The sequence below is a fragment of the Dioscorea cayenensis genome, chromosome 1, assembly GCF_009730915.1.
Source record: "Dioscorea cayenensis subsp. rotundata cultivar TDr96_F1 chromosome 1, TDr96_F1_v2_PseudoChromosome.rev07_lg8_w22 25.fasta, whole genome shotgun sequence".
In the NCBI taxonomy this organism is placed as follows: Eukaryota; Viridiplantae; Streptophyta; class Magnoliopsida; order Dioscoreales; family Dioscoreaceae; genus Dioscorea; species Dioscorea cayenensis.
The window spans coordinates 24,290,091-24,362,179 of NC_052471.1; the positions used below are offsets into that span (position 1 = coordinate 24,290,091).

The following is a 72,089-nucleotide window of genomic DNA, read 5'->3' on the forward strand; positions in this document are numbered from 1 at the left end:
TTTGGTTAAATGAATAGTTTTATATGAGTGCTTGAGTATTGTATAACATAGTATGACTTATATATATATATATATTATCTTGCTCTTTTTCTCAAAAAATATTGAATGGTTTGGTTATGGAACTTGAAACTTGTATTATGTCCATATATGTGTTATGTTCATAAGTGATTATATGTCAATATTCCTTTTTTTTATTTATGAGTAAAAGGCTTTAAAAGCATGTTTGTTTGGACTAAGATTTGGAAATGAAAAGTGAACCTTCATCTTGAAAATATGCTTCATGTATTTATTGTAATGTGATGGTGATACGAGAAATTATAGCTCCATGAATGCGTGGCCCGAAACTTGCGGACGTTGACAACCTTTGTAGTATACACGATTTCCATGGTCTAGCATAGGTAGAGATGGTGTGGTTATCCCTAGGGAATTTTCCATGCAAGAGACGTTGTAGAGCTCTTGATGAGTGTGATGTTGAAATATTTGGGCACCCTGGTTTGATCAGAGGCCATCGCCAAGTTTTCTTATTTTGTTTTCGAATTCATGGCGGTCCTAGGACTAGTTGAGGCCTCAACTAAACTGGAAGAATTTTTATGGCTAACAAAAATCCTATTTTTGTATTTCTAATATTTATTGATTTACATATGGATGCTTTTTTTAAATATTTTACTTGATGTTAAGCATACTGTGTTTAAATTGTTTATCATTTTGAAATTCTTTAGGACTCTATTTATCTATGAAATCATCCTCACTAAGTAGTCTTGTTACTTAACCCTCTCACCATTTTCAGGCTTTAGCGAGTAGGGCAGGCTTGATCGGATGGGTGCCCAGCAATTTCCTTTCTCTTCTTATAGTCTTTGATGTATGTTTGTCATTTTGATCATAATGCATTATATAAGACTATAGATCCACTAGTGAGATGTATGACTTTTGTAGACTTTGATTTGTATGCTACCACTATATATTTCTACTTTTTGAACCATGTTATTTGGTATTATGTTGCATACTCTATTGATGTTATCTTTTGTTTCATGTCATCTAGTTGTACACTTCTTCTTTGGATTGTTATTAGTGATGAGTTTAATATAAGGTTATCATCGGGATCGGTAAGCACCAATGCTATTATGCACATAGAGGATCCACATCCCCAAAAGACTAGTCCTATGATGAGGGTTAGCCCCATCCTTATATGCATGTGGATATCCTCTCAATTAGCTGATATGGGACTAAAGGGTCTATTACAACTAGTCGAGAAGATTTTGAATGTCCTTCATCTGATTCCATATGAGATTGATCAAGCTCAAGTTGGCATAGATAAGAAGGATGCGTAGGATCTAGATAACTCTAATGGTATGTGAAAATAGATGGCAACATGAATTTAGTGTAGTTTTAGAACAACAACAAAATGCCTAATGAACAGTGACTAGGAGTGGATTTTGCCCTAAAAATAGCCAATGGAGTCCTCCAAAATGTAAAACTAAATCAAACTACCAACACCAAATAGCATAATTCAACACGGAATCATTACCAAGAAAAAAAAAGAACTAGATATATGAAAATCACAAGCATAGATAAAAAAATCAAACTAGAATAGACAAAAGCAAGAAACCTTCTTCTTCTCTGGTTACCATGATGTGCTCATCCCGCATACCTCCTCAAGAGCATTATCAGCGCGTGGGCTTCCACCTAAATAGAGAACCTCCATCGAGAATTCATGTAAAGCATCAAGCTGCCCCTCAGATGTTGAAACAAGGAACCACAGCTAATTCCCCAGCACTGACACAAGTAAACACTACACAAGAAGAAAACCAATTTGTTTAGAAAATGAAAATTAAAAAACAAAGAAAGAATCAGGATGGGCCTTCACATCAAAAGACCTGTTGCTCCTTTCCATGGCCGCCATCTCCACATCAAGCCTCGCCGCGTCGAACTAGTTCACCCTCTATATCAAGATCGGTATTGCAGTCTACAGAGCGAAAAGAATCAGAAGATGATGGATTGAAACCCTAACAAGGGTAAACATCAAAGGTACCTGAAAGGAGGACAAAGAGGAGGAGGACGAAGAGGAGTTCCATAGGGGAAGGAAAGCACGATGGGCATCTATCCAGGTGTGCTCTGGAGGGACATTGGACGTCGAAGGAGAAGACAAAGCTAGGGTTTCATTAGCCATGGTTTAAGGCCCTTATTCCCACCTCGACGATGTTTAAGGAGAGAAGTGAAAGAAGAGAAAGCCTAGCTCTGGATTCAAAGGCCCTTATTCCCACCTCGACGATGTGGGCGGTGGCGGAGAAGAAGAGGTGGTCGTTGCAACAGGAGAAGGTGAAGAGGGCAGATGCATGAATGGGCGGAGATGTGGGGCCGGTTGCGGAGGGCAGAGAGTATGCAAATGGTTGGGAGCTTTCTCACGGGACCCAAACTGAACTGTTGACTTAATAAATTATATTAGAAAAACTGTGTTAGTAATATATTTATAATTTTTGGAGTTAAATATTAAAACCTCCTGAAAAATCTATGTATATATATATATATATACTTGAGAAATATAGATAACCACAAGAATTCAACTTATTGATAGACCAGGAAAATTTTATTTAAAAAAATATAGTCAAAAATAATAAAAAAAAAATTATTGTATTTTTAAAAAATTTTAAAGTAAAGATTTGGGAAGACACTGAACTTGCATAATTTCAACCTTTTAGGTAATTTAATTTATTATTATTAAATTAAAAAAAAACTAGTTTCTAATATTTTTCCTATAATTTATGAATTATTTTGAAATACATAATAAATTTTTAAAACCATATATATTAATAAATTAAAAAACCTAGTTTCTAATATATATTTTGAAATATATATGGATACAACATACTTACATCTAAATCCATATGAACTAGAGTAGCTAAAATTAAATAAAATTATAAAATTAAATTATAGGTTAAAAAAATATAATATATGACAAATGTAATGGGAATTAATGCGATTTGATAATCTAAATAATTTTCTATTTCATAAAGAGATTTACAAATATTAATATAGATATTTCAGATTATTTTACAAAATGAAATATAAAATAATAAAAATAATGATAAAAAATATGATATATATATATATACATATATATATATATATATATATGTCATCATAAAAGAGAAAATAAAATGTTATTTGAAAAATAATGGGATTGTTTGATGAAATATTTGGTTGGACCACAATAAGCACATTTCACTTATATTACTTGATACTTTACCTAATTTATCTAGTTCTTTTAATAAATTCTGAGTGTTTCAAATTTAAATTAAAAACTTTGATTACAAACGATAATCACATATGGGTTGAATTTTTTTTTTTTTTAAAGAGAGGAAATACCAAGTTAGAGTAATAATTAATGAGGAATTAGTTAATGTATAATGATATTATTAATTTTGTTCAATTTAATCGAGAATAATATCAATATAAATAAAAATAAAAATAATATTAATACAGAATAAAATAAAAAAGGGGGGAGAATCTGCAATTTGCGATGGTGTTTATGTAAATTGTAGCAAAATGCATGCATTTCGCAGCGGTTATAACAAAACTGTCGTGAAATTCAAGCATTTGGTGGCAGTTTTATTCTAACTGTCACGAATTGTTACATTTCGTGGAGGTTTTATGGATAACCGCCGCCAAATGCATGCATTTCGCGACCGTTCTTTAAAATGCCGCTATAACTGCCGCAAATACTGTATTTAGTGGCGGTTTTATATAAACCGTCGCGAAATGCTCATCTCGAAATGCATGTTTTCTTGTAGTGAATTCACTTACAAATCTTTTAAACAACACTAATCAATGGGAATCAATTCATAGCTTATTAAAAACTTTTAGGTTTCATAGATAGTTATAGCAAAACAAGAAATTAAAGATAGTTAACTCCTAGCCACAAATAGCTCTTTAGAACTCACTTAAGTTTCTTTCAAGAAACAAGAACCACAAGCAAAATAACTCATCTAGCAATCAAACGCCACAGCAAGATCAGAAGCAAAAAAACAATTAAAAAGAAGCTGGGGGTTTCGAAATAGCAAGGAACTATGAGCCCTAGAGAGCTTTGCTTCCTGATAGTATGCTTGAACATTACTCAGGAGGTCAAATTTGTTTTCAATTCTTCTTGAGGGGGACGGCAGGGCTAGAGAAGTAGTAGGGTTGTTGGAGTAGAGGGCTAGGCAAGAGCTACAGGTGGTGAAGTCTTAGCTGTTACATTGTGCTTTTATGTTGAAAATTGTGTTTTTATCCCAATTATGTAAAATTTTTTACATGTAAAACTCATTTCACAGGTGACCAAATAACATTTTAGATGTAAATCCACTTATACTACAACTAGTTGCAAGTAAACAAACAACCTCTAAAAACACACATGTGATAAAACCATACATTAAAGAGCTATTAAATAAGCGTGCCAGGCATGACACATACCTTGCCTTATGATGGGTCAAGGTTTTCAAGGTGGTGTATCACGCCCTGAATTGCGGGCCCTGGGACGTGACAAGCACCGTGATAACCAGAGGACGGATACCACACCACTCAACCTTCGAGTCACCATAAGGCTAACAAAATCCCTGAAATAAACAACATTGAACAAAATGTGCAAAATAGAAAACTAAAAGATACACAAAGGAACCATCAACAGCATAATCAGATAGAAGAGTTCAAGAAATATTCTATCCATAATAGATCAACAGTTCCACAAAATGAGCAAACAAACAACCATGAAACAGAGTTCAAACACATTAGTGGATCCATGTCCTTATACAACATAATCATGCTAACAAATAAACATAGAAGATATAGGAAGTGAGTGTAGAAAGAAAACTAGTGAATGCCTAGCATTCTGCTTCGCCTCCATGCCACTGGCTACTAGAGGCTGGGAAGATGAAAGATGGGTAAGTAACCTAAGTCACTTAATGAATGGGTTAGTGATAAGTGCTAAACTAATCATATTTTCTATATCATTTACACTGCATTTAGAATGAAATTGTACTTGTTTAGCACCTCATTAGTATGAAATTTTATTCTTTTATTCATAATGACCTTTATTTCTATTTTAGGTAGAAAGAAGTGAAATTGAGGATGTTTTGAAGGAAAATGATGCAAGTTGCTGAATCAAGGCTGCACCACGACTCACAATGGGCGTTATGGCAACTCATAACACTCGTTGTCTACACTTACCACTGCCGTGATCAAGCCGTGATAGCATTAGCTCACTAGTAGCAACATAGAATCCATAATGGCCTCATAACGGCTATTGTGAAGTCTATAAGGATTGTTGTCAAGACACATAACACCCAAAGACCATGCCAGGATTCGACTTGGAGCCCAAGAAATACCTTACTCAGAACAGGCATCACAACGCCCGTGGTGAGGCCGTGGCAGAGCTGATAACTATAAATACCCTAGTATTCTCCAAATTCAGGGAGACTCTTTTGCTGAATAACCAAGGGGGACCTGATTTTTGGAGATCTGAGCAGCGAGAGACGGTGTTTCTTCCATATTCCAATGGATTCCAGTGGATTTCTCAAAAATACATCAATGAGCATCATCAGAGAAAATAGCGTGTGACAGGTATGTTCAAAGATCATCATCAGAGGGGTGTGAGTGACACATGTCATCCAGACAATCTTGGGATCCTCTAATCCCCAACCTTCAGAGAACTATTGGAGGGAGTTGGTCTAGGAATACATTAAAAGCTTATTTACTATTTATTTGGCCTTCTGGTTTTCTTGTGCTTTGATGCTTTGCTTGTTATTATCAATAAGAACCTAATTCGAAGGGAATTGTATGTCTAGGTCTTTTAGTTATTATTTATGAATCTTGATTGATTAATACAAAATATTTTAGTTTTTGTAATCATTGCATGTTTTTAGTTGATTGTTACATGATATGGATAAGGAGGTGATAAGTGCTTGCGTATAAGTAATATGAAGTATTCTTTTCTTACATTGAGCATCACTTTTATCAGATTTTATCGCTTAAGAATGTGTATTTGTGTTCTTTTGTGCATTTAGGGTTGTAGAGATAATTTTGGAAGAAAGGAAGCATAAGTAGATGGTGGTTGTGATTGTTGATGATGTTCTTGAATTAAACAAAGGTGAAGACACAAGTTGTGCTCAAAGACATGTGGGTGTGTGCCAACCTCCATTGTGCTCAAGAGAATATACAAAAGTGGAAGGGCACAAAGCCAGTCACACTCATTTGTTCAGATTTGTGCAATACTAGCAAGAGCTTTGTCAATGTGGTTTCATTGAAGACGAGATATGATCTGCAGCATGGATATTTGCCCATTCATGTGGCCTCAATGAAAAGAGTGGAATCTGGAGCATTTTGGCTAAGTACTGCAGCATTTTATTGTAGCAAATCCATGTAGCAGATACTGTTCATAGCTCGCAGAAAATTGATTTTTGGAAATCCACACGGCCGTGTGGAAATTCCACATGCCTATGTAAATGCCCGATTCTAGCTCCTATAAATAATATGTTTTGAGAGTATTGAAGAATCATTTTCCTATCTTTTGCTCATCTTTGGAGGCATTCGCGGCTAGGGTTTGGAGAGGCTTTTGCTAGATTTTTGGAGAAGTCCTATGGCCTTGGACATCGAATTCCTTTGGAAGAGAGCTATTGGGGAAGCTTTCATCGGCATCGATTCTGCAAGGTGTGCCCTAGTCTTGATAAAGGAACCTTTAGAGAAGACGAGGCGGCTCCACAAGACCATCGATACAGACTACAAAGGGGATTTATCTATGGATTGCATGCTTTTAGTTTTAGTTTCATTGTTGATTGTATATTGCTCCATGGAGAGCTAAACGCCTAGTGGGTACTTGGACTTGTAAACCATATTTCTTTAATTGATGTTTTAATTGTGTTCCAACCTTGAATGAGTCGAGAGGTAGCAGAATGTCCCCTTTCCCTTCTGATGTGGTTTATCCTAGCTCCACATTCCAAAAGTTCTTTGCGGTCATGATAGAGTGAAGTGCTAAGAGACAAACTCCACTGGGGCTTAGTTGCGTAAGCAACAAAGTGAAGTGTTGAAGTAATCCTTAGTGTTGGGGCTTAATCATTACTAGGGGTCTTTCGCCTGGACCAAAGGGTTAGATCTATATTAGGGAGTAGGGTTTATCACTTGGAGTTCCTAGAGCTTTAAGCAACCTTACACAGTATGAGGCGTTGAGAGCATACCTTTCCGCCGGGGCATATTGTAAGGGTTAGTCACGGTTGATCTTAGGTTTGGAACCGTGTGTATTTGGATTTCCACGACTCATTAAACATCAGTTATGAGGCATAATAATTAGTCTTACACTTGAAACAATAGTCCTAGAGTGAGCAATGTCCGGGTACCCCATCTTTTTATCGATACCTCTCATTATCCCTATTGCACTTTCCCTTTTCTCTTACTTTTATTTGTATTGATATTGTTTACTCACTCATAACTTGGTTTTCACTCTAGCTAAATAGCATTATTATTTGCTTCCGAGTACTATTCCTTGTAGATATGACTACCCACTCACCGGGGTACTTTATTATTTTAACAACCCTTGCACTTGCGGTACACACACGCAAGGGGTGTGTCAGGAGGATATGTCCCATGTTGATGACGCCTATGCTATGATAGATCTATGCATGTTCTAAGAGGTTAGATATAGCTAGGTTTCCAGATTAGGGATTGATTATCCCTTAGGCTTAGGGTCTGATTGGTCCCTTCTCGTGGGATTCCCACACTTAAGCCAAACCTAGGAGGCTGGGGTGGAAAAGATTCTATCTTAACTTCCTAGTGGATTACACCTAGTCACCATGGCTTATTGGGGCTAATAAGCCTTTGAATTCCCCTGGTTCGAACCTAGAACATGATTGACAATTAACGCCTATCATAAATGATAATCAAGATAGCTATAGTACAAACTCCCAACTCCTTTTAAGTGTTCTTAACAATATCTCCAATTATATTGTTTAATAGTATTTTACAAGTAAATTAAAGAAAGAGCATAAATGATTAGGCATTGATTAAGTGAAAAGGAAGTAATAGTAGCATCTCCTATTCCAGGGCAAATACGACCCTCGTGTTTACCCACGGGTATTACTTGATGACCTGTACAATTGCGATATCACGGACCATCTATAGTATTAAGTGCATACTTGCATACTTATATAATTACATAATTTACACACCCATAAGCCGTTCGTCAATTAGCATAATTCTAAAAGAATATCAAATCTAGTTGAATAAACATCAACAATCAAGCTTTTACATAAATACATAAACTTTGAAATAATATAATAATTTGCATAACATATATATATATATATATATATATATATATATATATATATATATATATATATATATATATATATATATATATATATAGGTGAAGTCTATACTCATTATAAAGGATACATTTGCCTTAAATCAGGGTTTTCATTTTAAAAATGATCTTCAAGAATAATACGAGTTAATAAAATATCAAACTATGAAACTCGTCAGAAAACTCATTCTTTCCAAATATATAAGGGAACATTGCATGATAGTTCAACATAATAATCAAGAAGTCTTAAATAAATAATGCATCTCAGTAGGTCGATATATGATCTAGAAAATCCTCTAAACTATAGTCATGGGTGTCAGTTTGTTTAAAGCCGTCAAGGCCCTCATGTCCTTGACGTTGACCCACCTGTTCCGTATGGTGACTCCAGAATTCTGATGTATTATCCAGTTAGGACTCTACGTGCCACCTGAGATGGATAAATAGAATCGGGTCCTCTACACCACCTCTATAGGCTGGCTCATGGGAAGCCCCTACTGCAACAAATGGTTTACAACTCCATCACCATCAAAACCTCTTGTAGGTGTAGCAATAATATAAATCACAAGAATATAACAATCGGTCAATGTCTAGGATGTTGTTCATATGCCGGGAATGAGTATCATTCCATGTAAATGAATATCACAAGCATTATATGTGTATAAGTGTCATTCTTAATTTCAAACTTGATAAATCAATATATATATATATATACATAGACATACCCAACAAATATCAAAACTCTTGCTCGTAATTCAATAATAAAGAAATTTATCAAAACATCATTTCAAGATGATAAACAATGCATAGCTTGCAATTTGAAAGCATGAAAATTCACTAATGATATTCCAAGAGAATTTTGCAACATAAAACTCCCACTTATAACTTACACGAGAAAGCCTCGAGCGCGCTACTCCTCCACCGGCTCCTTGCCTTGTGATGAACCTTCACCACCTAACCGACCAAACACACACACAACATCAACAATAGTAACAATTAAACAAAGCAACCCAAGAATAAAACCCTAAGTCACAACGACATGCAACCCTAAATTGAACTTAGGGGTGGCTCAAAACTGGGTTCTCAGTTTACCAAAAAGTTCTTAAGGGTTTGAGCTTTACTCTAAACCAAAGAATTTAAAGAAAGATATAATACCCTAGATAGTCCTTGTTTTATACTGATAAGTGCTTGAGTGAACATATTTCTTTGCATGTTTTACATGCATTGAGCATTATTTTTATCATGATTTATGTCTCATAAATTGTATTTGGTGTTTTTTGTGCAAATAGGGCTGTAAAAGCCTTGAGAGAAGAAAAAAAAAAAGCAAAGATAGGTTATGAAGGCACATTTTGGGAGTTTTTGTGCAACATAAGGATTAAGACACAATTAGAACTCATGCATATGGGTCTGTGTGCCAACTTCCAAGAGAATTCAAGTTAAATGGTGAGTTGGAAAGGCACAAAGGCAGCCCCACATTTCCATGTCTCTACTTGTGTGAAGACTTCAAGAGTCTTCCCAACAATGATTAAAGACAAGAAGTCTCATAACCTACCACGCAAATGCGTGCTTGTCCATGTGGTCTCAAGAGAAGAGTGTTGGAGCCTTGTTTATGAGGAGCACTATAAGAAACCATTGTAGCAGTACTGTAGAAAATCACTGTTCACACAACCGGGTCAGAATTTCACCCAGGCGGATTAAGGCACGTGACAGGCACGAGTTGGTTATTATAAATAACCTTTTTGCCCTATTCTTTGGGGGACTTTTTAACAGCTTTTGAGAGACAAAGAGGCTAGGGTTTGGAGAGGAGGTCTTTGGTGAATTTGGGGAGCATTCTTCACCAACTTTGATAGATTTTTTCTTCATCATAGCATTAAGGAAGCCATCAGCGACCTAGCTTCAGAGAGAAATCCTTCAAGACGTTGAACAACCCATCAAGGCCACATCACAAATTCAAGTGGGGTTTATTCCATGGTTTTCATTAATTTACATGACATTATTTGTTTTGTAATTTGCACCATGGAGGGCTAAACCCTAGTAGGTATTTGGGCATGTGAATCCTAGGATCTTATTATTGTATTGATTGACTTTGTGTTTTCTATTAAATTCAAGTTTAATTGAGTTTCAATCTTGCTTTCTTATTTCTTGCTTGCCTTATTGATCTTATGGTTGATTGGTTTGCATGAGTTGTTTGCCTTTGTGAGAGAGAGAGATCACCATTAGGACTAGAACCCCCAGATTGAGGAGGGTTGAGAGGATGAGTCATGAGATAATGGAGTGTCCGCTATCTCCTCCGATTAGTACATTCTATCTCCATGTTCCCTAGGCTTTATGCAACCATATTTTGTGTGAGCCATGAGATTGAGAGATTTCTCCACCAGGACCTTGTAGGGGTTAGGGATCTTTCACCTAAAAGTAGGGTTAGGTCTATCTTTAGGAATAAGATGTACTCTTAGGAATCCTAGAGACTATTGCAATCATATGTGGTGTGAGGTGTTAAGATTAAGCGATTTCTCTACCGGGACCTCGTAGGGACTAGTATCAGTGATCTGGAGGCAGAGACTGATTATTCTTGGATTTTCTCAACTTAATTAACTCGGTTTAGAAACACTTGTAAATCTTACATTTCATGTGAGATCCTAGGGGGAGCATTGTCTGCGTACCTCAATTTCATTGATTGAGACTTCCCCATTTTTACTCTTTCATGTTTGCTTGTGACATTCATAATTCTCGTGATTAAGTTTATTTTATTATATTCTTGATTTCGACTAGATAACTCAGGAGTAGTCATTACTAATACTTCTGTTCCCTGTGGATTCGACTAGCTGAACCGTTGGGTACTTTATTACTTTGACACTCGTGCACTCGCGGTACACGCATGCAAGAGATGTGTCATATACCCAAATTGCCCCTTTAGTCCTTCTAATATTTTTTTGTCTATGTAGAGTCCCTGTATTTTTTTATTTTGCATCAAATGAGTGTCCCTCCTCTTAATGGACATCAATTTTGTCATCTTCTCTGCTGATGTGGCCTAGAATATGTTTAAAATATTAGTAAAATATTCAGAAGGTTGATTAACAGGGTAATTAACCTATCGGATCTGGATGGTGGATCCAAACTAATCTGATCCGATAGGCTAATGGAAAACGGGTCATTCTCCACTTTGGCCTCGGATCCATCAAGCTAACATTTCCACTTCTTGCCATCCAACATAGGTGACCGTCACTACCATGTTTGACCATCCAACACATCACTACCATGTTTGACCGTCCAACATTGCGTTCACCACCGGCCTCAATGCCCGGCGTTGTCCTCAGATTGGTAGCACAAGCATCTTGCATCAGAAGGCGAAAAAGAAAAAAAAAATTAATCTTTGCTGAGACCGACGACAACATCAGAAAGTTAAAAAAAAAAAAAATCAATCTTCACCTCTCTCTTATATCCACCGTGATGACAACTCCATTGTTTCAAATTGAGTACTCATTAACATTAACAAAAAAAGATGTCATTATGCTTTGAAATACAATTAACAACAACAATATTACCAACTTAACATTTTATAGATATGTTAAAAAAAACCTGCATTTATAACCAATAGACACAACAACAACATTAACACATTTAATTTCAAATCCCACAGAATTTGGATAGTTATAGTTTAATATATAGTGTGATACACACACAATTTGCTGCAAAGTACCCACCAAAATTTACAACAAAGTTTCCATAAAGTGTTTAATTCACACATCATTCTTGTAATCCCATAAACTAGACCAGATAATAAGAGTTTTCTTCAGCCTTTTGGGTGTTCATTTGCTGCAGCACCAGTGTAGCTATGCTCTATGGAGAACTCAGGATTTATAGTGCCTTTAAATTCTATTGTGTTGTCTATCATTACCCTTGCCCTGACCATGCTATTCCTTCTTGTTTTGATCATTAAACCAAGAAAGATCATTTCTAATTTCACATAGAAACTAGTCTTATGGTTGCATTATAAGACTAATAGAAAAAAATGCTATACCATCAATATTTCTGCGGTGATAAATGAACTAAAATGGGGGAAATCCCTTCTGGTTACAAGGCCTCCGGTGTATCTCCCCTAAAACATGAACCATTCCAATTTCATATTAGCATTACACAAGTTGTTGCATAATTGTATAAACACAAATTAATGCTAAACCACGACATACGTAGGTGCATCTTACCTTAAACATTTTAAATGGACCCTGGGTGGCAGCCGATAATTTTTTCTTTCCTTTTGTTGCAGCTATTGTCTTATGTCAGTTCCCTTGACAATTGAGGGAGTAGTGATCCCTCTTTACTTGATGGCCAGAACTTCTTGCCTTTGACTGTATTTACTAGAGACTAGTAGGCTTTCAAATAAATATTTTTTGTGAACCACTTAGAGATGTAATCAAGGGGGTCTGCTCCATTGTAAGCAATGGAAGCCATTGCATGTTGGAAGGGGACCCCTCCCATTTTCCGCATGAACACACATGTTCTGCTAACATGACTACATAAGCTTTTTTTCCATTCAACATGCCTTAGCCCCCCATTCCATTCAACATGATATTTAGAACTTTTTTTTCCCTCTCTTTCTCTATCTTAGCAATTATGTTTAGCTCTTAAACACACCTTCACTTCCTCATATAATCTCTTTTCACAGCAATCCTTGTCATGACATACAATCTAATATCCTCTAACATGCTTATAATCGACTTACTCCTAGCATCTAACACTACCCCATTAAATGTCTCACACATATTGTTTATAACACCACACTTCACTACATTAGAAAAGAAGGTAACACACCAATCTATGATTGGGAAGTGTTCCAATAAGTCCTTCATAGCCTCCTACCTTCCCTGAAAGCTAGACGTCTGATCTAGGTATTTTTTGCACCTCTGGTTGACTAGTAGATCTGGCAACATTCAAGAATGCAATTTGCAGCTCCTTGTCCTAGTGTATTTTCCCCCACCTAGCATAGATGTGTTTTGCACACATCATATGCTCAATGTGAGGGAAAATTTCATTAGTTTCATGTATTAGACACTGCAAAGGAAGCAACACATTTGATGAAAAGCTGACTTGGTATGCAACAAACAAGGAAAAAATATGCCATTGTTTCAGTATTTTACCTTCTGCATGTCATTTATTAAGGACCACCCGAGCCCATCTCCAATGAAAAGATCTACTTGCAATTGTTCAAAGAACCATGTCCATGAATCAGCTGTCTCCTTCTGTATTACTACCCAAGCAATTGAGAACATTTGATTGTTGCCATCTCTTCCAATAGCTACAAGCAACTGAATCTTCAACAAACCTTTCAGAAAACACCCATCTACTCCTATAATCCTCCTGCAACTACTAAGAAACCCCTCTCTTTCTATTGTCAAGCATATGTACATCTTTTAAAATATTGGATTTTCACTAGGGTTGACCCTTTCAGATAAGACAATCATATTACTCCATAGATTGGTAGCTTTTAATTTAAGTTCATAGTTATTTAGAACTCTAAAATCCTCCATGAACTATTCCTCAATCTTCTTAAAGATCAAACCCTTGGCATTTCTACACACTTTCTATGTGAGGAAGACCCCCATCTCCCTTCTAACCATTGACCCCAAATGCCTTAGTGTGATGAAAGACATTGTAGAGATCATCTCACCAAATCTCTTCGCAATTACTGGTGTTGTTACCCTTCTATTCTTTGTAGTTCCAAGTAGGCAAGAGTGTTGAAGAACATAGTGCTTGACTATGAAGGCCTTTTTCCACAACACTATATACAAAGTATTAACCATGTGCACTTTTTCCTAGAGCCAATAGCCCTAACTCTGACTGCATCATTCTTGACATACTTGAATTCAAATCCCTTCCTGGTTGAGTAATCCACCAGTTCCTTCTTAAATAGCTTTAAGCCTTTAAACATTAGATTAAGGGAAAAATCCTCCAATAGCTTAGATGGATCAAAAATCTGCCTGGTAAACCTGTGCCTCCTAGCGTCTTTTGCCCTGAGCTTGCACAAGTACCCTCATAACTGCCTGGATTTGAGGATGGAATATAATCACATTCATATCTGATAAGTGCTTGTGTGTTAAGAATGCGCAGTGTTCTTTCCTTACAATGAGCATTACTTTTATCAGGTTTAAGCGCTAATACATGTGTATTTGTGTTCTTTTGCACAGGTAGGGTTGTGAAGCTATGTTTTAAGAAAAGAAGCCAAAAGTAGATCGCGAATGCACTATTTGATGAAATCTTGAAAAGCACAAGTTGGGCTCAAAGATACATGAATGTGTGCCAACCTCCATGTATTAAAGCAATTACAATGATTTGGAGGGGCATAAGGGCAGTCACATTTGCGTATCCCGACTTGTGCATTGATAGCAAGATCTTCACCAATGTACTCGTTTATTGAAAAAGCGATGGGATCTACAGCATAAATGTGTGCCCGTTTATGTTACCTTGATGAAAAGTGGATTCGGGAGTGTTTTTGGCCGAGTACTGTAGCAGGTTATTATAGCAAACCACTGTACCAATTTATTGTAGCAGTTACTGTTCATAGGCCGCAGAAAATTAGAATTCCAAAGAATTCACACGGCGTGTGAAAATTCCACATGTCCATGTGGAAATTCGATAGGGGCGTGTGGAACATCGACAGGCCCATGTGGATGCCCGATTATAGCCCTTTAAAAGCCGCGATTCAGCCCCAATTTCTCCATCTTTTCTCCTATCTTTTCTTCCACCTTTCTCCATCTTTAGAGGCACCGACGGCTAGGGTTTAGAGAGGCTTTGGCAAGGCTTTGGAGAGGTTTGACGGCCTTCGACACCGTGTTTCCTTCGGAAGAGACCTATTGGGAGAGCTTTCGTCGGCACCGATCCGGCGAGGTGTGCCCTAGGTTTGACGAGGGGACCTTTGAAGAAGACTCGACCGATCCACAAGACCTTCGACACGAACACAAGGGGGTTTTCATTCATGGATTGCATCGCTTTACTTTTGATTTCATTATCTATTGTATTTTGCTCCATGGAGAGCTAAACCCCTAGTGGGTACTTGGGTATTTGTGAACCCTAGGATGTATTCATTTTATTGAATCTCTTTATTATGTTTTCAATTAATTGATGTTTATTGTGAGTTCCAATCTTGTAGGCTTGATTGTTTGAATACTCCCCTAGAGTGACACTAGGGTTGAGAGTTCTTGTTGTTAACTCTTGTGAGTGAGTGACACACCACGAGAGTTAGACAAAGCTAGATTGGAGAGGATTGAGAGGGTGAGTCGAGAGGTAGCGGAGCGTCCCCTTTCCCCTCTGGTGTGATCTATCCTACCTCCAAGTTCCAAGAGTTCTTTACGACCATAGTAGAGTGAATGTGCTAAGGGATGACCTTCCGCTGGGGCTTACTTGCGAGTGCAACGGAGTGAAGCATTGAAGTGATTTTAGCACTTAGGGCTTAATTGTGGTTAGGGACCTTCCACCTGGACCAAAAGGTTAGGTCTATACATAGGAATAGGGTTTATCACTTGGAACCCCTAGAACTCATTGCAATTCTATACAAGTGCGAGGTTGATAGGTTATTCAATTTCTCCTCCGGGACATATATAGAGTTAGGCATGGTTGACCTTAGATTTGTGACCATGTATTAATTAAAGGATCTCCACGACTCATTAATGCATTAGTTAAAAAGCATAATAGGGGGTTTTGCACTTGAAACGATTATCCTAGGCGGAATAATATCTGGGTACCCCATTTATCGTCGATTGCCTCCCCTATCTTTTACTTGCGCCTCCTTTATCTTTTCTTATTTTCATTTGCATTGAGTTTGTTTTCACATCACTTTCAACATATTTTCATTCTAGTTAAATAGCAATCTTGGTGGTTCTAAGCACTATTCCCTGTGGATTCGACTACCCTCTCACCGGGGTATTATTACTTCGACACCCATGCACTTGCGGTTTACACGCATATTCGGTCGTGTCAATATCCTCTAACCTTCCCAAATTTAGAATCATGGCTCACATTAGACCCCCTAATGGACATCATCGGCAAATCCTTCTTCTACCTCTTTTTCATCACCTTACTACAACTCTTCTTGAGCTCTAAATAATTTCTCATTTTCTTCTTGGCTTTATCTCTTTCATCATCTTCATTTGAGTTGTAATCTATGATATGAAGTTCAACTAGTCTCTCTTCCTCATCAGCATCTTTATCTGAGTTGCAATCATTGGGTCTCTCATAGCCATACTCTTCATCAACCCATTCATTACCCAAACTAGTCTTTGTTGGATTTCTAACCTCATTTCCAGCATCTTTAGGCTACTCATTTTCAGCAACTAAAGTATGCTCATTTTCAGCATCTTCAGCCTGCTCATTTTCAGCAGCTACAACTTGCTCATTTTTAGAATCTTCAGCCTGGTCATTCTTAGCATTTTCAACCTCAACTGCCTCCACAGTACCAGACCTTAATCTGACGAAGAACCTCTCGTGAAAATTAGGTTGTAAAATTTCTGGCAAAGGACTCCCGTGGCTGATACCTGTTGCTTCCACATAGACATCCACAACAAAGTGTCTCCGTAGCAGTTCAGTCAGTCCTACAATTCCAGTGTCATCAGCTATTTGTTGCAATGCCCCTATCCATTTACATAAAATAATTCCACATTTTTGTTGACATCATAACCTAACACCTAAATATCTCCAAGCATATCCCAATAACAAAGCTTGTCAGGGTCCACACCAAAGGCTTCCACCTTTCCATCCGTATTCTTTGGTTGAGTTTCTCTTATGAGTGTACCTCCAAGGTGGTAACTAACAACATATTCACAGTGAATGACATAGTTTGACACATGAAGGGAAATGGGCAAGTGATGTCAATGATTGTATTCATTTCTCATACCTAAATAAAAAATGGGCAACAATATTATATGAAATCTATCATCAAACAAAAACAAAATCTCTCATCAAACACATGTGAGACACTAGGTCATATATTCAACTATAAACAAAGCATCTATCATCAATCAAAAACATATAAACTCATATTGTGCTATCATTTATTCAAGCATAATAGGATCTCTCATCAAACGCATACAAGACATCAAAATAGAAAAATAAAGGTACACTAAAATAAATAACGAAGACTCAACTAATGCAATCATACCTCAAGTATTTAAGCTTTAGTTGACCAATTTATTTTTTACTGCCACCATGTGAGTCACACCAAAGGCACAACCTTTCAAAGCTTTATTAGGGGACCATCTGAACTAAAAAAAGATAATAATGGTAATAATCTATACACAAAACAATTACAACCTAGGCATATCAACTTCATCCTTGTTATAATACATAAATGGTAAGCAATCCAAGTGATCTAAACATAAAACAATGGTATATCTCATTTTGTACAACTAAAAACCATACAACTCGATCCACGCACTTTTTACACTAACCCTAATACAAAAATCGACCATGTTTACTTGGTCCTTCCCTTTCACTGCGTGCACTGACCATTATGTTATGTTTGAAGCTTTGTTGGTATGAGATGCCCTAGAAATTAAGCTCCTTGGTATCGGCGATAAACTCCTTCATGACAGCCCTAGAAAGCAAGCTCCTTTGGACTAGCGGTGAACTCCTTCATGACAACTCTAGAAAAGGGGGAAGATATTAGAAGGTAATCGGATCTGAGGCCAAGGTGGAGGATGACCCGTTTTTCATTAGCCTATTGGATCCGATTAGTTTAGATCCACCATCCAGATCGGATAGGCTAATTACCCTGTTAATCAATCTTCTGAATATTTTATGAATATTTTAAACATATTCTAGGCCACGTTAGCAGAGAAGATGGCAAAATCGACGTCCATTAAGAGGAGGGACTTATTTAACACGAAATGAAAAATATAGGGACTTTAAACGGACAAAAAATATTAGAGAGACTAAAGGGGCACTTTGGGTATAATATAGGGACTATCCAAGGTATTATACCTCAAAGAAATAACTAAGTTTAACTGCAGCTACAGTAATGCTACAGTATTCAAGAACCCTAGAGAGCAATGGTTCATGAATACAACAAATTAAAGAAGTTATAACAATCTAAATCAAACTCTCAACTTCATAAAACAATAACCAACAAGAAAAACATGGGTAAGCCACCATCCAACTCTAGATCATCCACTCTTTAGCAACAAGGAAAAGCAAGGCGGTGGAGGCTTACCTCAAGGATTTAAGGATCGAAATGTATGAATCTTGGGCTCCAAAGTTGGAAGAACTAGGCTAGCAAACCTCTCTTCTAGCTCCAAAGGATGCTCAAGGAAAATAAGGAAGATAGGAAAAGAGAGGGGGGAAGGGAAGAGGGTAGCTAAAACAACCAAAATGAACCCAAAAGGGGTCTAAAAACAAGGCAAGGCATGCTACTGCCACACGCAGCCCGCAGGGGCTTTCCTGGTCCACCCTGTGCTCGACTCCCAGGTACAACCAACCCCATAGACGCCATTCGAGCACGGGCACTAGGCCCAGCCTACGATTCTAGGCGAGAAGGCAAGTACGCACCCGCAAGCTCAACTGTTTAAGCTCATAACGACTCTAGCACACTAAACGAACTTGGTCTAACTTATCGGGAAAAAACAAACAAGTTCAAGCCATAGTCGAGTCTACAAACCCAAGAGATCGAAACACCACATGTGGGCCGTGGTGGCAAACGGTCCACGTCGAGTAGACTCGGCTCTGCACGCCCCATGGTGTTTTTTTTACATTTTTTTATTTTTTTTTATATATTTTCAATTTTTAATCAATGAGGCCAACACTTTTATGTTTCTATATTTCCTAATTTTTTTAATAAGTTTTTAGCAATTTTTGTGGTTTAAACCAAAAAATATAAATAAAATATGGTCAAGCTAGGGCACGCACTTTGCCCTACTTTGTCGGTAGGTGGCCTGTGATGGCCGAGGCATGTATAATGCCTCGGCCACAATCAGCTGGTGTTGTCCTCGTCATGGCAGCTGATAAGTGCTTGTGTGATATGAATGCGAAGCATTCTTTCATTATGTTGAGCATTACTTTTCTCGGGTTTTTACATTAATATGTGTGTTTTTATGTTACTTTTATGCAGGTAGGGTTGTGAAACCAATTATGAAGGAAAGAAGCCAATGTGGATCACAATGCACCGATTTTGGAGGAAATCTTGCTAAGGTTCAAACGCGAAGATATAAGTCGGGTGCGAGATGCTAGAGTGTGTGCCAACCTCCCCGTATTTGAGTTTGTACAACCATTTGGATGGGCACAAGGGCAGTTACACTCAAGCATTCTGACTTATGCACATAGAACAAGATCTCCATCAACTTATCCGTCATTGAAGAAGCAAAGCGATCCACGGCATAAACGTGTGTCCGTTTATGTTACCTCGATGAAAAGTGGATTCGGGAGTATTTTTGGCATAGCACTGTATCAGGCACTGTAGCAAACACTGTAGCAGTTACTGTTCACAGCCGGGCGAAAATGACAGTTTCAAAGAATCCACACGGGCGTGTGGAAATTACCCATGCCCGTGTAGTCACCCGATTCCAGCCCTATTTAAAGCCGAATCAACCCCGATTTTTGTATTCTTTTCTCCATCTTTTCCCCAACTTGAGAGAGGGCTTCGGCTAGGGTTTCGAGGGGTATTGGCCAAGGTTTTGGAGAGGTTCTACGGCTCCGACATCGTCATTCCTTAGGAAGAAGGTTGGTAGGGGAGCTTCAGTCGAGGCGTATCCTATACCCGGACGAGGGAATCTTGGACGACTTTAGTAGAGGACTTTCCACAAGACCATCGACTACGACTATCGAGGGGTTTCTTTATGGATTCATTGCTTTTTACATTCTATTTCTTTGATTGTGCTTAGCTCCATGGAGAGCTAAACCCCTAGTGGGTACTCGGGTATTGTAAACCCTAGGATGTATTTGTTTTCTTTGAACTCTTTTATTATGCTTTCAATAAATTGATGTTAATTGTGAGTTCCAACCTTGAATGCTTGATTGTATGAACATTTCCCTAGAGTGACACTAGGGTTGAGAGTTCTTGTTGGTAACCTTGTGAGTGAGTGAAACACCACGAGCGTTAGACAAAGCTAGGTTGGAGAGTGTTGAGAAGGTGAGTCGAGAGGTACAGAGGCGTCCCCTTCCTCTCCGGGCGTGATAGATTCTACCTCCGTTCCTCGAGTTCTTTGCGCCTATAATAGAGTGAATGGTCTAAGGGATGAACTTCACTGGGGCTTAGTTGCGCGTGTAACGGAGTGAAGCGTTGAGGTGATCTTAGTATCTAGGGGCTCAATTGTGGTTAGGGACCTTCCACCTGGACCAAAGGGTTAGGTCTATATTAAGGAAGAGATTTATCACTTGGAATCCTTAGAGCTCATTGCAACTCTATGCGAGTGTGAGGTGTTGAGATTGTTCGATTTCTCCTCCGGGACATGTATAGAGTTAGGCATAGTTGACCTTATATTTGGGACTATGTAATTAAGGATGTCCACGACTCACCATTGCATTGATTAGGAAGCATAATAGAGGGGTCTTGCACTTGAAACAATTATCCTAGGTGGAGCATTATCCGGGTACCCCATCTTTATCGATTGCCTTACCCCTTTCTTTACTTTTGCTCTCTTGTTGCTTTTACGGTTGAGAATTGAATCATTGTCACACTCATTATCATTGATCTTTTACATAGCTAAGAATCGAATTGAGTATTTTTATTCCCTACTCTCTGTGGATTCGATACCCGCTCACCCGGGATTATTATTTCGACAAACTCGTGCACTTGCGGGATATACGCAAGGGGACTTTGTCAGCAGCCAATTTAATACCACTACCATAGAATACTATTTTTAGAAAAAAATAATATTAATGTGGTAAAATATGCCACCTTGGCGTGAACATTAGCTATTGCATCATCCAAACAACTGCTTCAAATTCAATTAATAATTTAATATGTGAAGTCCATGGGGCAATAGCTTAGAGGTTTTGACACTAGACTCGTATATAAGAGGTTTAAGATTTAAGGACTTGCTTGGATGAAGTGAAGGATGGGTTCATGAAGTAATGGAAAGGAGGGGAAGGGAAGGGAAATGAAGGATTGGATACATATCTTTCTCGGGGGGAAGGGAATGTAAAGTATGAGTTTTTACTATTTTGTTTTTGGTTTGGAAGTAAATGAAAGTAAGGTTATGTAATGTTATTACCAAAATACCCTAATATTGCTCCAATTCAAACACAAAAACACATAGGCATTTGGATTATTTTTATATATGTTTTTGCACAACTAATCCAAATTTTTGGTTTGGGCCTTTATCATTTCAACATACAAATTCATCAAAATTTTTAAAAAAAGTCCACAATGTAATAGAATTACTATAGCACGAGCGATTATAACAAATAATAAGTAAATAAACCATAAAATGAAAAAAAATAATTTCCATAAAACCAACAAAATGCATAATATTTAATCTCAATAAACCATAATACATATTTTCCTCAAAAGGACATAAGTTGTATTTATATAAATGTTAGAAGGGCAAAATCGTCTAAAAAATATTTAACCTTTCTTAATCCACCATTTTGGTGGGTTGATGAATGGAGGGAAATGGGCCAGCGACTCGGGGACGAAGACGTGGATGTTGGGGATGCCGTTCAACTTACTCTGGATGTGGGGGTCATCCGAGGGTGAAATAACGGTTAAGACGGAAGCTTTGCTCAAAAGAGTTTTAAGAGTTTAAGAAGCATGGATAAGAGAGAGGGAGAGAGAGATGTATAAACAAAGAAGGATTTCTTTATTGCATTAGGGATGAGATACAAAGGATGAGGGGATTTCCCTTATGGTGTGGGAAGTGTGTGTCCCCCATCTTACAAACTAAGGGACCATATATAGGCTCAAAGACTTAACCCTTAAGTCATGCTATTCATGACTTGACATATACCAAACTATCATGTAGTAGATATGACACATACCAAACTTACCTATTCCTAACAAGACACTTACCAAACCCACTTATTACAAGCATGTCATTCAACAGTAAAACTACTGTTGCTACAGTTACAAACCTATTTTACATCAGAGCTACAGTAACTTTTCTCAACAACCTCAAGGTAATATTTATCATGCAGGGGTAAAACCCTTAACGGGGTCCCCAACATATAGAATTGTTTCATTGTTAAATAATCTTTAACACATATCAGCTAGATTGCTCTTCTTTATTTTATTTGGTCTGTTACAGATACAACCCCCATTTACCTCCAAAACCCTTGCCTAGTCTTCTATTTTTTCTCCCCAAAGCATGGGTTCAAAGAACCGTTCGTTTATGAACCCTTCAAAACTCTTGCAAACCCTTCCTCTCAAGCACACCCTAACTCTCTCTTGAGTTATAATAATAAAAATGTCTTAGAAAAAATATTAATAGATGGGGGGAACAAAATTTAAAGTTATAAAAGATCAAAGAATATTTTCAAAATTTAGGGTCAAAACTAATTATGATTAACAGTGGTGAGTTTAATCCCCTTAAAAATAATAATAATAATAATGTTTTTTTCAAAAAAATGTTGAGGAACTGATATGAAAAAGGTAGTTTCCAATTCCAACAACTCGAGCCAATCACCCACTTCGCGAGCGGTAGCCAAACGCTTCGCTTCCACCTCGTTATCCTTGTCTTCTCCATCCACTTTGACCTCGCCAACCTCATCTCCTCACTTCGTCGTCCACTGGTGGCTCCGGTATTCGCCGCAATGGAAGCCCTCGCCGGCTTCAGCGTCAGCGGCCGTTTCCACCGCCTCCACCTCCCTTCTCGTTCTTGTTCCTCTAAGAGCAGCATCATCTTTCACCGTCGCACTAGCTCTCTCCGCGTCTCAGCCTCCCGTGACGATGATCCCAAGCTCGATAAATGGGACCAAATGGAGCTCGAGTTCGGAAGACTTCTCGGGGAGGACCCCAAGCTAACCCTCGCCAAGGTATCATCTCCTCGCCTCTCAATTCAATTAAAAAATTTTAATTTTTTTTTTTCCGGAATTCATTAGTTGTTCCAATTCTTGTTTTTGATTATTTGAGCTGCAGATTATGTCTAGAAAATCAAATCCTGATGCATCTTATCTTGATGTTGAGAAAGAGTATATAAAAAAGAAAGGTAAACTAGATGATAGCATGATCAATGCTCTAAAAGATTTAGCTTTAGAAGGAAAGCTCCTTGAAAAGCCGCAGAGTAGGTATCTCTCAAGCCAGATGCCTAGCGCTAAGCCTATGTTGCGAAACTTGAACTTGTCTCGTCCGGTCATGAACAAGGGATTGAAAGCTTCTAAGCTAGATAGGAAGCCAGCCTCGAATGAGAAACCACCACTTCCTTTGACAGAAAACGATGGCACCAAAAATGAGGTTTCTAGTATACCCTTGCGGAAGCCCACCACCTTTCAGGATGATGAGAGTGAAGATAGTCGTTCTAAGCTGAAAATAAAGCCAAATTTGTTCTTGAAAATGCGGAGGGATACTGATGAAGATCTTAGTAGTGCCACCCTCCTGAAAAAGCCTGAAGTGATTAAGATTTCTATAAATCCTAGTCAAGAGAATGTGGCGTCTGGTGACTCAATTCCGTCAATTTCCACTGAAATGGAGAAAGCTTCTGACGATGTGGCTATCTTGAATCATGATGGAATGTCAAGTGAGGAAATAGAGATAGGCAATGAGCTTGGAGATTCTGGTGGACTTACGCTGAGTAGTGTTGATAATTCTGCAGTTGAGGGGTTGGGTGTTGTGACTGATGCCATTGGAGGACCTGTAGATGATACTGCTGATGCTTACATTGGTCAAATCAAAAGTAATGCAGCTGATTTCCTTTCTTTATTTTTTCTAATATTATGCGCTGATTAATAATGGTTAAGTTGTTTTTTTAAGGACCACAGCCAACTAAGCAAAGTGGTATTGAATTTCTTGAAGACCACCTTTCTGATACATCTTCAGATTCGAATTTAGTGAACAGCGCTAGTAGTAAGCTTACTGCTGCTCCCCTGCTGGAGAAACCCTTCAGGTATTCTGAGTGCTTTTCCAGGCCTTTTGCTCCTCTATTTCTTGACTTTGTTTAATTAATTTGCGCTTGAAATTCTGTTCTTATTTCAAAATGAGTACTTTAGACCAAAGTGCTTCTACTGTCTCGTTGAGAATGACTGTTGTAAGAACATTAAACTGGCAACTGCATTTCAGACATTTGATATGTTGAATGTGCACATGCATTTTTTTTTTGTAAGTTCCTAATCTAATTAAGCTTATAAATACACTAACATTATAGGATTAATTTTGCTTCAGTTCTTGTTCTTGTGTGCAATTACATAGTTCCAATTACTTGATTCTCTGGTGCGGTATATATGTTTGGCTGATTTAATTCAATTGGAAGCAGTTTTGTTACTTGACATTACAAAATTAAAGGTTGCAGTCATCCATGATGAAAGTAGCACAGTCCAGTGGAAATGAGAAAGCCAGTTTGACTGGAGAAGGTTGTAATTATGCTTTTGAGGATGGAAATTTGAACTTTGATTGTGAAGAGGTAATAAGCTCTTCTAGCATTATTTTGATCTGGATGAGAGAAATAACAGAATTAGTTTCTTTATGCTATGCTCTTCTTCTGATTTAGATGAATCCTCTCATTTATTTTTGGAAATTGAATGGTTTTAGGAAAATGGAAATGATGATTGGGAGAGGGCTGAACAATTATGTAATACAGGAGAAAGAGATGAAGTTGAATTAGTCAGTTGCAGTAGCAGAGGTTTTGTTGTGAGAACACTCATCTGACTAAATCTGCACACTTAATATGTATTTATTGTCAATTAGCAGTTAGTGATCTTTTGTTTTGTATTGAATCCTGACCTTTTATGCCAGGTGTCATTTGGCTCATTGGTGGGCTTCCTTCCATACCGAAATGTTGGTGCCAAATGGAAATTTCTAGCTTTTGAATCATGGTTAAGGAAAAAAGGTCTAGACCCCTCCTTGTATAGGCAGAACCTTGGCATTTCAAGGAAAGCTGATCACCAAGTGAAAAATTCCACCCAAAACACAAAACAAGGTGACGAGCCACTGCAACCAACTGTGCGAATTGAAGATCTCTTGGAGGCGTACGACCAAGAGAAGGCCAAGTTCTTGTCATCCTTTATTGGTCAGGTGTGAAATTTGAATAACATATTTATCTTGTACTTCCATTATCTTTAATTTTGTGTATGTTCAGATGATGTGATGTTGCTTTGATTTCCAGAGAATTAGGGTATCAGTTCAACTGGCCGACAGGAAATCCAGGAAGTTAATTTTCTCTGGAAGGCCCAAAGAAAAAAAGGAAATAGTTGAGAAGAAGAGACGTCTTATGGTGAGTAGAAATGTAATCAGTTTTTTTTTCTGCAATTAGTAGGTTTAGCTTGAATTTCTCAATATCATATAGTCCCTAGTTTTGAGAAATCAAGTTTTCTTTTCTGACTTGATTGGCAACTCACTAGACAAAAATCACTAGACAAAAATCACTAGACAAAAATTTGTATATATGGATATGCCTTATCAGACCAAGTTCAGATTAACTTAAGAAAATGCCATGGCATCCTTGTATTCATGCTTCACTATTTCTTTTCTTTTCCAGCTTAAACTTTAAATTTGTAAGTTGCCCTATGCTGACGCTATTATGCTGACATTTAAAAACAGCATAACAATATACTATGAAGCGGCGGCCATGATTAAGAAGTCATAAAAACCCCCAATGGGAAGGATAGGGAAGTCTTCAAAATGGAGAAATCTGTGAGATTTAGTGTGAACCCTAGCACACAAGGTTGATGAAGTCACTAGGGAGAGTGAGGAACAAGCCCTGGGCTTGGTCATTAGGGCACTCAAAAGAGGTTGTGAGAGTCCAAGACAGTGAGAAGGATGATTGGGAATCGGGATAATCTCAAGGCACTGAGAGAGACAGAGAATTTTAGTTTGAACTTTGAAGTTTGAACAATTAGCACCAAGTAAAAGAGTGTTATTGAACTGTTGTGGCTAGGCCTGCTAACAACCAACTATTGTTCATGAGTTCTAGTTCATTCAGGTATTTTTATTGACCCCCCTCTCGTGTCAAAACATAGATGACATGGTTCTGCGTCCGCCCGGTTTTGTGACAATCCAAGTCAGGTAAGAATCATGACTTAGATGGGCCTCTGAAAAGAGTGATTAAACTGAGTTACGACTCAACTTGTCCAAGTCAGCCACTATGCTTTTATAAGGAATGTCAACTCTCTTGTCCACTTATCATAATTCCACCTTTTGGAAGGGAAGGCTCCTTTATAGGCCTAGGTCCACTTATCATAATGTCAACTCTCCTGTGTTGTCAAGGCCTAGGTCCTAAGGCGCAGCCTTTTCCATTATAGGCATCTTAAGTTTGTCTAGACAAGGCGCCTTTATAGAGGCACACGTTTTTTTAGTGCTTTAGAGCTCCTTTTGTGCCTTAAAAAAGCACTAAAAGGCATGCCTGATTAAAATTGACTGTCAGTTGTCTATTGTTTTTATATTTTTCTATAGTAGTGTTTGGGTTAAAAATATAAATGACATACCATATTTAATTAGGCTTTTAATGTTGTTTTAGTAAATAGTTAACTTTTAGTAGAAGGTGCTAGCTAACCACCCATATTTAATTAGGCTTTTAAGATTTCAATAAAAATTTTAATCATTGGAAATTTGATGGCATTTAAAAGTCAATTATTTCCTAGAATTTCAATCAGTCAACCACCCATATTGAATTAGGTCTTTTGAATATCATCCATCCAATGGATGATTAGTGCTAGGGATTAGAACTTAGAACTCAGAATTAATTGGACATTTAATCTTAAAGCAATTTTTTTTTTGTTTAGATATTATATATAATTTTATTTATTTATATGTGCCTTATTTTACTTGGGCGAGCGCTTTTTTTTTGGTTTCTTGCTCGTGCGTTATAAGGGTACTAGCGCCTATAGTGCACTTTGCGCCCTTGACAAGAACACTGGCTCTAAGATTAAATATTCAATTAGTTCTAAGTTTCTAAGTTTTAACTCCTAATTATTTATCAGATGGTTGATATTCAAAAGACCTAATTCTATATTGGGTGGTTGGCTAATTAAAATTTTTAATATGTGTCGCTGGCGAATTAAATTCTCGGAAATAGTTGACTTTAAATGCTATCAAATTTCCAACTATTAAAATTTTTATTAAAATTTTAAAAGCCTAATTAGATATGGGAGGTTGGCTAGGATCTTTTTCTAAAAATTTACTATTTACTAAAACAACATTAAATATGTCATTTGTTTTATATTTACCTTGAAAATTAATCTAAAAGAATATAAAAAAGAGACAATCAATGGTCAATATCAATCAGGCATGCCAGTTTAGTGCTTTTTCAAGGCGTGAAAAGCGCTTTAGCATGTGCCTTTGTGAAGGTGCTTCGCTGGACAAGCTTAAGTTGTCTATCATGTAAAATGTTGAATCTTAGTGCCTAGGTGTGCCTAAAGCAATTTTTTTTATGGTTTACATATTATATTATATATTATGTTACATATAATTTATTTATTTATTTATATGTGCATCATTTTACCCGGACAAGCGTTTTTGAGCTTTGCGCCTTAGGCATTGTAAGGGTCCTAGCACGTAGAGTGCGCTTTGCGCCCTTGACAACACTTAAAAAGCCCTTGATTGATTGTGAAGGCTCATTTAATCATACTTATGAACAAGAGAGTTAAACAGCTTATATTTGCTTATCGTTTTCCTAATTTGATGCTTGAATCTCTATCCAAGTCTTTAGCTAAGTTCAGTCACAAATCTTGTGTACATTGCAGAAGGCCTTTTCATCATTTTTTACGTGGACTTTCATCTGTAGTTTTAATTAAAAGTGATAGATCATAAATATATATCTATTATTTAAACAATAGTAAATTATATCTTTGGAACTAATTATTCCTGATTTATATCCCCTATTACAATTTGGATCCAGCTGCTAAACACAAAGACAACTTTTTTTCTCTGATAAGCTCTCTAATTATTATTGCCATATTATGAAATCGGTCAATTGTTTACATGACATTTTGAAAGCTCATTTTTTTTTGGGTTCATTTGGAAGTTCAGCAGCACAATCACTAAATTTCTATTCTGCCTAGGCTAAACTCGGTGTTGGAGACATTGTGAAATGTTCTGTCAAGAGAATAACTTACTTCGGCATTTTTGTTGATGTAAATGTTACTGTCTAATTTTTGTTCTTTTCTACCCTGCTTCCATGAATTAATTTTTAACTGATTGAATTCATGAAAGGTTGAAGAAGTACCTGCTCTGATTCCTCAATCAGAAGTATCATGGGATACTGCTTTAGATCCATCATCCATTTTTAAAATTGGTCAGGTATGTATCAATTTTTCCAGGCTTGGTTCCTCTTTTTCTCAATGCAGGAAAAATTTGCAGTCATATATGGTCATTCCAGGAAACAATCTAGAGGCTAATGCCTTCTTATAGCTTGTATATATGTATATATATAATCGGGACCTCTTAAAAGTTTTGACCATGAAACCCAACTACTATTTTTCCAACTTGATTTTTTTTCCTTGACATGCGTTTGGCACTTCATTTGTGGCAAACAATGAATTTGGAAACTGCTGTTATGGAATGATGTTAATGTAAGAAAATTAGGACATCGATATCTTCCGTAAGTTCTGGCAAACAAGCATTTTCTGTGAACTTTGTAATTTGGAAAGGATAAATCCTTCTCCTTGGCGTGAAGCCTGGACATTGATAAGAGTTTGAATTGGGAAACTTTCCTGAAGCCATTCTTTGTTCACCTTAAGACATTGAGCTTCAAAGAATCATTTAAAATAGAATGTACAGCAAGTTTTTTTTTTTTATAAAAAAAAAGAGCTACCAGGTTGCTATATATTAAAGAAAAGATAAAGTACAGGACACCAAATTCACAATAAACAACCAAAAAATGAACAACTTGCAAGCCTAAAAAATACAACGCAGTTTGTTTAGTCAATTTCATTAGCCATTAGCCACCTAGGAAGGTCCATTCCTTGATGAAAGAGAGAAAGGGAGTGAGAATTGTTTCCAGGTCTATCTAATTTAATAACTATCTGATTCCACTCCCTTGAAATTAAAACCATACTTGGTGATCCAGCATTGAGCAGCAATTGTTGAAGCATGGCAATCCACTGGCTTGATCTTCAAACATTGTCACAGCCATCTCCATTTATTGCTTGCGTAATATTAGAGCAAATTGAGAGTGCAGATTTAATTCTAAGGTTCTTATCACGGACACACTCCAGTGCAATAATCATGGCTTTCATTTCAGCATCATCAAAAATTTAATTTACCAGCAGCTTGCAATGAAGATTCTACAGTTAGCCTCTGAGAATGTACAGGAAATTGATGCTTGTTAGGTTTTTCTTAGTTGGTGGCTATTAATTAAAACAATTAAAGAGGTTGGAGTGTGCTGTATGTAGGCTCATAGAAGGGTATGTAGGTTACATTGCATCACAGGGTTATACTTCATCGTCCACTTTCTTTGGTGCTTTGATATTTTTATGATTATTTTAATGTTTAAGTTTTAACTTTAATAACATATACAAACATGTTCCAACTGAATGAATGTTAATGGTTTTTCTTCTTTTCTGATGTAGACATTGGATGCAAAAGTCCTCGAACTGGATTATGGATTGGAGCGAATCACATTATCGCTTAAAGAAGTTACGGTAACCAGACCATATCTTGGAAACCTTGGATTATTTTGAACTGGAGAAATATAAAGTTGTAATTGGATTATTTTGATGCCTTGATATGCCTTATGACAGCCAGATCCACTAATGGAAACCTTGGAATCAGTTGTTGGTGATGGTACATCCTTAGGGGGACGCCTTGAAGCATCACAGGCAGATGTTGAGGTCTCTTACTATTCTTGGCACTTTCTTTTGCTTTCACTCTGTCAAGTGCCTTGATTATTTTTTCTTGCTTAATCTAAATTCTTTTGCTTTTCATATCTCAGTTTACTTATTTTAATCAAATTTCTGTATTTGAATCAGATAGCAATGTAAAAACAGAAGAAGGGAAGCCTTGTTTAGCTTATGCTTTTGGTTCCTGCCTTAGTTGCCTATAACAAATTTTGGAGGCATACTGTTTAAGAGAAATTTGTGTCAAGTCCAATAGGCCTAGGTAGAGTAGAAGAAGAAACTCCAAATATTTGCTATCTTTCTCTTTCAATGTGACCTCAGTTCTAGATATTCTAGCTACATTTTCATTAAAAATCTTAATATGGAATCCCTCCTTTCCAATCCAGTTATTCAATCATTGTGAAAGTTTGAGAGATAAGCATAACTAATTCTAGAAAAATAAGGTATGTTGAGTACAAAGAAGTTGGAGTTACTATTCCTAAATAAAACTAGATTGGTGGCCCAAAAAAATACCTATGGCAGGGGTCTTACTATTCTTTAAAGTGTGGATATGTATGAAATAAAAATGGATCTAGCTCTCACTAAACTATGAAAAGAGGAATATTGATTGCCTAACCAATTTGCTTAGATCTTGACAATCTCATGTTTTTTTTGGACATAAAAAGATAACAAAGCCATATGAATAATGAACTTGATTGATGGAGGTGTTGTAGTTGGATCATCTATCCAGGATGCTTTTTGATCTTGGTTTTATCCTATGCATAATCATTAGAGTTTGTGCACAACAAAATATAGTTCACCTTAATTTTTGACTATTTAGCATGTGATGTGAACAACAATAATAGGTGTGAGAAAGTAACAAATATATGGGAATCACATTGGTGTGATAATGTTTGACGAAATATAAGTATGAACCTAGGTGGCAAAGGTGTCTATGTTTACATGTTAGATGTAGGTAAGATACTGGAAACTTTTTAGAGTCAGGTCTCACATAGTGGATTGCCATCAATCCCATTATTGATACTTGAAAGTAGAGGAATATATGAGCACCAGCCAGGGACGGAACCAAGGAGGGGCTGGCGGGACCAGCCTCTTTTTATCCGGTGATCTTTTTATCTGGCCGTCGGAACCAGCCTTTTCTCAATAGAAGGTCGTAGGCCCGCAATCGATAGCACCCCCAGTCCCCAAGCAGGCAGGGATGGAACCAACCCCTCCTTTGCCGTCGCCATTGATGACAAGGTCAAACTTGCAGTCGGAGGAGACCATGAAGTTGTTGTCACTTATCTTTGAACTTTGTAGAGAGGATGAAAGAAGAAGATGAACAGTAATAGAACCCTTAATAAACTTTGAGAAAATATCAGCTAAACCCAAGTTTTACTTTCTGAATTCATTCAACACTTAAAACAGCAGTTACATATATTTACATACAAAAGGCTTCTAAACTCATCAAAGGACTCGGACTCATTTTAATACACATTGACTCAACCCAACCATCTTGCACTGCCTTGAACTTAAACACAAACTGAGATGATGAAATCTCATCCATCCATCTCAAACTTTAAACTTCTGTCCAATCTTCAATTGCATTAACTAACTAGACATAACTTTGAACACTTGAGCTTCATTAACATAACAGTAGAACTTAAGCAGCTTTAAACACCAACAACAACATTAGCTTCAAATTTTGTATATTGGTGGGAGATAATAGTGTGTATTTTGATTTTTTTTTCCTTTTTATCATGTATTGCTTCTTAATTCAAATGAGAATGAATGTATAAATTTTTATGGATGAAAAAACACAACATGAATTGTAAATTTCATTCTTTTGATATGTCTACAATGCGTTTGATTAAATGTCTCAATGAATTGAAATGATGTTAGCACTTGGTACTTAATATTTTGTATATTAGTCTATAATTAAAGATTTTTTTTTTTTACTTATTTATTTGTAGATTATGGATAAATTTTTGATTAAACGACTAAGTAGTGAAGAGTCATCTAATGCTCCTAAAGTACCATTGGACTCTAAATCAAACAACAACAACATTAATCCAAATTTTAAGTTGGATGACATTGTTAGTGACCCCGGACTTTGAAAACCAATTGAAGACATCAATGTTGGGATTTAGAGATCAAATTAGAAGAGAATATTTGATTAGAGGCCCATGTCAACCAATTGTCCATAATTTTTCATGGAAAGACAAAAAAGAAGTTTTCAAGATGATTGGTTTAAACATCCATGGTTGGAGTTTAGTATGACAAAAGATTCGGTGTTTTGTTTTTGGTGTTATCTTTTCAAGCCAAGTAGAGGAAGCCGAATAAGAGAATATGCATTCACCAAAATGGGGTTCAATAATTGGTAAAAAGTATTGGAAAAATTTGTAGAACATGGTGCCGTAAATAGTGTGCATAATGATGCGAGAGTACACTTTCAAAGCTTCTAAAATCCAAGACAAAGTGTGTTACACCAACTGGCTACACATTCACATGAGATAGAGATTGCATATCGTACTTGTGTGATAGCAGTTTTTGATGTGACTCGCTTTCTATTAAAACAAGGTTTACTTTTCCATAGAAATGATGAGTCCTCAAACTCATTAAATAAAGGCAATTTTCTTGAATTGCTTGAGTGGTATAACCAACTAAATGAAGAGGTTTGGAAGACAATCAATCAAAATGCCTTGGAAACAATCAAATGACTTATCCAAAAAGTAAAAGGAGTTGGTAAATGCTTATGCATAAGAGATGTCTCGTGTTCTTGTTGATGATATTGGGGATAATTATTTTTCTCTTATGATTGATGAAGCTCGGGATGCCTCAGTGAAGCAACAAATGGGAGTTGTTTTGTGATATATGAATAAGAATGTACATGTGATAGAGAGATTCTTTGCTATAGTTCATATACTTGATACCTCTGCTATTTCTTTAAAGAATGCATTGATTGTTTATTTGTTAAACACGTGTTGTCTTTTTCAAGGTTAAGAAGGCAAGGATATGATGGGGCTTCAAATATGTAGGGTGAATTCAGTGGTTTGAAGGCACACTTATTTTAAGAGAAAATCCATATACAAGAAATGTACATTGCTTTGCTCACCAACTACAATTAGTGATTGTTGCCGTTGGTGAGTGATTCTTTCTAATATGTTAATATGATTGTTAATGCCACCGGAGCATCATGTAAAAGGAAAGACCAACTTCGGCAACATTATCATGATAGATTGGTTGAATAATTGGAGATAGGAAAGATACATAGTGGCAAAAGAAAAAATCAAGATTACGGCTCAACACGACCAGGGGATACACGTTGGGAATCATATTACATTACCATTATCCGGCTAATTTCTATATGGAACTCAGTTTTAGAGGTACACCAAAATGTGCATGGTGATGAGAATTTTAATGATAATAGAGGCATAATATCAAGCTTGATTAACAAAATGGAAAATTATTAATTTGTATTTGTGATGTAATTGATGAGACGTTTATTGGCGATGACAAATGAGTTGTCACTTGCCTTACAACAAAAGGTTCAAAATATTATTTAAGCCATGCGATTGATTGAAGCTGTGAAAACTTGGCTTCAACACTTTAGGGAAACAGGATGGAAGGACTTATTGGGGGAGATTACCTCTTTTTGCGAGGAAAACTCAATCCCTGTGCTTAGAATAACTTGAATTCGCATGTTATCCTTCATATTAGGGGAGATTACATCTTTTTGTCATCCCCAATAAACGTTTCATCAAGTACATCACAAATACAAATTAATAATTTTTCATTTTGTTAATTAAGCTTACCACTATGCCTCTATTATCATTAGAATTCCCATCACCATGCACATTTTGGAATATCTCTAAAACTGAGTTCTATATAGAAATTAGCTGGATAATGGTAATGTAATATAATTCCCAACGTGTATCCCCTGGTCGTGCTAAACCGGAATCTTGATTTTTTCTTTTGCCACTAAGTATCTTTCCTATCTCCAATTGTTTCAACCAATCTATCATGATAATGTTGCAGAAGTTGGTCTCTCCTTTACATGATACTCCGGTGGCATTAACAATCATATTAACATATTGGAAAAAATCACTCACAACTCGATTGTCTTTAGCAACGGCAACAATCACTAATTGCAGTTGGTGAACAAAGCAATAGACATATCTTGCATATGGATTTTTTTCTTAAAATACGTGCCTTCAAACCATTGAATTCACCTCGCATATTTGAAGCCCCATCATATCCTTACCCTCTTAACCTTGAAAGAGACACCCTATGTTAGAAAATAAACAATCAATGACATTCTTTAAAGAAATAGCAGAGGTATTAAGCACATGAACCATAGCAAAGAATCTCTCTATCATATGTACATTCTTATTCACATATCGCAAAATAACTCCTTTGCTTCATTAAGGCATCACGGGCCTCAATCGTAAGGGAAAAATAATTATCTCCAATATCATCAACAAGAACTCGTCTTATTTCTGACACACAAGCATTTGCCAATTCCTTTTGAATTTTTGGAGAGGTCATTTGATTGTTTCGAGGGACATTTTGATTGATAGTCTTCTAAACCTCTTCATTTCGTTGGCTATACCACTCAAGCAAGTTAAGAAAATTGCCTTTGTTTAATGAGTCTGAGCACTCATCATTTCCACGGAAAGGTAAACCTTGCTTCAATAGAAAGCCAGTCACATCCAAAACCGTCGTCAAACGAGTACGATATACAATCTCTATCTCATGTGAATGTATAGTCAGGTGGTGTGACACACTTTGCCTTTGATTTTGGAAGCTTTGAAATTGTACTCTCGCATCATTATGCGCACTATTTACGGCACCATTATGTTCTACGAATTTTTTCAATGCTTTTTTTCAATTATTGAACCACATTTTGGTGAATGCATCTTCTCTTATTCGACTTCCTCTACTTGGCTTGAAAAGATAACACTAAAACCAAAACGGCAAATCTTTTGTCATACTATACTCAAACCATGGATGTTGTTTAAACCAATTATCTTGACAATTTCTTTTTTGTTTGCCATAATCTTTCCGTGGGAAATTGTAGCCAATTGGTTGACATGGGCCTCTAATCAAATGTTCTCTTCTAATTTGATCTCTAATCTCAACATTGAAGTTTTTAATTGGTTTTCGAAGTATGGGGACTAACAAAGTCATCCAGCTTAAAATTTGGATTAATGTTGTTGTTTGATTTAGAGTCCAATGGTACTTTAGGAGCATTAGATGACTCTGCACTCCTTAGTCGTTTAATCAAAAATTTATTCATGATCTACAAATAAATAAGTATAAAAAATCTTTAATTATAGACTATAAAAAATAATATAGAAAATATTAAGTACTAAATACTAACATCATTTCAATTCATTGAGACATTTAATCAACGCATTGTAGGCATATCAAAAGAATGAAATTTACAATTCATGTTGTGTTTTTTCATCCATAAAAATTAATACATTCATTCTCATTTGAATTAAGAAGCAATTCATGATAAAAAGAGAAAAAATCAAAATACTCACTATTATCTCCAACCAATATACAAAATCTGAAGCTGATGCTGTTGTTGGTGTTTAAAGCTGCTTAAGTTTACTGTTATGTTAATGAAGCTCAAGTATTGAAAGTTATGTCTAGTTAGTTAATGTAGTTGAAGATTGGAGGGAAGTTTAAAGTTTAGGATGGATGGATGAGATTTCATCATCTAAGTTTGTGTTTAAGTTCAAGGTAGTGGAAGATGGTTGGGTTGAGTCAATATGTATTAAAATGAGTCTGAGTTTTTGGATGAGTCTAAAAGCCTTTCATATGAATATATATGTAATTGTTTTAACTGTTTGGAGTGTTGAATAAATTGAGAGAGTAAAACTTGGGCTTCAACTATTTTTTTCTAAAAGTTTATGGAGTGTTCTATTACTGTTCATCTTATTCTTCATCCTCTCTTCAAAGTTCAAAGATCAGTGGCAACTTCATGGTCTCCTTTGACTTCGAGTTTGACGTTATCGTCAATGTCGACTCCAAAGGAGGGGCCGGTTCCATCCCTGCCTGCTTGGGGACTGGGGGTGCTGCCGGTTGGGCTTGTGGCCTTCTATGGAGAAGAGGCTGGTTTCGCTAGCTAGATAAAAAGATCATTGGAGCCGATGGGGGCTTGATGCCCCGACTAGCTCCTCCTTGGTTCTATCCTTGATGAGAAATGAGTGGATGAACGATACCATGATTGTCTATATCGAGAACAAGGTTTTTGCAATTATTGATAATGAGACAATTCTACAACGTTTTCAAAAATGCAAACTCATCTTATTCGATTACCTCCTCTTAGTAGCATTTATCGCATATATGGCAATTCTAGTTCGAGTATGCACAAATAAAAGTTTATGTTTTTTGAGGTTGTTTTAACCAAAGGTTACATTGTCACACTATTTTGTATTGGAAACAATTGTTATTTTGAATGTTAACCCTCAGTCTCCCCTTCCAATAAATCCTTGTTCTGTCCCAGGCACCAGCTATTTTACCTTGGACTTCATAATGCTTCTTGAGGTGGAGCCTAAGTTCTAGAGTTTGTAGGATTAGCAGGTAGGGCTGTGAAAAAAATTTCATTTGAAGATTCAAGATGATGCTCTTAAATATTGCCAATGAAAATTTTGCATCATTAATAGTGGGGAAGAACCAAGGTTTTTAAAAACCCAAGGCAGGTTTCGAGGCGCTTCTCAACCGTGAGGCAAGGAGTAAGCCTCGAAGCGTTTTGAGTGGTAAGCCTCAATTAAAGAATATTATTTATCTTAATAAATATTTTTGTTTTCGGCAATCAAAAAATTTGAAAAATATATTGTTTTTCCAAAAACACAATATTTTCAGAATTAGCCTTTTTACTTCTCTCAACTTATTTTCGTATTAAAGAACATTATTTTTTCATTTGTAAAGTAAATATTTTTCATTTTCAGGTAATTAAAAATTTTGAAAATATAGAATTTATTCATCTTGGGAGGTATGTGTGAATAGTTTAAAAATATAAATAATTAATTAATTTCTTTCAAAACATGTATATTTGTGTGTATAGTTTTTTTTGTGCTCCACTTCCTTTTTGAAAAAATCCTTTTGTTGGAAACGGCCTTATCTTATTAAAATATATTATTTTTATTTAAAAAATAAATACTTTTTGTTTTGTTTTTAACAATTAATAAAATTGAAACTTATCTTAAACGAGAGGCCACTTATCTTATTAAAATATATTATTTTTATTTATAAAATAAATACTTTTTGGTTTGTTTTCATAAATTAATAAAATTGTAACTTATCTTATTTGTAAGTTAAAACTTATCTTAAAAAATATTTTGTTTTTCATCAATTAAAAAAATATATTTTCACTTTTATTTCTCTTAATTATTATCTATTGAAGAATATTATTTATCATTTATTAAATAAGTGTTAGTTGTAATAGAAGATTGGTTTTTACGCTTAAGCCTCACACGCACTAAAGCGCACCACCTCAGTGCGCGTTTTTTTCAATGAGGCTTAAGCCTCTCAATTAGTTGATTGAAGGCGTGCGCCTTGAGGCCTTGGCCTTGCATCTCGCCTTGAGGAACGCCTCAAGGTGTACGCCTCAAACGATTTTAAAAACCATGGGAAGAACAACTAATGATGATGAACGAAGTTAATACATAGGTAGCAATGAAAATTTCGGTTTTACCAGATGGATGACAGTGTACTTGGGAATCAAACAATAGTGAGCAAGAAAGTAACTGCCTAACTAAATTTGGTATGGCATTCTGAGGAATAACTGCTAAGTACATGTTTTGATTTTCAATAATTTTTAAACCATCAGTGAGTCCAAGTAATGAACTGCGTGAAAATTGTTGTATATTATTTAGTCTGAGGAGTAATATTTTAGTTTATTATCAGAAACTCTTACTATTAGGCTCATTTGCAAATTGCTAACTTAATGAACTAATGGTTATGGTTATCCTTAAATACAAATTAGAATATGAGAAATTGCATTGGAATCCAAATAATTAATATATGCTGGTGTTTATAAATTTTTCTAGTTTGTTGATCATTTTGTCCAAATCCAAATAATCGGTTAGTTCTGCTGATGCCTTTCTTTGGTCTGATTTTATAAATATCCTTTACACATATTTTTCTAACAATAGTGCCTAATGTGCTCTCAGTGGTCTGATGTGGATGTGCTTATTAAAGAACTCCAGAAGATTGATGGGGTTCAAAGTGTTAATAAAGGACGTTTCTTCTTGAGCCCAGGCTTAGCTCCAACTTTTCAGGTAAGGTTAAGGTATCAATTTTGTTTTAGCCAAGTCTATGACTTATTGTGGTTTTATTCAGTTTAAGTTGTTCTCGAAACCTTCTGTGCTACAGGTCTACATGGCTTCTATGCTTGATAATCAATATAAGTTATTGGCTCGATATGGAAATAAGGTCCAAGAGGTATGAAATCCAAAGTTTATGTATGAATATCTTTAGAAATTTCAAAACAGAGTATTGAGCTGATATATCATATTTTGACCTGTTTGATAAGTTTCTACTTTTTTTTTAAGAATAATCTATGTTCATCTCGCAGAACTCAAGATTAATATTATAAACTCAGCACAGTCATCCCATGTCTATTTGCATCGACCTAATTTTTTTCTGCATCCATGGAGATGTCATCTATTGTTACTGCTTTTCTCTTGGATCAGTGATATTGCACTTGCTTTTGCCCCTTAAATAGAAAAGGGAAAAGCCCCACTTGACAATTTGACTCATGGTTACGCTTGTAGGCATGCATTGCATGATTGGGAGAGCCACTGGCAAGGGGGCAATGCCCTTTTCCAGACTAGTAGGGTTCTCCATCCATTAAAATCATAAAAAGCTGTCCTAATAACTGTACATCTGAAAAAAATGAAGGCCATACTCATATACCTGTTGTTTCTCTCTTTGTTCACATGTATCAGAGTATTTACAATATTGAATGCCCCTTCACTGCACCATCTCTTAGCTTCCTAAAGCAGGCTTGTGATCATTAATTTTGTAGGTTATTGTACAATCTTCTATGGACAGAGAAGAGATGAAGACTGCAATCTTGACATGTACAAATAGGGTCTAGGGATCAGAGTCATCAATTTATCTTATGGTCCTTTTATAGTTCACGGGTGCCTTGAAGCTTTTGTTTGTGCAGCACTTGAGCCTGGATAATACCATATCAAGATCCTTCTAAATTTCTAATGATCAAAGATGGTGATGGAAGTTCCAGCTGGTTTATAAAAGTTTGGCGTCCTTTCGCATTTGGTTTGACCCAGCATTGTCGTCGCCTGTTGAAAAATATGTTCATTATTTCATTTTGTAGAGCATGGTTTTTAATGATATGACCTTTATACTGATATTTTTTGGGTTAAGTTTTATTTTTTGTAGCCCTTTTGCTGATACTGTTGTTTAAACAAGACTCCAAGTGGACAACCTAGTAGGATCCCTTATAATACTTATAATCCCGAAAATGATATCTCTGATAGAAATAGACCTAGAGGACGAAGATTAGAGTTAGAAACAATAGACAAAAATTTTAAATTGATTTCTGCTGGTTATTCTTTGAGTCGTAGGTAGTGTTTGGATGGGGGTAATCATTCCCCTCTGGGTAATTATCTTGGTTGAGCACTAACCTTTTGTCATATTTCAATTTGAGCACCAACATTCAAAACGTATCAAAGTGAGCATTAACATTTAATTTGGTTACATTGGTGAGACTATTGGGGTTTTCAGCAAGAATTCAGTGACATGGACGTTGGACTCCACATCATCTTCACACTCGGAGGCTGCTACATCAGTAATTTCTCCAGATCTATACTTCTCCATATCAGCTGCCATATCAGCCTCTTCATCCTCTGTTCTGATCATCTTTTTCCCTTTTTCAACCCCACTTGTTGATGTGGCAGATTCACGAGTGAAGATGAGGTGAGAGTCGCTGTCTCACTGAACCGATTCTCACCAGAAAACCAAAATAACCTCACCGGTGTAACCAAATTAAATATTAGTGCTCATTTTGATACGTTTTGAATGTTAGTGCTCAAATTGAAATATGCCCAAAGGTTAGTGCTCAACCAAGAAAATTACCCGTTCCCCTCTTGTGGGAACCATTACCCATTCTTTATGTTTGGCCAATTTTTTAGGGTAGTAATCATTATCCATGGGGGGTTAACCCCCCATGGGTAATGATTCATTTCCCCAAATTGGGGGGAATGAAAATCTATTGAGGGTAATGGGTATAAAATACCCATTTGACCCCTACACTATATATTAATAAATTAAATAAATATAAATATATTAATATTAAAGTAATTAATATTTAAATATAATAATCATATAATTATATTAAATAAATAAATATAGTTAATATAAATGTATCAATATTAAAATAATTAATAGTTAATTATAATAATCATATAATAATTATAATAAATATTTATTTTAGATTAAAATGTATTAAATATTTAAATAATTAATATTTAATTATAATAATCATATAAAAATTATATTAAATAAACATTTATTTTAAATATAAGTCAAAATAATTAATAAGTAATTTAAATAATTAATTATGATAATTAAAATTTATTTAAAATATTTTATAAACTACAAAATTGATTTATTTATATTTGGGCATAAAAGTAATTTTACATCACATCTTTTCATTATTTTTTCAATTCCCAAAACATTACTCTTTTATTTTTTCCATTCCCAATGAATTACCTTTTCAACCAAATACCTATTTCATTACCATCCTCTACCCATTCCTCCCCCCCTCCTTCATTACTTCATTCTCTCTTATTCCATTACGGTAATCCAAACGCACATTTAAAAACTATTAGCCAAAGGGTACAAATTTGGCATGATTTGCATCGTGGTTTGTTTTGATGCATGTTTTCAGCTTGACACAAAAGGGTACAAATTTTTGTGGACGTTTACGCGGTATGTATTGTGATGATTGCCAAAATTGTTTTCTGTTTATAGGGATCTATTATCTTAAGTCAAAATTCATCATTTAAGATAAACAAAACAATACTTGATAAAGTTTTTAAGTGAGTACTGAACTTTGTCTTTATTTTAATTTGTACATTGCCAATTTGTACAAAAATTGACACTATGCTTTGATTTCGTTTCACCAACAAGGTAATTGGGGTTTTCTAATGCGTTTCTAGTGTCGTGGATGTCAAAATATTTGATGTGGTGTCCTCCACACAAGCGCGTGATATGGACCGTGGGCATCCAAGTAAACATTCTGGCATGCATGTCACTATAAATTCATCAGAAACCCTCAATTATTCTGTTGGTGAAATGAAATCAACATTTAGTGCTCATTTTGATACAATTTGAAAGTTAGTGTTTAAATTAAAATAAAGGCAAAGTTGAGTACTTATTAAAAAAATTTACTCGAAAAATACCCTCAACTTTACAAGTAAATATAAAAAGTACAAATTATTAGTGAGTAACAACTATTTGTGCTAATCCAACCGTTCCATTTAACTCTTTATTTTATAAAACAGAAAGGTGTTTAATTGTAATGTTTCAATATACTTTTCGTATTAAAAATGTTTATTTGTATTTTCAAAAGACAAAGATAGTTTTCACGCTTAAACAACAAGAATTTGTCTATTTCCATTACTGAGAGAGAACCATAATGAGATTGAAAAGATAAACTTTGTCAACCATTAAATAACCTAATGGTAAAATACTTTGGGTGTAAGGGGGAGGACAAAGGTTCAAATCTCTCCCCGGCAATACTGTTCTTGTACTGTACACCTGGGTCTAGTACTATTTCTGTATTGTTCACATTCTGAGTATGGGTCTCTTGTCTGAGAAACAGTAGTTTCACTCCTCCAAGGTTGCAGAGCAGGGAGATTTTTCTAGAAGTTTTGTAAGCCACTGTAATTGGTGCACTTCCTTACCTATCTGTCTTTTTGACAATCCCTTAAATGAGAGGCACTTGTCGCCTATTAGTAAAATAAATAAATAAATAAATAAATAAATAAACTTGTGTTTAGATGACTGTTAACTAAATAAGGACTGATCATCTTTTCGTTTATTTTTGCCAGGATATGAAAGTGTTCTCTCTTTTAATATGAGGTTTTTTTAACAAAAAAACCTTTATTGTGACTTTTTTAGTGGTGTCAAACGGGACGTGCCGGCCCGGGCCCAGCACGGCCCGGCCCGAGTTGGGTCGTGCTTGGCCCAAGCACTGTGCTACAGTACCGTGCCCGGGCCAGGCACGGCCCAAACCCCGGGCCGTGCTGGGCTAGGGGTTTGCAGCCTGCATCCCGCTTCGGGCCAACATGGCCCGACACGACAAATGCAAGTTTTTTCTTTTTATTTTTAATTTTTTGGGTATATTTTTTGTTTTTTTAGTCAATAAGGCTTTTAGTTCTTTGTTTTTGAATTTTAAGATATCTTTTATATTTTTTTTAGCAATTTTAGGGTATATTTTTTATATTTTTGGGGTTTAAAATAAAAATAAAAATATAATATAACCGGGTCGGGCCACGTGCTGGGCCGACCTTGGAGGTTGGCGGGCCATGCCGGCCCGGCACGATTTCTAAACGAGCTGTGCCGGCCCGAGCACGCATAGTGCGTGGGTAGTAGTGGGCCCAGGCCGTGCCGGCCCGTTTGACACCACTAGACTTTTTCAACTTTGTTATAAGAAAATAAAATCTGTTTTTACCAGACAGGGAACATTATGAAACATTCATGTATGTGGTCATTTTGTTCAATTCACATTTTGGCATCAAGAATCCAATGATGCATTGGTGTTTTCCAGCCGAAACTCAAACTTTTGCAACCATAACAATAATTATAGAGGAATTAAAACTATTTACTTTAAGAATGAAGGTCAAAACACGATGGTTGAGTCTTAGTGTACCCAACTACAATAAATGGTTGAAATGCTCCAAAACAAATGCCGCCAATACACGACATGGAATTTTGATAGAGAATCATTTCTTGTACTATATAAAAAAATTTTGGTCAAGATTTATGTTTTTTTGAGTTCTAATAAAAATTTAATCACTAGTAGCTAGTTATCTTACATGGTGATCCTTCTCTTTTCTCATTTGAGCTTGTGATCAACAAAAATAGTATTAGGAGTGGCATTTATTTAAAAGAGATTAGTTTAAGATGGTATCGATATGTCCGAAGATGACTAGGAGATTCTACATAAGGATTGTGGAAAAGCTTGAGGTAGAGGGCGGTAAAAAAATGTATAGGTAGACATAAAGAGTGTTTAGTAGATATTTACCCAATAATATGTCTGTTCATGGGCTATCTAATTCTTTGGCTTTTGATAGAAAAAAATGGAAGAGAAAGATTCATGTAGCCAGCCCCAAATAGTTGGAATTAATGGCTTTTTGTAATGTATAAATTCTGCAAAAAATCAATGAATATAATTCAATGCTCACAAGAAGAATAAGAACAGATCAACACTTCAATTAAATCCACAATTCACTCGATCCGGTTCAGATTAAGCAATTAATTGTCAACTGAAATTTATTACAATGTTCAGATTTTCCATTCCATGATGTCTCAGATTTTCATTTCATTCACCTCAGTTCATCATCATCAACCATAATCCCTAATGTTCCAATCCAAACATCCAAGAGAAATAAATACATAAATAACAAGGTTTGAGAATGTGAACAGTCTCATAAAGTATTACAATTATTTGGTAGATCAATTACTAAAGAAAGATAAGCAAGAAAAACCAGAAGATAATCGGCGACCAGCACCTCCCAGCTCTCAAATTCCTTAAGAGAAACCAGGGCCTTCAGCCATCCAAATCCACCCTACATTTTTCCTTCTCATGGCCAACTTTTATTTTCTGTTTCTCTACCGGTGAATCTTTAGGGAAATCCGTATAACAGAGACTTCTAGAACATAATGTAATCATAGGAGAGTTAGTTATGAATTGATTTAAGCTGACTCTCATATGGGATTAGGAGCTAATTACGAAGGTGTTTGGGTTAGTTCATCTTAGAGATCTTGAGCTCCAAACATTAATTTACAACACCAAAGAAATCACATTAGTAGCCCTAAGAGGATCCACATTGGAGGTCGTTATCTCCACTGATTTTTCCCTTAAGAGGTCATGTTTTGCTTGAAACTTCCAATTCTTAGTTTTCTTCGTTGGTGTAGGTTCAAAATACCCTTAAGTCATTAAGGCTGATAATATGTGAGGAGTGAATAATAATACTTTCTTGGCCTCTAGAAATACAATCCTTGTGCTTTGGCAGAAGGTTTACTTGATAACTCGTGCACGTGCGGTGGGTAACCATTAGGCTCTCAATTGTGGACAATATTTAGTGGATTAAAGCTATAATGAGGAAGCATTCTCCCTATATGATTTGCTTAATTAAGATGAGAGGATATGCTAATAGGATATCCCAGTTTTGCACCAAATTTCAGGTTAACAAGTGTCATACCTTGATCTGCGGACCCCAGGACGTGATAACCACTGTGACAACCCAAGGAGGAATACCACACCACTACCCTCGAGCCGCCACAAGTTAGACCTTCCCCCAGAAGCAAGACTGCGCAACGTCTTCCACAATTCTAAATTGAAACTCTGCCATGGGGACCCGACTACCCAAATCTCACCCCTGCAGGTCCACTTTGTTGAGAAGCTGTCCTGTTACGTTCAGCTTTTGTTCTTAGCTAGTGCCAAATTCTGATTAAAGGAAGCCCAATCACTCAATTACTCATCCACTAGGAGAGTCAACCATTCTCTGACGCCATGTGGAAAGACTTTCTTGAATTTAACCTTGACCCTGTAGAATGTGAATCAATGGCTCATCGTAGTACACATTGGAACAAGAGACCGCTGAGAACAGACAAGTTCAAGGACTTTATGTTATAATTATGTAGTAGTTTCATTACTATTTATGATTAAGATGTAATAATGTAATTAGAGGTATTGCATGTGCTAGGATGGGATATTCAGGAGGTGGAGAATAGAGTGCACATGTGATGTTTGTTGATATGCCTCTGAGGAGGTTGTGTACAAGTGTTTGGGACAAGGATGAATATAAAGGGAAACAATGACATAGGACAGGGGCATCCTAATTCTCTTTTACTTTTCTCTCTATGGTTTTCTCTCAATTATCCTTTGTTTTCACCTTCTTATGATCCCTCTTCCTTTTTCCTCCTCTATCTCCTCCCTAACATCTCTCTAATCTACCAATTTCCAGTCATCTTACAGTGGATCTTATTTCAAAATGGCATTCATTTTATCAGTTAGAACAATATGATGCGCTCCATCGGAACCCTCACCAAAATCCTTGTCAAAGGTTACTTGAAAGAAAGGAGTAAATTGGAGAAAAGGAATTGTTCCAACTGATTACTTAGCAGAGATCCTAAAGTTTTGGATACAAGGCCATTTATACAACTAACATGCTTACTAACAGTAGAAGAGATGGATGACTGAGATGAAAACTTAACATGTGACGGGACCTCTAAAACAAAATAAGATAGGATGTTGCTTCCAAGCTGTACCAACTGGGGCCACTCCTTTCCTCTGTATCCAGACCATAATAACCCTTCCCTCTTATCAACTCCTTGTCCTTAAGGAGCAAAAGTTGAGTACCTTTTCTAAACATAGTCGGGCCATTCCCAGGTGGCATCTTCTGGTCTTTTGCCATGTCATTGTATTAACGATTATGTACATGCCTGATTCCGATGCTTCACACACTTTCAATTCATCATTGCCAAAGGTTACTTCTTTTTGTCTCTCATAAATGACTGTAGAGTGGGAGTCATTTTATAAGAATGATGCGCTAGTTTGAGCAAAAAATCATGAATCATGCTTTGGATCCTTTAGGCAGCTTCAAGCGATATACTACTGCGCCAATCTTTTCCTCTATCACGAAAGGGCCATAATACCTTTTATGTAATTTGCTATGATTTCTCTAAACCGAATGCTAGATATGAGGTTGTAACTTAAGCATCACCAAATCACCTTTTTTGAATTGTTGTTTAGTCTTTTTTGCATCAGCAACCTGTTTCATTCGATTCCATGCTCTAACCAAGTGATGCTTGAGGATTTCAATTGCAGCCTCCCTACTTCATATAAAAGCATCCACACTTTCGATCTTAGAATCCCTTCGGATATACGGAATATGCACCGGTGGGGAAACTCCATATAAGGCCTGATATGGGGTCATCTTCATTGCAGAATGGTGGGATGTATTATACCAAAACTCTACCAAACTCAACCACCTGAACCACTCACTTGGGATTTCACCTATCATACACCTCAAATAAGCCTCCAAGGATCTATTGACCATCTCACTTTGGGCGTTTTTCTGAGGATGATACGCTGTGGATAAATACAATGGCACTCCTTATAACTTGAAGAACTCTTGTTATAATTTGCTAGTAAAAATGGTATCTCGATAAAAAAATGATGACTCTTGGCAGCTCGTGTAGCTTGTATACATTGTCTAGAGCTACATCTTTAACAATATAAGTGACACACCCCTTGCGTGTGTGTACCGTAAGTGCACGAGTTATCGAAGTAATAAAGTACCCCGGTGAGTGGGTAGTCGTATCCAAAGGGAAATAGTGCTCGGAAGTAAATAGTAATACTATTTAGCTAGAGTGAAAACCAAGTTATGAGTGAGTAAACAATATCAATACAAATAAAAGGAAAGTGCAATAGGGATAAGGAGAGGTATCGATAAAAAGATGGGATACCCGAACATTGCTCACCCTAGAACTATTATTTCAAGTGCAAGACTAATTATTATGCCTCCTAACTGATGTTTAATGAGTTGTGGAAATCCAAATACACACGGTTCCAAACCTAAGGTCAACCGTGACTAACACTACACTATGCCCTGGCGGAAATGCATGCTCTCGACGCCTCACAGTGTGTAACGTTGAGTGATAAACCATATTCTCTAATATAGATCTAACCCTTTGGTCCAGGCGAAAGACTCCTAGTCACGATTAAGCCCCAGCACTAAGGATTACTTCAACACTTCACTTTGTTGCTTATGCAACTAAGCCCCAGTGGAGATTGTCTCTTAGCACTTCACTTTATCATATCCGCAAAAAACTCTTGGAACGTGGAGGTAGGATAAACCACATCGGAAGGGAAAGGGGACGTTCTGCTACTTCTCGACTCACCTTCTCGATCCTCTCCAACCTTATTTTGTCTAATCCTAATGAAGTATCACTCATTCACAAGGATTACTAATGTAGATTCTCAACCCTAGTGTTACTCTAAGGGAAAATCAATTCAACAAGCATTCAAGGTTGGAACTCAATTAAAACATCAATTAAAAAAACATATTAAGAGTCAATGAAACAAAATCATCCTAGGGTTTACAAGTCCAAACACCCACTAGGGGTTCAGCTCTCCATGGAGCAACATACAATCAACAATGAAATCAAAATTAAAAGCATGCAATCCATAGATAAAACCCCCTGTAGTCCATATCGATGGTCTTGTGGAGTCGCCTCGTCTTCTCTAAAGGTTACCTTGTCAAGCCTAGGGCACACCTCACTGAATTGATACCGACGAAAGCTCTCCCAATAGCTCTCTTCCAAAAGAACTAGATGTCCAAGGCCGTAGGACGGCTCCAAAAACCTAACAAAAGCCTCTCTAAACCCTAGCCGCGAGCGCCTCCAAAGATGGGCAAAAGATGGAAAAAAAATTCTTCAATAACTCTCAAAACACGGTATTTATAGGGGCTAGAATTGGGCATCCACACGGGCGTGCCGTGTGGATTTCTAGAAATAGGTTTTCTGCGAGTTGTAAACAGTAACTGCTATAGTATTGCTACAGTACTTCACCAAATGCCAATTCCACTCTTTTCATCGAGGTCACATGAATGGGCACATATCTATGCAGTAGATCGTGTTTTGTCTTTAATGAAACGACATTGACGAAGCTCTTACTAGTACTGCACAAGTTGGATCAAATGAGTGTGACTGCCTTTGTGCCCCTCCACTTTTGTATATTCTCTTGGGCATAATGGAGGTTGGCACACACACACATATGTCTTTAAGCACAGCTTGTGTCTTCACCTTTGTTTAATCCAAGAACTTCATCAACAATCACATCCATGATCTACTTTTGCTTTATTTCTTCCAAAATTATCTCCACAACCCTAAATCCAGAAAAGAACACAAATACACATGCATAAGCGATAAAATCTGATAAAAGTGATGCTCAATGTAAGAAAATAATACTTCATATTACTTATACACAAGCACTTATCAATAAGGGTGAGACAACCCTATAAAGTGCACAAACTTTGTCAATCTATCAACCACTATCATTATCATAGTCCTTCCACTATATTTGGGTAGACCTTCTATGAAATCCATGGTAATGTCAATAAAAATTCCTGCATGAGTCGGGAAGGGTTGTGATTGCCCTGAAGTTTCTACATTCTCATATTTATTATGCTAGTAAGTCAAACATTTTCTCACAGTGGTTGCTACTCCTGAGTGTCCACACATAGCTGAGCTATGAGAGAGCTTTAGGATTTTACACTTAAGAGATTTTGAATTGCCAACCACCAACTTACCCTTCCTTCTTAATTCTTCATTGTGCCAACTGAACTTGGATGTGTAGTGGGGTCTTTACTTAATTCTTCAATCAACTTCTTCAGCACTGCATCTTCTTGCCAAAAGGACTTAAAAGCCACTAACAGCTGGTCAAGGATAATATATCCCATGATTGTAGAAATTGTCATGTCTCTGTTCCTAGATAATGCATCTGCTACTAGGTTCTCAGCCCCTTTCTTGTATTATATTTCAAAGTCAAGGTGCTGCATCTTGATCAACCATGCTTGTTGAATTGGAGTAGTCAATTTCTGCTCAATTAGATACCTTAAACTTATATGATCTGTCCTAATGATGAAATGCCCGCTCATCAGGTAATGCTTCCAATGCTTGACAGCAAAGAGAATCGCCAACAGTTCCTTTTCATATATTGCTAGAGTCAGTTTGCTGTCTACTAAGGCCTTGCTAATAAAAGCTATTGGGTGCCCATCTTGCATAAGCATTGCGCCTATACCACCCCCGGATGCATCAATCTCCACAATGAATGTTTTGGAAAAATCTGGTAGATTAAGGACTAGAGTTGAGATCATCTTTTGTTTTAATTGTTCAAATGATGTCTGTGACACAATTGACCAATTGAAATTGCCTTTTTTTTAAGTAGATTGTTAAGTGGCATGGAAATCTTGGTGTAGACTTGCACAAACCTTCTGTAATAACCAGTCAACCCCAAGATTCCCTTTGACTGCTTCACATTAGTTGGCACCGACCACTCCCTTATAGTTTTAATTTTCCATGGATCCGTTTGGACACCTTCTGCAGAGATAATTTGTCCTTCATACTCCACACTGCACAATCCAAACTGGCATTTGGTGGCTTTTGCAAACAACTGATGCTGTCTCATTAACATTAATACTTCCTATAACTGTTGTAGGTGTTCTTCTTTACTTTTACTATATACCAATATATCATCAAAGAAGACTAACAATGATTTTCTCAGTAATGTCTTGAAGATGTTGTTCATTAAAGCTTGAAAGGTGGATGTTGAGTTTGTTAACCCAAAGGGCATCACCACAAACTCATAGTGCCTCTCATGAGTCTTGAATGCAATCTTTGGAATATCTTCCTCCCTCATTCGGATTTGCCAATACTCAGATCTCAGATTTATTTTGGAGAATAGTACTACGCCTCCCTCTAATAACTCTTCAATCAAGGGAATTGGGAATTTGTCCTGAATGGTCATTTTGTTCAATCCTTTATAGTCCACACACAACCTCCATGAGCTATCCTTTTTTTACTAACACAACCGGAGTAGCAAAAGTGCTTGAACTCCTTCTAATGACTCTAGCTTGCACCATGTCAGAGATTAAAGCCTCAATTGCATTTTTTTGAATTGCAGCATATCTATATGGCCTGAAGCTAATAGGTTGGGCATCTACCTTCAGAATAATTTTATGATCACACTTTCGGTGTGGGGGAAGGCCTTTGGGTTCTTTAAAAAGATCTTCAAACTACTGTAACATTTTCTCCAGTTCTATCCAATCACCTATTTCAATTAGCTCCTGATCTTCAGAATTCATTCCCACATCCTGAAAATTTTGTCACGGAAGTCTTCAGACAGTCTTCCAGTACCTTAATATTAAGGACATTAATAACTTGGTATTGATCTCCCAGGCTGCCCAATAGAGAGTACTCCTTCCCATTTAATATGAACTACATAGTCAAGTGTACAAATTTCCAACTAATTGTGCCTAAGGTTTTCAACCACCGAATGGCCAAAATGATGTCATAACTCTCAATGGGTAATAAAAAACATTTCTGCTTGGAACTGCTATTGATTCATACTCCAATTGAACTCTGGACAAGTTGCCAGGGACTTCAATAATTTTGCAGCCCAACTACCTTGCTACTCGCTCATTGAGAAAGTTGTGTGTATTTCCTTAGTCCACTAGAATACATAGTTTAATTCTGCCACAATTTTTGTTGATCAACATGGTTTTATTGTCACCAGAACCCCACAATGCTTTTATGGAAATCTAACCCACTGGAATTGTTTTAGCTTCCACTTCGTTAACAGCCTCTTCTAATTCTCCTTCTTTTTATCCCGAATCATCTAACACTTCCCTGATCTGCATCATATAAATATGCTTCCTTTTACATTTGTGTCTAGGAAAATACTTTTCATCGCACCAGTAGTATAAATTCTTGGCTCATTTATCTTCCATTTTCCTACTAGACATATACCCCATAGGTCTCTTGGGGGTTTAATTATTTCTTTGGGAATTCCAATTAGGCTTCTGTTGAGTACCTGATCTTTGGCTCCCAGCGGAGTAGTAATAGTCAAGGGCTTATTGTAAGAACCGGTTGAAGGAACAAATGAGGATTTGGACAAAGGTCTAGGCTTGTTCTGCAATGTCGCAATTATAACTTCTTATAGTTGTGCTAATAAATAGGCTTTGGACAAGGGAGTAGGCTTTAGCATTCGAATGGGCATCTGTATCACATCTTATAATCCCGATAAGAAGAAACTCAAGGGCTGAGATTCATATATGCCAGCCTTCAGGTACAAATCATCAAATGCATCCAGATACCCCTGCAGGCTTCCCTCTTGCCTTAGATTCCTTAATTCGGCCAAGGGATCATCATAAGCATGGGTGCTAAACCTTGCACTTATAGATTTCACATACTCTTCCCAGTCTACATAAGCCCCACACCTTTCAATTTGACAAAGCCTTGTTACCATTGAATGGCCCTCCCTTCTAAATGGAGAGCTGCTACTTTCACCTTGTTGTCTAGACTGATGCCTTCCACTTTAAAGAAGTACTCAGCTCTGAGCAGCCAACCTTCTAGACCTTCTCCATGGAATCTCAGGAACTTTAGCTTCGCAGAACCACCCGATGGAACCACCCTTCCCGCCCCGGAGTTCTTTTCCTTTTCTTCCAGATTATTAACCCCATCATTGCCCACACTTCCTGCACCCCCCAGATCATCACTCTCATAACCTAATCAGGTGATCAACATCTTCAATTCCATCACCAATTCTTGACGATGCTCAAACTCGATCACCAAAGCGGCTAGCTCCTTCCTCAAATCCTAGGACCGGGTTTCCATTCCTGACATGGGAGATCCTCGCCGAACTTCTCTGATACCAATTGACGCGCTCTGTCAGAACCCTCATAGAGATCCTCGTCGGAGGTCACCTGAAAGAAAAGAGCAAAGTGGAAAAAAGGAATTGTTTCAACTGATTACTTAGCATAGATCCCAAAGTTATGGATACAAGGCCATTTATACAACTAACAGGCTTACTAACAGTAGAAGAGATGGATGTACGGCTGAAATGGTAACTTAACATGTGACTGGACCTCTAAAACAAACTATGATAGGATGTTGCTTCCCAACTGTATCAACTGGGACCACTCCAGACCATAACACATTATTACACAAGGTAAGTCTGAAGATGATTAGGCATTAAAACTCATAAAATGGCAAAGACAATTCTTATGGCTAGACATGCTTGAATTATCTTAATGGTGAAGAGGGCTTTTGGACAGATATTTTTCAGAGTCAAGCATGGCTTTATTAAGCTTTGGATTATCAGAATCCCAGCTAAATGCTCCTGGTTCTTTAGAGTTTTATGTAAAACCATTGAAATCATCAAACCGCACATTTGCCCGAGCTGTACAAATCCTTCTGATATTTTCCTTACTAAGGACCCTTCGTGCTATGAAAATCCCATTGAGCTTAAACCAATTATTTAAACATGGAAATTGATTTTAAGGATTTGTTGGTGAATAACTTTATTAATGGTTCAACTTGGGACCTTCAGAGACTAAAGAATATCCTTAGGGATGCCTTTAATATGTCTTTATCATCTCGCGGTCAGGTAGATCCAACAAGCATTCATTGTTGGGTCTGATTACCTGAGACTAAGAGCAAAAAGGTTTCCTTTACTTTTTTTATGGGTGTATGGTTAGCAGAAATGCTTATCAAATCTCATGGAATGGCTAGAATAACGTTTAGAAATTGTATGTGTGGCTCCTAGAGCCAAATTCTTCCTATTGCTAGTGCTGCATCGTAAAATTGTTACTTCTGATTTTTGTATACATTGAATAATTTGAACCCTCCCACTCTTCGTACATTATGTGGCATAGCTCCTGAGAATATTAACCATCTTTTTGGTGCTTGTCCTAGAATTCAGGCTGTGTTCGGTATAAAATCAGTGTGCTGATTGGGTTTCATATTAATTTTGAGAATGGCTTTCAAAATGTTGCTCGGTTGGAGGTCAGCAAATTAAATAAAAAGAAAATATTAGCTTTTATTATTGCTGGCATTGTTGCCTATTTGTGGTTCTTATGGAAGGCCTAATGTGATGTTGCCTTTCAAGGAAATGCAACTGAACTATGATCCGATTGTATGCAAAGTGCTTCAACATAACAAGGAACATCATCTAGCAGTATGGACAGAAACGGTGGAATTCATCATGAATCTTTAAAACGTTTTGATAATAATAGTAATTATTTGTTTATGGTGGAATTGGTCATCTGGTTTGATGACTAGATGGGAGGAGCAAGATTTATCATTATAGATTCTGATTTGGGGTTTTTAGCTGCAGGTTGCTGCAAACTACAAGATGAAATTGTGCTGAGGCTGAGATTCAAGCTATGATCCAAGGACTTATATGTGCCGGGAATAGCAACATTTTTTTTAGGGAAAGAGCTCAGAGAGCTAATTTTATTAATAAAAATAGAGTTTACAAAAAGTTTAAGGATTACACAACAAATTAAAGAGAAACAGAACAAACAAAAATAACATACAACAAACAACTATAGCAGAAAAAGAACAGAAAGCTAGAAAATGAAACCATTCTCGGAAAATATCTTCATGATCCACCTCGGCAGATCGCGACCTGATAGAAATAGGCAAAGAGAGTGATTGTTGCTACCTACAGAGGTGAGTACAGAAGCTGGACAGTTCCAAAGGGAGGAGATGTTGATCAGTGTGGGATTGCCCGCGATTTGAAGGAGATGAGTGATATCTGAAATTTCCTGCGCAGATCTCCAAGCAACAAGGTTATGGCCATCCTTCAGAGTTTGTGAGAGATCATGATTGAAGTGGAGAATGCGATGAATATCCAGTTGCCTATCAATAGAAGTTCAAATTGCAATGCTAAATGCTTTGATGCCAGCTTCAAAGTGCGACTCTGCATTGAACGTGCAGCATCCTGCACAAGAGATAACATAAGTATGATTTGAAACAAAAAAGCCCAACTTACCAATCTTGCTGCTGTCAAACCATCTGTGAGCATAAAAGAGAAAGAGTCCGTCGATGAGGGAGAAGTTATTGAGGAGAAGCCTCCGTCCCAAGAAAGAAGAGTTCTCCTGCGTAAAATCCTTAACATGGGCTACAGCTTTAAAAGTAATGTTAGAGAAATTGGGATTTATATTAATAAAGATGGCATCACAACGAGCTTTCCACAAATACCAAATACTGGCTGCAATAATAGAGATAGTATGAATTGAAAAGTTATAGTCAATGATCCAGAATCCGGCAGAGATAATATCAGGGAAGGATATATTAATGCCCAGATTATGATTCAACATATTCCAAACCAGCTAGGCACAACGACAATAAAGAAATATGTGATCAATGGATTCAGTTTCAATGTTGCAAAAAACACATAAAGTTCTGGGGCCGAGATTGATGCTATTTAGAAAATCAGTAGTGGAAATTCTACCATGTAACATAAGCCAAATGAAATGCATGACGTGCGGCACTACATGAAGCTTACAAAGCTTTTTCCATCCTGACCACTCCAGATTCAAGTCAGAATTGTGATTTAAATAATGATAAATGACAGAAGAAATTTTTATATTTGAGGAATGAGGTTGCCAAACCCAGAAATTGTTACTTCCATGATCATAAGCACAAATATTAGGGACCAGTGAACCTAAACAACCTCCAAAAATTGAAATAAGCATGTCATGAATCCACAGGCCATTCTCAAAAAAATCAGAGAAACGAATAGCATTCAGATCAGCATTAACATTTAAGAAAGTGGGCTTGAAAGCAAGAGGGATTTTAAATAACCAAGGATCAAGCAAGATAGAAGTCTGAACAGGATTGAAGGATTTGATCTACAGATTTGGTTTTAAAATGCTAGTTGTTCGACAAATGCCTCTGAAAATCCAAGAACAATTAGTAAGGATATGATCAATCCAGAAATTTCAGCGACCATACTTATAATGAGCAATATCAACCCAGAAGATATTATCCGAATTCAGATATTTAAAGACATTCTTGCCCATGAGTGATATCTTGGCAAAAGAAAGGTTTCGGTGGCCCAAGCCCTCCTCAGATTTATTATCAGTGATACGGCTCTAATTCACAGCATGGATGCCCTTTCCATTGCCCCCTTTAAACCAAAAGAATTCCCTGACCAGTCTAGTAATCTCCTGGAGGACTGAGTCAGGAACAAGATAAGCAGAGAGAAAGTAGGTAGGAATAGAAAGAATAGAGGAATTTATAAGGGTTGATTTAGAAGCAGAGGAGATCTTATATGTTTTCCAACGGGAACACATGTTTTTGATCTTGTCAATCATAGGTTTAAAAGAGAGAACACTGAGTTTTTTAGAAGAAATAAGGATTCCCAAATAAGTCAGAGGAAATTAAGCTTAGGAGAATCCAGTTAGGGAACAAATACTGTGAGCAACCCTTTTATTGAACAAGGATGGGAGAAAGATTTGAGTTTTAGCATGATTAGGACATTGACCAGTCAAACGGGAGTAAATAGATAAACAGAGATTTATGTTACGAGCAACAGATCTAGAAGCTTTAGTAATCAGAATGATATCATCAGCAAACATTAGATGATTAAAGTTTGAATGCAGATTACAGCCAAAACTAGGAATCATATTGGAGGAAAGGGCATGATTTATAATGGCTGAGAAGTTCTGGGCAACTAAGATGAACAGATAAGAGGATAAAGGATCTCCCTGACGAATGCCCCTAGAAGAGGGAAACCAAGGAGTGGGAACACCATTAACAAGAATAGAGAAGGAAGAGGAGATGAGGGTAGCTCGGAGCTAGGAAATCCATTTAACAGGGAAATTCATTTTGGTAAGGGTTGCAAGAATTGTACTCCAGTCAAGGGTATCATAAGCTTTCTCAATATCAAGTTTAATGAGCATCCGTGGAGGGTTATTACGGTCAAACTCAAGCGAATGGACCACTTCCTGAACAACTATAACATTATCAAAAGGCCCTCTTTCCGAAATGAAACCAGCTTGCTCTCTACCTACTAGCATAGGGAGAATAGGTTTGAGTCGATTCGAAAGAAGTTTTGAGATAATTTTATAGCAGACATTGCACAACAAAATGGGACGATAATCCGAGACCAACCGGGGATTCGATTTTTTAGGGACAAGAGTTATATAAGTTCTACCCCAGGAAAAAGGGAGGTGAGAAGTTTGAAAAAAATATCTAATAGCAGCTACCAAATGATCACCAATATCATCCCTAGAAAAAATGATAAAACTCAATATTAAAACCATTCGTACTAGGAGATTTACCAGTGGGAAGATCAAGAAGAGCAAGATATATTTCTTCCTTAGAAACTTCCCGAACAAGATGTTGGCCAGAATCAGGAGAAATACTAGGAAGATCATCAGGCAAAGCATTGACAATATCATTAAAATCAGCATGATTATTGAATCTAGAACCAGACCAAAGATTAGAGTATAAACTCATAAATGCATGCTCAATGCTAGAATGATCAGAATGACTGTTACCTGCTGGGTCCATAATGTGAGAAATGTAGTTATGATGGGCACGAATATGGGCAGATTTGTGAAAGAAATTGGTGTTTTTATCTCCATCACAAACCCATAGGAGGAGCGCTCGCTGAGCCCACTTAATAGAGATTTGACGTTGAATAGCTGCAAGTCTAGCATATTGGGCAGACAAATTAGTTTGAGAAACAACAGTGTCATCCATACTCTCTAAAATTGAAATGTATGTTTCAGTCTGTTAAAGAGCATGATCCAAAGAATTAACACCATTATACTTCCATAAGTTAAGCTTAAATCTAGTACAAGAGAGAAAGTGCGAAACAATATGAAGAGGGTTACCATGAGCAGGAGACCGAAGAGCTTCTCTGACAGTATCATGCCAACTAATAAAAACCAACCAGTAGTTTTCAAATCTGAACAAGTATCGTTTAGTAGTATCATGTAAAGAGACTGACAAAACAAGAGGAGAGTGATCCGAAAAAAACTGCGAGAGAGGTGAGAAAGAGAGAAATTCTTAAAATGGGAGATACAATCTAAGTTGACAATGCAGCGATCCAAACGAGCCCAGCGACGAGCTGAACCACGTTGATTATTGCACCATGTGAAGGGGGAACCAGAAAAGTTAAGATAAAAAAGATTATTAGAGTCGACAAAACCATGGAAAACAGAAGCTTTGCGGGAATAGTAGTAGAAGCGGCCACCCTTGTGTTCATTCGGAAACATAATAGAATTGAAATCGCTGATAATAAGCCAAGGGAGCTGAAAAGTCAAAATTTTAGAAAGCTCATTCCAAACCGCACATTGGGAAGAAAAGCGACTAGAATTATAAACAACAGAAATAATAGAACTGGAGAAGTAGAGGAAATCACCAAATGAAGGACGCGTCGAGAGAAGGCAATAGGTGTCACCTGTCCCAGACCATTCTTCCAGCAGACAAAGATGCCACCAGAGAAACCCTCGGCGAGGATGGAAGCCCATTCCTAAGATCTAGAGAGTTTAGAGCAGAACTTACCAACACGAGCAGAGTTAGCTCTGGTTTCCACAAGACATAAAATAGCAAGATCATTCTGGCGAATAAGACGAAAGATACGAGCAAGGGTTTCCCGGGAGGAGAGACCCCTACAATTCCAGCAGCAAATTTTTTTAGCACTCATCATAAACAAGTCAGAGAGAGAAAGAAACTCCCTGAAAAAAGGATACAAAGTATAAATGAAGTCAGGAATGACTGGTTTCACCCGTCTCCAAACGTCCCTTCTTTTGGGATTCCACATCTAGAAGAGAACCCTTGCAAATAAGAGCAACTCGCCGGGGTTCCTCCTGGTACTAATATAGGGTTATGAGGTCATCAGGTTCTTCTTCCTCAGACATTTGATCATCTGAATCCTCAGAAGCTTCATCATCTTGGTCATTATCTTCCTCCACGGAACCATCGTCCAGAGCAGCAGTGATCTGATGAACGAGCTTGGAGTGGTCTGGATTAGGGTTTTCGGCATTGAGAGAATGGTCTTCTACTATAAACGACAAAAGGACAGGGAGTGGAGATCAGTGCCTATGATCCAACGGTTCGATTGCCTTGGGATAGGGTTGTTGAGATTGAGTAAGTGGAGAGGATTTCTCCAACGGGATGTGGGAAGTGACAGGAGAGGGCGCGTCAGAGGGTGCAATGGAGTCCTAATGCACTATGGGAGGACGCAACTCAGAGTCCCCAGGCACATTTGGCAGAGTAACGGGTGAGGTGGCAATGTCAGAGATATTAGAAGGACCAGAGACCTTCAAGCACATGGTATCGTGCAAAGTGGCATGGAATTGTGGCGCCACCCACTAGCACCGCCACGCAGCCTGCCACGTAAGCTATGAACAGAGGCGCCTCGAAAGGACCAGTCGTCGCTTCTCGGAACGGCTGCTGAACCCTCAACTGCGATGGGAGTGTGAGCACTGCTGCAGTGGGAGCGGGAAGGACCTCACCGGTGAGAGACGAGTAACCATGGTCCATAATCCGTTTCGGCCTCGGAGATCAAAGAAACCAACGGAACACCGATTTCACTAGCTGGGGAGGAGGGAGATAGAATCGCTTGCGCCGGCTCTAACATCCATGGGAGAATGCTCCTGCCTTACCTCCTTCCCTCGTTGAGAACGAGGGGGCTGAAAGACTTTTGCATTCCTAGTTGCTGGAGCACGGTTGCAAGAATTGGACTCATGCCCTATCACTCTACAGGAATAACAAAAAGTTGGAAGATGTTTATAAAGGACAACAATGATAACACGATGGAGGTCGTCTCCAAGCCAGAAGCCTTTGCAAAGAGGTTTGGAGAGGTCTAATTCAACACAGACTCTGGCATACTTGGTATGGGTTAGAGAAAGGGTAAGATCATCAATTTTCAGGAGCTTTCCCAGGTGACCAGTAATACATTCAAGCGTATCGCCACTCCAGAATTCAATGGGTAAATTGTGGAGTTGAATCCAACTAGCAGCCGTTGTGAGTTTGGTGAAGGTGGGTTCAAAGTACGGTCGCCAAGGAGACAGTTGGAGTATAATGCCATTGATAGTCCAAGGCCCTTCAGGGAGTAGGCGCTGCAAAACAGATTGGTTAGAGCATCTTATGAGTATAAATCCGTTAGGAAGGTCTGAGATAAGGATTTCGCCAACCCATTTCTTCAAGAGGATGGTCTTCACTTGTTCAAATATTGGAGGTTTTCCGAAGAATTTGCCGAAAAGAGAATGCTGGAAGGGAAGACGAGCTCGATTCAGAGTATTACTATCCAGTTTAATGAATTCCGAAGTGGTTTTTTTTTAGTTTATTGAGGACTGCTGGATTATAGAGGGGAGAAGTCTCTTGAGTCGTGGTGAGTTTGGAGGCTATTTGAGCCCAGGAGGGGGGAGAGGGGCGTTGCGGGACGGATGAGGGATCTGGCCCCCCGCTTGCCATAACAAGAGGGGAAGAGGAGAGGGGAAACAGTAGCAGGGGAGAGGAGAGGAAAGCTTAGTCGTAATTCCATATTGCTATCATTTCCCAAGCACTTGAGCAACAGAGCAACTCTTAACATCTGGAGGGTAACCAATGCTTTGACAACGCTCAAACGTCTTATTAACAATAGCAATTGTTTCAATATTTAAGTTATTTCGAGGGAGTGGAATTGTGCTGCAGATAAACTTGCCACTTCAGAAATCTACTAATTGATTAATCTCTTTGTTGGTTTGTTGTTTTATATTTTCCATTCAATTTGCATTCGACGCTGCGCTGGTTGTTTAAACCTTTAATAAATCAGCTACATTGTAGCACAATAGTGATGGAACTTTATGTTCATTAAAAATCATCCCATTTTAACTTAACAAAGAACAGTCTCAGAAAGGAACAATCATTTTGACCTTGGCTTTCAGCAATCTCAGGTTTTTACAAGAAACTCAAACACAGAACTGTCTGCCGGATTTTTCCAGTAGTTGTAAATTATAACATCAACAGAAGGCAATGGAAAAGCTATCACGAAAATCACCACTAACAAGGCTTTCAAGAGGTAAGGTTGATGCAGGCAGCAAAAAAATTGATGTCATTGCCACCAGGCGCTCTCTTACTTCTCTGTATGGAAACCTGTAGCATTAAAAAGTAAAAATAAAAAATATATCATATCTAAGGAAGAACAATTAGCAATGCATCATGATTCTTTTCAGAATTGGGTTCTCATCACACAAAAATTATAGACATTATGATGTTTTCTGATAATTAAGGTTAGATGAAAATATTGTCACAGTGCCACGAGAAAATCACTTAACTGTAAATTGACAAGCGAAATATCATATGAATATATAACTTGGGATTATTAAATTTTTGTTTTCCTAATTTACCCATTGACTAATATTCTATACAGCACATAATTTTCTATTAGACGTTACCTTTGGGCAAGTCATGGCGTTGCCGAAATATCCTACACCGAAGGATGAAGAGGAAAAGGCTGCGACGAGCTCAACTGTTTTCAACAGGTTAGTGTTCTCTGCATCCTTAAAGGTAAAAAACAAAGAGCTTTATGAATATTTATAGTCCAACACCACAGAAGGAAATAACTAATTTGATTTGAAGAGATTAGAAAAAAACAATTTGGAAGCATACCTTCTGAATGTCAGCCTGCACAAACAACACACCACAACCTGTATCATGAGAGTGCTGACTGCTATTTTGAACAATAGAACGCAAAACCTTTGTACATGCAGCAGCTGGACCAGCTTGTGATCTATTTAAAAAAATAAATGAGGTTAAATCACTTACACATGATCCAGCATAAGAATGATGATAACCAACAAATGCAATCAACACATTGTAATGAGAAGAATGCACTTATATTATCAAGTTTAAAAGGCATACAGTGATGATGACACACAACATTCACGTGATGTAAATCCTTTCATTAGATACTCGCCAGCACCAGTTGCACAACAACCAACAACAAATGGGGCTCCAAAGGGATCTTTACATGAAGCCCAACATCCAGAACCATACATTGCTGCCAATCCTACACGACCTTCAACCTGCATAGTCCATTGATCTTTTACAATTCATGACAATGGTATTTATTTCACAGCCCACACTACTCTGTAAATGCAACCAATAAACAGAATTTATATTGACCAGTATTACAAGAAAATATCCTGAGTTTTGACATGGGAAACTTTCATATTGATCAGAGATGAAGCTTTTACAATCTCTCAACTGTACCTGACATTGTACTAAAGTGAACCAAACCAAGCTTAGATTACCCATAAATGGTATCATGTTAAGTTTGGCATATTAGATGACAAACTTGCAGAATACTTTGACCTTATATTGTGTATAGAATACTATTACCTTTAGCGCAATACCTCCACTAGATGATCCTGAAGCAACATGACCAAGGCTGTCCATGCAAACAACTCCAACAGTATCCATAATGCAATCTTGCTCTAGCCCAATGTCATCCTTCATACACGGAGATTGACCTGAACCGACGGTATGTTTTTCCATGTTGCAAGATAGTGCTCCCACCCCTGAATAGGAACACAAACACCCAACAAAAAGAGAAAAATATTAATAAATACATGCATCTAGATTGTATTTGAATTGGCAATTGCCAATACATACAAACTATAAATATTCAATGAAACAAAAAAAAACATGGAGAGGAAGGTTAATATGTGCCCAATGTACATTGAAAATGCAGAGACTATTAATAAAATACTAAGAGCCAATTTGTTTACTTATGTGGATCTTAATGGGAGGAACTTTAGTTGAGTTAGACAATGAGTAGGGTTATGTCATGCCCAATTAACAAGGGGGGAATTCTTATATACACTATGGTGCATTGCAACAAAACTATTGGATATGTGCCACATGGCATAGGGATAATTTATTAATGGTTAGGATTAGCTTGTATTGCCACATGGCACATATCATTAGTTTACTGCACTGCACCTGGTCATAGGCAAGAATGACTATGAATATAGAGCATTACAAGCGTAAATCAACCAAATAAAAGATAGAAGTACGACGGTTATACATATATCAAACCAAAAAAAAGTTAGCATCTTGGAGTGTTTTTACTAGTAAATCCACTTCCATTTACTTCAAAAAAGATACCATAAATATTAATAATAAAGTGCCTTGGACTAAAAGAAGAAGCAATATTATTGTTGGTGCTTTTTAGCCTTAGCATTATGCTACAAATATCTTGCAATATAAGCAAGAGAAATATCCTTTCTCAGTGGATTTCAGATGCATATTCAATAGCAACAATTGGCAATACAGTTTTTCAGGCAGGATGGCACTCTACTCTGAAGGAATGTGAATGAAACAATTGACATCTCTGCAAGCGCTACAGCAACCTGTAGCATTGCCACAATATAAATAACAAATGGATGCTAAATGGTGGGGCAATGGATTATTGTAATGCTGCAAACAAACCTTGTCAACGGAGTAAGCATAAACTAAATCCTCATTAGAAATAAAAGCACACCTGAATTTGTCAGCACCACTTTAGTTGTTCCAGGATTACTGCCAGAGGAAGATTCAGTCTGTCTCTTGGCATTCAAAAGCATTGATTTGTATCTCAACCATTGTGCTTTTGCCTTCTCGGTCACTAGCCACTGTTTCAAAAAGAATATATTAGTTGTAAATAAACCTAAACAAATTTGTGCAACAACCAGACGGTTAAGAGTTTCATGTCTATACATACAAGGTTGCTATAGTTGAAAAGACAAATATACAAAGAAAATTAAATGGAAGAGAACACAGTATACTGCTTCAGCCTCTGCTATCGTTTCCGGCAAGACAATGCCCTTCGACATTCCCCATTCACGTGCACTTTCACCAGCCAAGAAACTACAGGGGAAAAAAATAGGTTCAACCCAAATAAAATTCATGAATTCTAAAGTTAAGAATATGACATTTGAACCAGCTTCAGTAAACCATCATGTTGAATTGAAATTTCTATCTTAAATGATTGGTACATGCAGACTTGTGTTTACAACAATATCATAAGAATACAAAATCACAATGAGGCATAATTATATGTCATAGCTACTTTCCTACTTAAATGGCACCAATGTATAAACAAATGTAATCATGGCTAGAGGTAAGAATGGCATGGTAAGTACATTGGGGGCAATCGACCAAGCAAAGAAGATCCTGTCATTTGCTCTTTCACCAGGTAAGTAGCAATTTTGATGGGGTTTCGCACACCTGGTCTACAATAAATAAAAAGGTTTCAGATGTTAATTAATCAGAATTAGATAAAAACAATATGAAGTAACTTGCGACTTGATAACAAAGTTATGAAACCAATCTAACAAGTCAATTTTGCAGTTCAGATCGGGGAATAACTACAAGTACCAGGTATTGCTCCAACAGCTCCAAATGCTCCAGAGCTGCCATCCATTATACAGGCATCACATTGTACATGACCCTCCTCGGTCAAATTTGAACCTCGGCCTGCATTAGTGATTGGATCATCCTGGACATGAAATTATAGATTTGTGGTATTTTAAACAAAGGATAATGTAGTAACCAATCAGAAAGAGAGGATCCACAGCCACATGCAGATTTGAAAGGCTGCAAGTAAATAATATGCCAATCAAACTCTTACAATTGTATCAAATTTGTCTCTCATTTAAAATTAGTTTATATTTCTAAGTTTGAGGAAAAAAACAAATCACATTATACTAGATCAGTTGATTAAATTCTTTAGAAAAGACTAATACACAAGTCAAAGTAAGAGATTATTGCCATACAAGCACCTTGAGAAATTAAGACATCTATCATTGGAAATGTGCAACATATGGATTATGTTAGAGCCAACAAGGTCTCACCCACCACTAATTTTTTTATTACCATACAGAACAAGAACATAAGATCCTTTATAAAATAAAATTGGGGGCATGTATTTAACAGTGTTCTGAGTTTAGGCTGACAAAGAAAATCAAGTAAATGATAGCAACATTACCCTGAAAAAAATAAGTCACATTATCTAGCAGTTACTGACACTTGCTAATAATTTCCACTAAATACATCCTTTTGATAAACTCCGTAATATTCACGGATTCAAATACAGAGATGCCAGAGTAAACAGCACAGAATTATAAATAATTAAAAAAAAGTGATTATTTAAGGTTAGATAAAACAACAGCACATATATATGAAATAACACCAAAAACTAAATGATTACCTCCAATACTTGAATGGCAGCTGCAACAGCATCCATACAACCACCATCAGTCTATTTATATGTCAGATATCATCAATTAGCAAAAAAGAAAGCTTTTTCATAGCGCATACCAAAGGAAAAACCATATGATCAAATAAATGAAGCTACATGGATTAATAGCAGATCACAATTGTTTATAAAACCAAACAAGGGAATTGAAGGAGAACCTGGCGAAGGATTGAAGCAGCTGCGAGGCAGGCTCTCCTCATTGCTCGCTTGAAGGCCTTCTCATTGGACGGAGAGTGGAAGCCAGCCCCTACGTGGACTGCAACGAAGAATCTAGGGTTAGGGTTTTCAGCACCATCACCCGCCATCTCTCCTGCTACCAGAATCGTACGGGCTAGTGAAAGATGGAGCTGAAGCATCCGGGTTTGAGTGCTACCTGGGCTTTTTCCCAATGGGCACAAAACTATCTCCACATGGGCCCAAAAATTAAACACCCATGCAATAGCAGGCACTTGGCCCGTCTAGATATGGGTCGACTCCAGTCCTGTACTATTCTTCATCTATTTCTTCATCTAGACTTCGCTAAACCCCCATTCACACTGTTATTTTACATTTTCATTTATTTTTAACTTCATTTTTATGTTTTAGAAACCATGCGTCAAAATCCAACACCAAAACATTAGATTTCTTTAAAAATAAATTTTTTCTTCATCTTGGCAAAAACACATTTTGGGGTCTTAGATAAATATATTTGTTATTTCTATTAACAAACTATATCTTTTGAGGTACATATTTTTTTTAATTTTTTTAAGTGGAAATTGCCAAAATAACCCCCTAAGTTTCTAATATTTTCAAAAACACCCCATTAATTTGGGAATCCCTAAAAACCCCTTCCTTTTTAAATACTGATGAATTTGAAACCCCTCAAGCATTTAATGGAGTTAGTTTTAAATTTTTTTGGGACGAAAATTATCCCTTGCATGGGAAGTTGTGGCAAGTGAGGCGTGGTTTTGACCATAGCGCCCTTTTCTTTGCAGATAATTTTTTTCTCTTTAAGAGGAATCCGTTTTTTCTGGTTAATCCCCGAGAACACCATTATTGGTCTTTGGTTTCTTTTTCTCTCTTCATCTCTTCATCTCTTGACTTTTTCCTTTTTTTCAAAGTTGTCGTTACTCGGACATCTTACGTAGGATTGGACCATCTGCCTCGAAGAAGAACTCCCACTCAACTCTTTGGCATTTCATTAGTTTGCTGCTCCAAGGTATTGAGGCGAGGTGGATGCCGATTGAAGATGTTGTGCGATTTCCTTTTGTTTTGATATTACGTGGGTTTCTTTTTTTAGTTTGATTTCTAAAGTATTCTATTAGAAAGAGAAATTTTTCGGTTTCATGGTGTGATTATTGGATGATCTTGTAGTTTGTAGGAAGATTTTTCGGCAAGAGTTTTGTTTGTTTTTCATTTTCGTTTGTGTACATAATCAAAAGCGATAATATTGTGTTGAAGGAGATTTTTCGATTGTTTAGCAATTTCATTGTGATGTCCGACTCGATCCACATTTGTCTAGGGACGGCCGGGGTTTAATTTTTGAATGTAAATATTGTTATTTTACGTTTAACTATCGATTGTTCTATTTAAGTTTCAAAATTTATGTTTAAATATCAATGTTTTACGTTTAACTACGATAGTTTCTATTTAAATTTCATCATTTCTTTTTTTAAATTTGCATTTTATTCTGACAAACGATTTTTCATAAATAACAAAGCAAAAGCTGTATAATAATATCACGATAGTTTGTGGCAAACATATGTAACGAATATGAGTTATCATTTATGCTTAGTTGGCGATAGTTCTTTGCAAGATCTACGATTGTGTTCACACTCGTGATAGTGAAATGAGTTTTTTAAATGATTAGCGCCTACAAAAGCGTTGTCCAACATGCGATGACAAAACTTGAAAATGATCTAACGAGTAAGGAAGGCCTACTAAATCGTCGGGGTGGCCTTGAGGGTGGGACGGATACACTCGTAGAATCCGAATACCTACTAAAAAATCATTTCTGTTTAAACTAAAAGCTGGATATATTTAAGCAGAGACATAACATTTTTAAGCAGAGACTTGATAAATTTAAAGCGGAAACATTTATGCTTAAATAAAAAAAGCTGTATAATTTTTAAAGCGGAAACAAGGACATGACAATAATAGTTGAGAAAAAAACTTAAGTTTTAAGCGAGCCGGGATAATTAATCAATAATTAACTTATACAACTATGCTTATGTTTAAATATCATTGTTTCATATTTAAATTTGCGTTTGTTTATGAAAACGATTTTATAAATAACAAGCAAAATTTACAATAATATGCGATAGGTTGTGGCAAACATATGTAACGAATATGAGTTATCATTTATGCTTAGTTGGCGATAGTTTCTTTGCAAGATCTACGATTGTGTCCGCACTCGTGGTAGTGAAGTAAGTTTTTAAAATGGTTAGCACCTACATAACGTTGTCCGGCATGCAATGAAAAAACTTCAAAATGATCTAACGAGTAAGGAAGGCCTACTAAATCGTCACGGTGACCGTGAGGTGGGACGGATACGCTCGTAGAATTCGAATACCTACTAAAATCATTTCTGTTTAAACTTAAACCGGATATATTTAAACAGAAACTTGATAATTTTAAATGGAAACATTTATGTTTAAACAAAAAACTGTATAATTTTAAACGGAAACAGAGACATGACAAGGATAAAAGTCTTCCAAAGTTTGTTTCAGAAAATAAAAAAGAAATGTAAAAAATGTTAGACATGATGTGATTAGACGTTTTTTTTCCCACCATTTTTAAGGGCAATGATGGAATTTCACAACATGGACCCAATCCAAGTGACCTACAAGGGGTAAAAAGGAAGTAAAATGATAAAGGAAGGGTTGTCCGCGGTATTCATAACTTGCAGGGGTTATTTGGGAAATTTTAAACAGTGTAGGGGGTAAATAGTAATTTTCCCTTTTTTTAATTAGATTATACTATTTGTTATCCATTTTCTTATTTATCTTATTTTTACTGTACCTTAACTATGTGATTTTCACTCTATATTTATACATTATTTTTTTTTCTGACAAATATAGTTTGTGATTTACTAACCCACAGCCCTAATGGAACTAACAACTATTCTCTTCAAGGAAGGTTTCACCATTGCCTTTTAGCACTCACAGGTGTTATAAATACATGCTTTTAAAGGCTAATAACCTACCATGAGGCCAAAGTATTGGTTTACAGCTAATAACCTACTATAAGGTCAAAACATTTGTTAACAACTAATAACCTATTGTGAGGTCAAAGCATTAGTTGACCATTTTATTCCAACGAGCCTCACCATTGGCTCTTGACACTCACAAAGGTTGATGATGACATCTTTTGAAGCTAATAACCTACTATGAGATTAAAGAACTTAATTGATTATCTCTTCAAAAGAGCCTCAACATTACCTCTTATTATTTACATGAGTTGATAAAGACATCTTTTGATGCTAATAACCTATGGTGAGGTTAAAATATTAGTGGAGTGTTCTCTTTTAAGGGATCCTCTCCATTGGCTCTTCACACACAAAAATGATGAGGACATCCTTTGAAGCTAATATCCTTCTATGAGGTCAAAGCATTAGTTGATTGCTGTCTTCAAGGGAAGCCTCGCCATTTTCTCCTGACACTCTAGGTGATGAATATTCTTTAAGCCAATGACCCAATGAAAGGTCATAACATTAGTTATACCCCTCTCTTTGAATGAGCCTTACCATTGCTTCCTTATACTCACATTGGATTGATGAAAACATTCTTTGAAGCCAATATATCCTACTATCATGTCTGACATTGATTTGATGACCTTATTTGAGTGAGACTAGCCTTTGTCTCTTGACACGCATAGGGGTAGATGATGGCAACTTTTGAAACTAATGATCTAGTGTGAAGTCAAAGCATTCGTTGGATGTTCTCTTCAAGAGAGCCTTACTATTGCTTCTTGGTATTTATTGGTATTTACAAGGGTTGATAGAGATATTCCTTGAAGCCAGTAATTTATGATGAGGGTAAAACATTTTTTAATTGTTCTCTTTGACGAAACCTCACCATTTGCTCGACACTCATAGCGGTTTGTTAGGGCATCCTTTGAAGGTCATGAATTTACAAGGGTTGATAAAAGATTTTCAAGTCAGTATCTTATGGTGAGGTTATTTTTTTAAGGTTACGCAGTGATTGATTGATTTCTTTGAATGAGTCTTACTCACTATTGTATTTTGACACTTATAGGGATTGATGATGACATCCTTTGAAGCCAATGACCTACTATCAGGCCAAAGCTAGTTGACTATTTTCTTTGAGAGAGCTTCACCATTGGCTTTTGGCACTCACGAGGGCTAATGAAGATATCCTTTTAAAGCCAATGCCCTATTTTGAGGTCAAAGTATTGGACGATTGTTCTCTTTAAGGAAATCTAACAATTGCCACTTAACATTTGTAAGGGTTAATAAAAATATGTGAAGCTAAAGACATATCATGAGACAGATCAAAGTGATGTTTAACTATTCTCTTTAAGAGAGTCTCACTATTGCCTCTTGACACTCACAAGGGTTGGAGCTTGATAAGTATTTGACTGTACATATTTTTCGTATCAATATTTATAACATTTTGCTTGCTACTTTGATTTAATTAACCGATTTTGGTTATTTATTTTTTATGATCAAGCTTTTATTTACACTTTGGAACCAAAAAAGAATTCTTGGATTAGTTTAGGTGTATTTTGATGGAGAATTGAAGATCTAGGAGCTACCACGCCAATGGTTAGCAACCAAGGGCTTTTTTCGAACGTTGGGATAAATTGAAGTTAACTACAACCTTTAACCAAGCCTTGGTGTAATACCTACTTTACAGGTTGGACCTAACCTAAGGGTTAATTTGGTTATTTTTTCGATTTCTTCATAGGAAAAATAGTAATTTTTTATGCTGAAAAAATATTAATTTTGGAAAGGAATGTTAACCAAGTTAGAATGTGTACAATTTAAAAAAAAAAAATACATACATTAGGTTAAACTTAGAGAATTTCTTATAATGAGTGGTTTTGATTTATGTGCTTTAGGAATTCCTGATTTACTCCTTTGAAGTGAACTTGATAGTATTATATTGATTATGTTTGAATTTCTACATGAGTTTTGTGTATTAATTATTGAATTGAATTAGTAAATGAGATTGATGATGGTGATGTGTTTCATGCATGGTGGGTTAATGTTTGCGAAGTGTTGAGAAATCGTATCTGGGCATGGTAGGTAAAACATGCTTCTTTTCTCTTGGGATAAGTTTTGAGTGAGCCTTGGGTTGGTTTAGTTAATTAGCACAGCTCAATTCAATTGAACCCGGTTTAGTTAATTGATCCGGTTCAAGTCAATTGGACCAGTTTGGTTCAAGTCAATTGAGGCTTAACCGGTTCAATCAAATTGAACTAACCTAATTCAAGCAAATTGAGCCCAATTTTGGTTGGTTTAATCCCAAATTGGATTGGTTCAATTTTACTTGAAACTAGTTTGAGTATAAATAGTGGGTTTCAACCTAAATGGTGCTAGATAGATCAATTGGAATAGATTTCAAAATGAATGAGACTTAATCATTCATGCATTGCATATCAAATAGCATTTCAGTTTTTATGGTTAAATTTATACTGAGCTAAATTTGTTATTAGAGGAGCACCATGTATAAGCTCTTAGACCTGTGACTCTAAGCACTGTGAGTGGATACCCCTCCCTAACAATAATTTTATAATGGTTTTACTGCTTGTTTATGCTAGACCTCATTTCCTATTTTTTGCTATTTTAAAGACTAAGTTTTTTCATTTTAATACAAATGAACTATGATATTTTTAAATATTTCTTATAGTATCTTTTCATAATATGATTTCTGTTGAGCTTGTAGATATGCCTTGAAAATATGATATAAAAAAATTGTGTCATACTTGGAAATGAAATTATATGAATTTATTTACTGTAATTATGTATATGTATGGTATTTCTGTACAATGGTGACGACGAGTCTGTGACTTAACTATTGCGGTAGCGGTCTCCAAAGTCTAGCCAGGTGAAAGGTGGTGTGGTTGACTAACTAATATTAGTTACCCATTCAAGAGGCGTGAAGAGAACCTACTTTGGGAATGCGTGGGTACCCCCACTGAGACACCATGCTTCACCACACAAGTGACCTCAGAGGCCAACAACAAGGTGGGCTCATTTCATGTTTGAAAATGTGTAACTAGATTTTGTAGTCCCATACCTAATCAAGATGACAGTTTAGTCTAGGAACAATTTCTTAGCCACTTTCTTATATTGAATTTTATATACAACTTTGGGTTAATTATTATTATTATTATTATTATTATTATTATTATTATTATTATTATTATGGTTACTTTTAATTCTTTGAGTTGAACTTATCATATTATGGAAGACTTGTTTATCAGTATCATTTGTTGTTTCAAAATTATTCCTGAAATATGTATTTGAAATGTAATATTTTTTTATAGTAAATGATGTTTCAAACACCCTTTGATAATCACTCACTAAGTAATTAACTATGTTACTCATCCGCTCTACTTTCTATTTTTCCCCAGGTAGTGATTGTTAGTGCGATGTTATTTATTCCACTAGTGTGTAATAAATGACTATAGTTTGTCAATTCTAGCTTTGAACATTTTCCCAAATGCTACACTTATTGATGCTATATTATTTTAAAGTTGCATTTTATGGGAGTTTTGCATATGTATATGTATTTAGTTGTGATTAAAATTACAAGATGTTTTTGCCTTAAGGTGTTCCGGGGTAAGATGGATGTTAATATCACATATTTTGGGATATCATGATGATTACCACGTGCTCGACCACTGGCCGGGGTGTGACACTTGGTGAAATAAACTACAACCATAGTTTTCGTTGAAAAAGCAATGTTTTACTTATCAAAAACTTGTGTTTGTCATCCAGCCAAGCTTGGAAAAGATTCACTTTGAGAACAATGGCCACCATACACCCCATAGTGGAGCCCATGGTTAGTGTCATGGCTTTAAGCGACCCCTTGGTCACACAATGCGGCGATTGGCTATGTCTACTGTATGCCAACCCAGCCTAGGCCCAAGAACCAACCACAACCGCCCACCCACAAGCAAGATACAGGCAATTACACATACAAAACAAGGAAATAAGGGAGAAAAGATAAACTCTCTATAAAAGATGCCAAGATTACACCATGATCTTGAATAACAAAGCCAAGACCTTTATCCAACCCTAAGAATGAAGAGGAACCAAACTCCCAACCAAGAGAACTCTCTCCTAAGAGTTCAACCTAACCTTATGGACACAGGTGCATTTAATATGTAACTAAGTACAGCACAAGCAGTACAGAACAAAACAAGTAGATGTGGTACAGCACAACTGTTAGTGTAAGCCCTAGCCCCAATATATCATATGAACTCTTATTATTTGGATAATTATTATGAGGCATCGTTTTATCTATTATTTCTGTGCATAGTTAATAAGATAAAACATCCTTAAATATTGGTTTTGCTCAAATTATCAAATGCGTGATTTAGATAGTAAAACCTTGGAGCATAAACAGGAATAATATTCAAAATATCCCTAGTAGATTATTTTCATGGAAATGAAAATCAAATTAAGACTAGTATGTCTTTTATGAGATGGCCATGATTTATGCGTCAAGAATATGGGATATCAATCAAAGGACATAGATACATGTTAGGGAATAGTGTACCTAGATAAATCAACTCTTGGGAAGACTACATGGTTGTAAAGTCATAAGTGTTTTTCTCAAACAATTCTTATACTCG

The 72,089-nt window shown here is 36.7% G+C and overlaps 2 protein-coding genes across 7 annotated transcripts; one reads left to right on the forward strand and one right to left on the reverse strand.

Moving 5' to 3' along the window:
* The first annotated feature begins 22,918 nt into the window (after positions 1-22,918).
* Positions 22,919-39,615, forward strand: LOC120261506. Of its 5 annotated transcripts, none has more exons than XR_005536615.1 (14): positions 22,919-23,275; positions 23,379-24,132; positions 24,210-24,342; positions 24,738-24,855; positions 24,984-25,082; positions 25,188-25,466; positions 25,558-25,665; positions 28,451-28,522; positions 28,602-28,688; positions 29,960-30,031; positions 30,131-30,220; positions 36,723-36,799; positions 36,883-36,975; positions 38,392-38,499. XR_005536615.1 is itself a non-coding variant. In XM_039269427.1 (14 exons), the coding sequence occupies exons 1-14, from the start codon at positions 23,054-23,056 to the stop codon at positions 39,318-39,320; spliced, it is 2,283 nt and encodes a 760-aa protein (XP_039125361.1). In that variant the 5' UTR covers positions 22,919-23,053; the 3' UTR covers positions 39,321-39,615. The 5 variants fall into 5 exon arrangements, 3 of the variants coding, with proteins under 3 accessions (XP_039125361.1, XP_039125367.1, XP_039125377.1); XM_039269427.1 differs by lacking the exons at positions 36,723-36,799; positions 36,883-36,975 and adding exons at positions 38,594-38,662; positions 39,249-39,615; XM_039269433.1 differs by lacking the exons at positions 36,723-36,799; positions 36,883-36,975 and adding exons at positions 38,594-38,662; positions 39,249-39,615 and having other exon boundaries at positions 29,960-30,025.
* A 20,284-nt stretch (positions 39,616-59,899) lies between these two features.
* Positions 59,900-64,638, reverse strand: LOC120281172 (putative threonine aspartase). Of its 2 annotated transcripts, XM_039263275.1 has the most exons (12): positions 64,442-64,582; positions 64,236-64,286; positions 63,579-63,622; positions 63,404-63,502; positions 63,169-63,253; positions 62,812-62,893; positions 62,529-62,658; positions 61,385-61,563; positions 60,905-61,068; positions 60,653-60,773; positions 60,439-60,543; positions 59,900-60,136 (listed from the first exon to the last, which is right to left on the reverse strand). In XM_039263275.1, the coding sequence occupies exons 2-12, from the start codon at positions 64,280-64,282 to the stop codon at positions 60,056-60,058; spliced, it is 1,137 nt and encodes a 378-aa protein (XP_039119209.1). In that variant the 5' UTR covers positions 64,283-64,286; positions 64,442-64,582; the 3' UTR covers positions 59,900-60,055. The 2 variants fall into 2 exon arrangements, with proteins under 2 accessions (XP_039119209.1, XP_039113700.1); XM_039257766.1 differs by lacking the exon at positions 63,579-63,622 and having other exon boundaries at positions 63,404-63,524; positions 64,442-64,638.
* Positions 64,639-72,089: the final 7,451 nt, after the last annotated feature.

What these genes read in the sequence shown, in the direction of transcription:
- LOC120261506 (XM_039269427.1), top strand. Translation starts at nt 23,054, where the DNA reads ATGGAAGCCCTCGCCGGCTTCAGCGTCAGCGGCCGTTTCCACCGCCTC. An exon ending in TGTCATCCTTTATTGGTCAG is followed by an intron (nt 25,467 to 25,557) that starts GTGTGAAATTTG and finishes TTTGATTTCCAG; the next exon opens with AGAATTAGGGTATCAGTTCA. An exon ending in TATCGCTTAAAGAAGTTACG is followed by an intron (nt 30,032 to 30,130) that starts GTAACCAGACCA and finishes GCCTTATGACAG; the next exon opens with CCAGATCCACTAATGGAAAC.
- LOC120281172 (XM_039257766.1), bottom strand. Translation starts at nt 64,588, where the DNA reads ATGGCGGGTGATGGTGCTGAAAACCCTAACCCTAGATTCTTCGTTGCA. An exon ending in AGTGGTGCTGACAAATTCAG is followed by an intron (nt 61,564 to 62,528) that starts GTGTGCTTTTAT and finishes GTTCCTATTCAG; the next exon opens with GGGTGGGAGCACTATCTTGC. An exon ending in TGCAGGCTGACATTCAGAAG is followed by an intron (nt 60,544 to 60,652) that starts GTATGCTTCCAA and finishes TTTACCTTTAAG; the next exon opens with GATGCAGAGAACACTAACCT.